Here is a 72,089-nt window from a genome sequence, read left to right as displayed (position 1 = left end):
TGGCCAGAGAGGGCAGTCCGGGTTGGAGAGGTCCCATGGGTTGAATTACGGCATTGACGGCTCTTAAGTCAGTTAACATATAAGCCATCGGCCAGATTTTTTCTGAATTACAAACACGGGAGAATTCCAAGGCGAGAATAAAGGCTCAATATGTCCCTTTTCTAATTGTTCCTTCTAATAAATGCAAAGCCTCCAGTTTTTGTTTTGGTAGTGGCCACTGATTTACCCATACTGGTTTTTCTGTTTTCCAAGTTAATGGAATGGGTTTAGGAGGCTCTACAGTGGCTGCCCCTAAAAAGGACACCCTATTCCTTTTCTTTCTTGATTTCCATCAGTCTCAATTGGGACTTTAATGCCATTTTCATGTTCTCCTAATCCCTTTTCTGTTACATATCCCATCTTAGTCATGATTTTTTGACTCGTGGGGCTGCATAATGGAGCAGGCATAGTGATTTCCGCACCCCGTTGTTGTAACAAATCTCGACCCCACAGATTAACAGGAATGGAAGTAATCATTGGTTGAACAGTACTTTCTTGATTATCCGGCCCTAAACAATGTAAAATCACAGTACTTTGATACACTTCTAAGGCAGTGCCCATGCTGAGAAGTCCTGTAACAGCCTTTTCGACAAGTCCTGTAACAGCCTGGCCACTGATTTAAAGCAATGATAGAGACCTCTGCTCCAGTGTCTGCGAGCCCTTCAAACTTTTTCCTTGAATAATGGCCTTACACACAAGTCTGCTCTCTGAGAACTGACTTGTCCAATATGCAGCCTTTCCTGCAAATCAGTGCTTCCAAACCCTCCTGTTCTTTTTATCTCACTCTTACCAACCTAATATAAGGAAGGAGTAATAATTGAGCAATCCTGTCTCCTGGACTGGCATTCCAAGGAATTGAGGAGCTAATAACCAGTTGAATTTCACCTTTGTAGTCTGAATTAACCACACCAGTATGAATTTGAACTCCCTTTAGATTTAGACTTGATCTTCCTAAGATTAGTCCCACAGTACCCTTAGGCAGTGGGCCATATGTCCCTGTGGGGATTTTTTGTGGGGGCTCCCCTGGAAGCAGAGAGACTGCTTGTATAGTACATAAATCTACTGCTGCACTGCCACTTGTGGCGGGGGACAATTGCTATATTGTGGTAACAGGCTCATTCCTTGAAGTACTTGTGACAGTGGGGGTTGTTGTCCCTGAAAACCCTGAGGAACAAAGGGCTGAATTGGGAATGCCCCAGTTTGTTGCAGGGCCTGAGGCTGGCCCGTTTTCTCGTTTCCCGACAATGGTTGCCCAGTTTTTATCAAATTTAGAATGACATTGATTAGCCCAATGTTTTCCTTTTTGGCATCTTGGACATAAGTCAGGTGGCTCTTTATCTGTTGTTGTAATACCTTGAATAGTTATATTTTGTTTGTTTGAGACTGGGTAATTTTTTTAGGTGCCAATTTGTCCACAATTATAACATTTTCCCCCAAATGTTCTGGCTTGTCCTCCTAAAGCAACTCCTGTGATTGCTTGAGCCGTAAGCATAGCTTTATGCATAGCTCCTCCAATTCCATCACAGGCTTTTTCCGTACTCTGAGATTATATCTGATCCTGCCAGGACCTTTCCTTTAAATGGCTTAATGGCTGATTGACACTCAGGACTGGCGTTTTCGTATGCCATCAACTCCACTATGACCTTACAGGCATTCTCATCGGTAATTGACTTTTGAGCAGCGTCTTGAAGCCTTGCCACAAAATCATGGTAGGGCTCTTTAGAGCCTTGTCTTATTGTATTGAATGAGGGGCAGGTGGTTCCTGGATCTTGGATTTTTTCCCCAGGCTCTAAGGCGGATAGCTCTAACTTGCTCAATGGCCTTATTTTGCATTATTGCTTGTTGCTCTGTAGTGCTCCAATTTTGACCTATTCCCAATAGTTGATCTGCATCTATGTTAATAGGAGGATTGGCAGTCCTATTTCTTTGGACCTGTTCTTGTGCCCCATCAATCCACCAAGTCTTAAATTGTAAAAATTGAGAGGGTGAGAGTGATGATTTTGCCAAAATCTCCCAGTCATAAGGAATGAGTCTATGTCCATGAGCAATGGAATCTAATAATGTCCTTATATAAGTGGAGTTGGGTCCATACTGTTTTACTCCCTATTTCATATCTTTTAGCATTTCTATAGAAAAGTACTCATATCTGGCTTCAGCTAGGGGAGGCTCTCCCTCTTGGGCCCCTTCTCCAAGTGGTATTGGTTCTAATATTACTGAGAATTGCCCCGCCTCAGTATCTCCTTGTTTTCTTATCAATAATGTTATGTAATTCACTACCCTCTCCACTAGGTGGTGCGGTAGGATTAAGTCTCATACTGGGCGGCTGAGGCTATAACGCCCTGCCCTGTGGTGCTGGAAACGTTCCTGGCTGTCCATACTGATTTTATGGGGGCGGCCGATACTGAAGTTCAGCTGGCGGCCAATATTGACAGGCTACTGGCAATTGGGTCTTATTTTCTACCGGCTGATATTGTGGATACTGTATTTGGATTGGCGCCGACGTGACAGAGACTCTATCTTGTTCTATTTGATCTTCTTTTGGGGTTTGTACTTGTCTAACCTGCATTTGAGGTTATAATGTTACAGGCATCTGAGCTGCTGGAAGACGAGTTGGCCATCGTGGTTTAGACTCTGATGGCCTCACTAATTCTTGACCTTTTTCTTCTAATTTTAACGTTTCAGGATATATCACCTCCTGTAATTGATTATAGTCAACATTTTGCGTTGACTGAGCCATTGCCAACTCTGCTACATATTTACAATGTGAACTTTCTGTTCCTTTCCAGGATTCTATCCCTGCCTCTTCTTCACAATCCATTACACAGCTTTCAGGAGCATCAGAAACTGAAACAGTATCTTCTCCTGTTTGAAACGGTTCTAAAGCTACTTTAATAATTACCCAATCATTCCATACTGTAAGTGGGATGATTTCACCCTACCTACTTGCTTGTTTTAATTCTTTGCCAATTTTTTCCTAATCTTTTAGATCTAAAGTTCCCTGTTCTAGAAACCGTGGGCAGAATTGTTCTATCGTTTGAAATAGCGTGATTGGATTTTCTGTAGAGACTCTAACTCCCCATCTTTTAAAAATAATTTTAATAGAGCTGAGATAAGAGGCATATTTACTTTTAGTTTGCCCCATTGTTACCCTAGGTTCTTTCGAGCTCACAGGCTTACCGCAAGGCTGACCATAGATGTACTCTGGAATCTCTCATTGACTTGTCCTCAATGACCATGCTCGAGCATCCAGATGAAGGGGTGGCCTGCCTCTCCACACCTGTGGGCGTTTCTTGTCAGGTGGGACGGAGAAAAGAAAGAGACACAGAGACAAGTATAGAGAAAGAAAAAGTGGGCCCAGGGAACTGGCGCTCGGCATAGGGAGGACCCGCCCTGGCACTGGTCTCTGAGTTCCCTCAGTATTTATTGATCATTATCTCTACTATCTCGGAGAGGGGGATGTGGCAGTACAATAGGGTAATACCGGGGAGAGGGTCAGCAGGAAAACATGTGAACAAAGGTCTCTATGTCTAAACAAGGTTAAGAAAAGGTGCTGTGCTTTGATGTGCACATACATAAACATCTCGGTGCATTAAATAACAATATTGCCGCCAGCATGTCTCACCTCCAGCCTTAAGGCTGTTTTCTCCTATCTCAGCAAATAGAACATAGAATCGGGTTTTACACCGAGACATTCCATTGCCCAGGGACGAGCAGGAGACAGATGCCTTCCGCTTATCTCAACTGCAAAGAGGCCTTCCTCTTTTACTAAACCTCCTCTGCACAGACCCTTTACGGATATCGGGCTGGGGGATGGTCAGGTCTTTCCCTTCCTAGGAGGCCACATCTCAGGCTATCACATGAGGAGAAACCTTGGACAATACCTGGCTTTCCTAGGCAGAGGTCCCTGCGGCCTTCCGAAGTGTATTGTGTCCCTGGGTACTTTTGTCTTCTGCAGTATATTGTGTCCCTGGGTACTTGAGATTAAAGAATGGCATGACTTTTAACAAGCATACTGCCTTCAAGCACTTTTTAAACAAAGCACATCCTGCACAACCCTAAATCCATTAAACCTTAAGTCAACACAGCACATGTCTCTGCTAGCACAGGATTGGGGCTAGGGTTACATATTAACAGCATCTCAAGGCGGAAGAATTTTTCTTAATACAGAACAAAATAGAGTCTCTTATGTCTACTTCTTTCTACACAGACACAGTAACAGTCTGATCTATCTTTCTTTTCCCCACATAACATCAGGTAATCCACCCGCCTCGGCCTCCCAAAGTGCTGGGATTATAGGCATGAGCCACCGTGCACGGCCGGCCCTAGTTTTTAAAAGAAAGTTTTATAATTTTCAAAGGTCAGAAAATGTTGATTTCTACTATTTCTATATTTTAGAGTATATTGAGGATTTTTTTGTGGGGTAGGAGCAGCTAATATATGAATAATTTTCATGCATATATTATGCATATACCATGGGAAATTTTCTCATTTCAGAGTGCAGACTTCAAAAATCTTTGCATCAGGCCTTTCACACATCAACCAATGAGCATCTGAGTTGTTTCCAGGCATATTTAATATTGTTAACAGTTCTATGAGCAATTATGCACATACAGCATGGTGCAGAGTTACAAGTGTTTTGTGTGTGTGTGTGTGTGTTCCTAGAAGAAAAATTGTCAATTTGTTAGATTTTGTAAATGTTTAACTTTTTGAGATAATGACAAACCATTTTTCAGGGTTGTAAAAATGGATGCCTCTCTTGGCAATGTATTAGGGATACTACTACATATCTAAATAGTCAACTGCTATTATTTTTGCACATTTCATTTTAATCTGATCAAGTGAAGGTTAATAGTATCTTATTGTAGTGATGGTTTGTATTCCTTTATCACAATGAGGCTGAACATATCTACATATGTTTTGATTTATACGTTTGAATTTTCTTCTAAATGTCAGTTTATTTATCTATTTGATTATTTCATGTATATATTTGACTTATTTACATGTGGAAGTCTTGCTACATTTTTTTATCTTCCTCCTTATCTAATCCCTTGCAATTCAATTCAATTATTTGGATGCAGTTTAATCTTTCTCAGAGTAACTTGTGTTTTCAATTTAATCTGTAATTACTTTCATAATTATCAAGGTTTTCTTAAACCTGGGGCATTTTTGTGTCTTGTTTAACCAGTGTTTCCAATCTTTACTACTTCCAATACATATTCTCATATATGTGGTAACCACTGCCTCTTGCTTCTCAAATTCTTTCTTCACCCTTCTCCTTCACCTTTTTCCCACATCAAAGAGGGTTGAACTCCGACTGCATTTCCCAAGCCTGCTTCACATTTGTCTGCAGCTCAGTTTAGTCAACAAAATGCACTGGTGGGTGATAGGAGAGTAAAAGGAATAAATGAGTCAGATAATTTCTACCACTGTCTGCCTGCTTTGGGCACCATCTATGGGAACAGCTGCATGTTCTCCTTCACTTTAGCTCTCACTGGACACGAGAAGTACGATTAAACCTTAAGCCAGATAATTTCAATTCCTAGGCTCTAATAATGCTGTCTCTTCCAGAAAGTGTGATGGTACTTGCTTTTCTTTTCTGGGGGAGTTTAAGGATCTCTTCATGTGCAGAAAGCATTAGTTTTTGAATGTGAGTTAAATATTGGTAAAATGCTGAGATTGGATGTTGAGTAGCAAAAGAGGTAGAGTTCACTTAGCTGTTTTTGCTCAGACTTACTCATCACCCATGCTCTTTTTTGCTCTACACTGCAATGACGTAAACTGCGTTTCCCAGACTCCCTTGTCAACTGACTTCTGGCTGGACTTAACCAATGTTAGGCACTGAATGGAGATGAAAGGGAAGAAGGAAAAGTGGAAACAGGGTATTACCCATCCCTCCTGGGCTTCTGCTACATCTTAATGTGTCAAGAGCCTGAAGGGTAAGCCTGCTGCGGCTTCAGGTTCTTCCAGGTGGCAGAGGCTTTTGGCCTTTAGTGATTTCCAGTTCTTGCTAATCTCTGTCCCATTTGTCATCAGTTTCTCTATCACTAGTGTAGCCAATTTGTTGTATTAAATGTCTCCATCTTACTACCTAACTAGTGTATACGCAGTCCTGATTGATTTGTATAAATACTAGTAAGAATTGCAAATTTTGTTCTTGACATTTATGTCCTTGATCTTCATGGTGTTAATCTTTTTTTTTTTTTTTTTTTTTAGACAGGGTTTTTCTCTTGTTGCCGAGGCTGGAGTGAAACGACGTTGCCGAGGCTGGAGTGAAACGACATTGCCTTGCGTCACTGCAACCTCCACATCCCAGGTTCAAGCGATTCTCCTGTCTCAGCCTCCCGAGTAGCTGGGATTACAGGTGCCTGCCGCCGAGCCCGGCTAATTTTTTGTATTTTTAGTAGAGACGGGGTTTCACTATGTTGGCCAAGTTGGTCTTGAACTCCTGACCTAGGCAATCCACCCACCTCAGCCTCCCAAAGTGCTGGGATTACAGGCGTGAGCCACCGTGCCCAGCTCATGGTGTTAATCTTTACCCAACTTCGTGTTTCCCTCTATAAGAATATTATATTCCTGGCTTCATTCATTAAATACCCCCAACTCTCCTATGATCTGGCATAACCCTCAGTCAATATACCAGAGTTTATATATGTACGAGTTTTTCTTTAATGAGCTCTTTTTTGTATTTTGTCAACTCAAGATTTTATATCTACGTGTTTTAATATATGAATTTCTGGAATGTCTAATAAGTTCTGCAAGTTTGTTGGCAATTTTCTCCTTATTTTTAGTAAGTGTTCTTGCTATTATAGTTCCTATGCACTTCCATATAATTTTACAACCAGTTTATCAAATCCTTGGAAAAACACTTTTGGAATTTATGTTGAAATTACACTGAATCAATAGATCAGTTTGGGAAGAAATGATATGGTTGAGATATTAAGTCTTCTTATCTGTAAACATGATATGTTTTTCCACTTATTTAAGTTTTCAGTTTCTATTTTGAAAATAAGCTATTTTGTCATTCTACCTCTTCTGATATTTTTAGAAAGTTTGTAATTTTTATCTATTTGTTATCTTCATCATTACATTATTATTTAAGAGCTTGGTTATTGTATTTCTTTAGACAATCTCTTTGTTTCCTTAGTTTGAACAATTAACAATGCAAGATTGCATATTCTTCCTCCCCGCCTCTCTTCCCTCTCACCCACAGCCAATTGTAATCAGTGATTTTACAGCTCTCAATGTTTACTTTGGTGTAGTTAATTAAGCTCATGCATATAACACTTCTTCATTCTTAGTTGTAGTGGATTAAATAATGTTGCCCCAAGTTTGTGTCCATCCAGAACCTCAAAATGTGACTTTATTTGAAAATAGGGTCTTGGCTGACGTAATTAGTTAAGATGAGGTCATACTGGATTAGGGCGAGGCTTAAATCCAATGACTGGTGTCTTTATAAGAAGAGAAGGCATACAGAGACACAGAGAAAAGAAGGCCACATAACAACAGAGACAGAGATAGGAATTACGCAACTACAACCCAAGGTACACTAGAGGTTTCCAGGAGACATCAGAAACTAGGAAGAGGCAAGGAAATATTCTTCCCTAGAGCCTTCAGAGAGGGTGACTGCAGACACTTTGATTTCAGACTCCTAGACAACAGAACTGAGAGCAAATTTTTATTGTTTTAAACCACCCAGTTTGTGACATGTTATAGCAGTGCTAGAAAACTTGCTGATTTTCTCTCAGTACACACTTATTCAGATTTCTGATGCACATCAGGTTGCCTTTAATTCCCTTTACATCAAATTGGTACAATTAATATCTTATTTCTGTGAAGCCACTTATTGAGCTCAGCTGGAATTTCACTGAAACACATTCCTAGGAATGGGATTTCTACTACTAAACGGCTATACAAAAATAAACACGTATTTAATGTCAATGCTGCAAAATCTAAAACCTAGACTTTAAGATCCTTTATGAAAGGAAATGTAGAAATTAATATATGTATATTTTTATCATGGTAAACAGAACCAGAGGAAGGGCATCTAACTCACATTGGTCTGAGAAAAAATCCTGGGGGACGGTGACCTTGAGGTAAACCTATAATGAATAAACTTGAGTTGAAGAAGAAAGGAGGATATTTCGAGCAGAGGAAGTTTTTTAAGTTTACTGTGCTCCTTACTATTAATGAAGATTTCTTTGCTATTCATGACCTAGAACTATTTTCAGCAAAGTCATAATCTTTTGCAGAACTGCCGTTTTCAGGTTTTCGAAGCAACATGGGAAATCTGTTTTATAGAATCTTATAACAACTTTTTAATATGAAGATTAGCATTTTTTAGGGCCTCTGTCAAGGAAAAATTCAGTAGTCAATGTATGAATACCACTTCAATATATGAACTTCTTAGCACTACTTCAAGGCTTCCTCGTTAGTATAGTGGTGAGTATCCCCGCCTGTCACGCGGGAGACCGGGGTTCGATTCCCCGACGGGGAGACAAATGGATGCTTTTGATTCCAACCTTTATAATACCAATGTTATAAAGCGAGTCAGGCCTTAATAAGGCCAATCTCAGAAAGCAGCTCTTTCTGGTTTTATTTATTTATTTATTGAGAAGGAGTTTCACTATTGTTGACCAGGCTGGAGTGCAATGGCGCGATCTCAACTCACTGCAACCTCCCTCTCCCGGGTTCAAGCGATTCTCTGCCTTAGGCTCCTGCTGGGATTACAGCCATGCGCCACCCGGCTAATTTTATATTTTTAGTAGAGATGGGATTTCTCCATGTTGGCCAGGCTGACCTCAAACTCCCAACCTCAGGTGATCCACCCACCTCAGCCTCCCAAAGTGCTGGGATTACAGGCGTGAGCCACCGCGCCTGGCCCTGGTTTTGTCATTTTAGGTCTGATTCCTGCGTATTGGTTTATCAATGGGTTCACGCAGCAAGCCATCATCTGATGGAAGTCCACTGCCACCTTCTCTCTGGGAAGAGAGGTCACCGAACGCGCCAGTATTCAAAGTGTGTTCAGCTGACTCTAGAAACACGCCAGGATCTCTAATTGGGAATTTTCATTCCTCGACTGGTTGGTTGGGAACAAGAAATGCGTTTTTCTTTGCCTTAGTGTGTTCCAAGCATGCTAGTTGGTGAGAGTCGTTTGAGGCCGGCCTGCCACAGGAGTGACTTTGAGGCAGAAAGGGCCGAACTACTGGGGTGGGTGGTGAAGTTTACATTTAGGCTGCATCACTTGCAAATTGGGCGATGTCTTGGGTTATTTTGTCCTCTCCTTCCATCTGTGAATTTAATAATTTGTATCTTAGGATTCTTGGGGAAATTAATAAGTAAATGATAAATGGAAAACTGATTAATAATCTATACAGGAAAGGCCCGGCGTGGTGGCTCACGCCTGTGATCCCAGCACTTTGGGAGGCGGAGGCAGACAGATCACGAGGTCAGGAGTTCGAAACCAGCCTGACCAACTGGTGAAATCCTGTCTCTACTAAAAATACAAAAATTAGCCAGGTAGGGTGTCGTGCGCCTGTAATCACAGCTACTCGGGAGGCTGAGGCAGGAGAATGGCTTGAATCTGGGAGGCGGAGGTTGCAGTGAGCCGAGATGGTGCCACTGCACTCCAGCTTGGGCAACAGAGCGAAACTCCATCTCAATAATAATAATAATAATAAAATAATAATCTATACAGGACAGTAAAATGTAATATCTGGGGTTATATTTTCTACTGGAAATTAATTATATTTCTATCAGACAAAATGTATTTGAGTTGGTATGGACAAATATCATTTGCATTACTATCAGTTATCTACAAGTCAGCTTTTCTCCTGCGGAGTCCTAGAACAGTTTAACAAATAAAAATTTGGTCAAAGGTACACACTCACAATCAAGTAATTTCCAGAGGTCTATTAGACAATGCCCAACACTTCACTGAAAAGACACCCAATCATTTCTGTTGCCCATTTCCAAGATTCTGACAATTTTTTGTAACACATGAAACTTTAAGTTATTATGCACCATTTCAAATCGAGTTATTAAGGAGGAGTTAGCAGAGACAGAGACACCTTTAACCAGGTCACTTAGTTCTGTCCCTCTGTTTATCCAGTTGTAAATCTGGTCAGTGTATGTTTTTAACTTTATTACCACAGTTGGATGGGATATTTTAAGGTCTTACTCTTTCCTTAGTTTATACTGTTTCTTAGGGACTTCATATGAACAAAGATGAGTGAAAACAAATGCATTCTCTGGCAGTTCTACAAGATCTTTCTTCTCTCACTCCCTACTTGCTCTCCCTCATTTAGAAGATCTGTTGTTTGTGGTATGAAGAGACTTCAGCAGGCTTCAGTAGATGGTACTAATATTTCAGGATGCATGTTGCTTCTGTTGTCCAGGTTTAACAAAAAGTCCACTGAGTCAACTGAGACAGTCAAAATCTGCCAGTACAGAGATACAGCCAATCTAAGGCTCTGCAATCCAAGTGACTGAAGGAATTCACACTGCAGCCTTGACCACTTGGGCTCAAGCAATCCTCCCACCTGAGCCTCCCTAGTGGCTGGGACCACAGTCATACGCCACCATACCTAGCTAATTTATTATTATTATTTTTTGAAGAGACAGGGTCTCACTATTTTACCCAGGCTAGTCTCAAACTCCTGTGCTCAAATAGTCCTTCTGCCACCGCCTTCCAAAATGCCAGGATTGCAGGCATGAGCCACTGCACTTGGCCCTCATTCCTTTTTATAACTACATATTACACCATTACATGTGAAACAATAGTTCATTCAATAAATATCCTATGTTTGGTAGTTTAGGTAGTTTCCAGTATTTTGCAGTTTCAAGTAGTCCTGCAGTTAATGTGTGTAGATAGTTTCATATTGTTGGAAATGTATCCTAAGTATAAATATTTCAAAGTGGGAGTGCTAGGTTGAAGGATGAGTAAGAAAGCAAGATGTTGATTGGCTTGTGGCTTGAGGTGTATGTATTTTATAATGCTAAAGGACTATCCAACTATTCTTAAGAGTGTCTTAGAAAGTGGTAATAATTTTGTCAAAGTTCAACATCCAATAATAGAGGAGATAATTATATAATTTTATTTTTGCACATGAGGGGCAATAACCCATCCCTTTATTGTGAGGTCCTTTGTGAATGTTTGTATGTCTTTTTTTTTTTTTTTAGAGTTTCACTCTTGTCACCCAGGCTGGAGTGCAATGATGCAATCTTGGCTCACTGCAACACCCTCCTCCTGGGTTCGAGTGATTCTCCTGCCTCAGCCTCCTGAGTAGCTGGGATTACAGGTGTCCACCACTATGCCCAGCAAATTTTTTTATTTTTAGTAGAGACGGGGTTTCACCATGTTGGGCAGGCTGGTCTAGACCTCCTGACCTCAGGTGATCCACCCACCTCGGCCTCCCAAAGTGCTGGGATTACAGGTGTGACCCGCCGCACTCAGCCAAATGTTTGTATGTCTTGAGTGAGTGTGTGTGTCAAATAAGTCTCCGCAGAGAAGAATGCCATCAATAAATATCACACCTATATTTCTGGAGAAAGTTGGATGCAGTTAAGATCTTGCTGGCAAAGATTATGTGCTATGGCAAGCCATATGAGATAATCCATGGTAGAGAGGTAAAAGTGTACTGTGTTCCCTCACAGATGCAGACAAACTGAGAAGATTTGAGGCATTGAAATAGCCACTAAACAAAACGTAGTAGACAAATCTATAACTACAGAGTATATATCAGTTAACAATTAGATGGTGTCAGTAATTACAATAATATTTGGTATAAGGACCTTAATGGGTGGGACCATGGAATTAAGGTTGCAGTAATCTTCCATTAGGAGGCATTCATGCTTTCCAAGTTTAATAACAAGCTAACCTGGGCTGCTCAATGAGAAACTGTAGGGATAATCACCCCTTCTCTAAACAGAGCTTATACAATGGGCTTAATACTTGAAAGTCCTGTTTTAATTTATATTAAATTAAATATACAGTCAAAATATCCCATTACATGTAGCACTTTTTAAAATCTCTTTTCTACCATCTTTTAATGCTGATAAAGCAATTTCCACAATACTCACTTTGACAAGGGAAATGCTTACTTGAGCAGAAAAAGTCAGAGAATGTAAAATTTGGGAAGGAAGAAAAACCTGAATCTAATGTTCCCAGGCTACAGAAAACTCATGAAATCTTAAAATTAACTTGGGTTCCACTTCGCTTTGTATAGCTTTCACCTTTACAAGCTCAGAGCTATGCCTACACTCACCCTCATATCCATCTCATTCTTTGGCCAGAGGTTGCTAGTACATAATATTCAGAGAAGAAAGAAATGCAGGAGACTCTTGGGATGAAAGGAAGGGGGATGGAGGAAATGAATGAAAACAGAAGGAAAATAAATCAAGAATGAAGAATAAAATTGTACCTCTGTGTTGAGCTGAATGAATTTATGTGAATCCATAGAACTGTTTTCTTGGCACCTTATGCAAAGTTAGATTGCACAGCAGATGTATGCTGGACCTACAACACAGACCTCGATGGGTGAAACCATACTAATATTTTCAATATGGCACTTGTGGACTCCAAAATTATTCTGTTTTCCCCAACTCTGAGTCCCCCAGGAGAGAAGAACAGCACCATTTATGTAAATCACAGCCACTGCTTTCTGTTTCCTGCCCTGTCCCATACCTGACAAAATCTAGCCTTTCATCATTTTCCATGGTTTTGGTTTATTTGTTTATTTATTTATTTATTTACTTATTTTGAAACTGACATTATTGCAGGAAACATTGTGAAGTCTCTTGTTGTCTTGGTTCTTACCTCATTGCTTCCTTTCTTCCTCTGCAAAGGTGCTCATGCATGACTGAAGGTCGAATATGACCGTGGCAGCAAATATTACTTTTTCAACATCCAGGTCATTCTTGTCTTTGAATGAGATGGACCTTAAGATAAGATGTGATGAAACATATTAGAAGAGGACATGGATTAATATGGAATCTCTGATGTTCAAGGTGATGCATTACCAAGTGATTCATTCAACTTTGCCCTTATGGATGGGAAAGGAAACACTTAAGTAGCAAATGAGAGGTAACAGAGAATGAAAGGTAGAAGAAAAGAGAAGACAAGAGGGAAAAGAAGAAGGGCCTAGGGAAAGGTGGAGGAGAGGAGAAAGGAAAAGTTAGCATTAGGATGGGTGTGCTAAAAAGGGAGAAGCACGAGAGACATGGGAAATGGTCTTCTATGCCTGCCAAACCCTTGGAAGTGGGCAGTCATTCCACTTCCCACCCAACCTTAAATAACCCAGGAAATCCCAATTGTGAAAGTGCAGAAAGAATGTTGAAGGGGACAACAGATTTAAATCCTCTGTCTTGTGTTGTAAGTTATAACTTTCATTATGCTTTCCCTATCTTTTATTTTTATTTATTTATTTATTTGAGACTGAGTCTCACTCTGTCACCCAGGTTGGAGTCCAGTGGCGTGATCTTGGCTCTCTGCAACCTCCACCTCCCAGGTTCAAGCAATTCTCCTGCCTCGGCCTCCTGAGTAGCTGGGACTACAGGCGCATGCCACCACGCCCAGGTAATTTTTGCATTTTTAGTAGTAATGGGGCTTCACCATGTTGGCCAGGCTGGTCTTGAACTCCTGATTTCAAGTGATCTGCCCACTTTGGCCTCCCAAAGTGCTGGGATTACAGGGATGAGCCACTGAGTCTGGCCTCTTTCTGTATCTTTTAATTCCTCTGAAGAAGAAACCTTGTTCACTCCAGTCATTACTAAATTGGACACATCTCCTCAAGTTCAGGAAGAAACATGAGTCCCCAGGTGATTGAGACACACTTTGGGAGACCCTGAAAGTCTTTGAAACCCTGAATTCCTCTCACTCTTCTTACAGATCTCATCATTTCACCAGCTGAATTAGGACCTAGGAGAGAGCTGGAGGTTTAAGTCTGGGGAACAGCAGATTTTTGACCTTTCAATACCTGTTTCTGCTAAAAAAAAATACTTCATTTTTATGTCAGGTGCAACCAGGGACTGACAATTCCTGCTGCCCTGCCTACTGATTTCTGAGGTCCACTTTGAAGGCGGGAAAACTTCCACAACTTTTCAAATACAGAATTTCTCTAATAGAAATCTTGTTAGCTTTACTCCTCTAGGGTACATATGACTTAGTGAAAATGAGGGAACAGTCATAAAGAATATGCACTTACTGTGCTCAGAGTATCCACTGGGTAAAAACCTCGACTTTTTGTCTAAAACCCATTTCAAGTCTTATAAAAATCTATAGTGCTGTACACAGAAAAAATGCACAGAAGCCCATTTCTGGTTTTTTTTTTTTTTTAGATTATATCTTAAGGTGAGGACAGTAGCTTTGTAATGAAAGCACAAAATGGATGACTGACAATTTCAAAATCTGTCTGGATTTTAGTTCGTGTTTCTTGCAGGGTTTTGTGTACTACCATCTTGTCTAAGACCCGGGAAACTCGGAGATGAACAAGACAAAGGCCACTGCTCTCAGTCTACATGCTACTAGGGTGCTCCCAAACTGCAACACCCTCTAGAATGAGGTAGTTATCCCCCACCACGTAAGGGAATTTGAAAGTAGCTATCCAGTAACTCCAGTGCAAGTTACTTGTTATAGTATCTTTACCATAATCCTAAATTTTCTTACAAATATGTGATTTAGTCTTTGGAGGGTATAAGTAAGTTAAACCTAGCAAAGGTTTGAGGGTAGGACTGTTTCGACACATACGGCAGAAGTTTTCTGTTTTGACTTCTACATGTGGCAGAAATCAAAACTATGCTTAACGCCTGGACAGGGACTTGAACCCTGGACCCTCAGATTAAAAGTCTGATGCTCTACCGACTGAGCTACCCAGGCCCTCCTGCGATAGCCTTCTTCATTCTTTAAATAATGTAGTCCCATCAGTAATTGGCTTGCCAAGAAAAGCTGCAGGAAATCCATGGTTTCAGAAACTACCAGGGTTGGAGCTCAATCACCTAAGCCATTTAATCACCAAGCAGATAATTTAACCTCCACACTGTACTTTCATTAAACAGCCTATTCATGTACACAATTGCAGGGAGAATGAAGATTATTCCTATATTGCCAAAGGGAGTTCGTTGCTCTGGGCAGAGGGGTCCTGGGAGACCGAATTTGCGGGCTCCCTCGCCATCTTGGAGGGAGGAACCAGGAGGTGGAGACGGTTTTAAGGAACGATTGGCCTGAGGAGAATCCTCGAGAGGATTAAAAAGTGTGGAAAGAAGATGAAGGTTCTCTGTTGCTCCATTTGGTATTTTTCCCACACTTTCAGAAGTGGAATGTCTAGGTTCTTCAGAGGTAGGAGGAAATAAAAATACAAGTCCCCCTCTAATTTTCTCTTCGCATTTTGTCTGGAGCCCCAATTCATTCAAAGACAAGAATGGCCTGGGAGTTCAGGAAATAGTGCTCGTGGTTTGTTCAGTATTCATTAATTCTTGAGATATTTTGAGCACCTGTAAAGAGGGACCATGGGGACAAAAACCCCACAGCAAATTTGGCAGAAGAGGAAGACAGGAAGAGACTTGTTCCATGAGGAGCTGTGCCAGACCTGGACTGCCTAACCCAGAACTGTAACTCTATTGTTTTTTTGTTTTTGTTTTTTTTTTTTGAGACGGAGTCTCGCTATGTCGCCCAGGGTGGAGTGCAGTGGCCGGATCTCAGCTCACTGCAAGCTCCGCCTCCCGGGTTTTTACGCCATTCTCCTGCCTCAGCCTCCCGAGTAGCCGGGACTACAGGCGCCCACCACCTCGCCCGGCTAGTTTTTTGTATTTTTTAGTAGAGACGGGGTTTCACCGTGTTCGCCAGGATGGTCTCGAACTCCTGACCTCGTGATCCGCCCGTCTCGGCCTCCCAAAGTGCTGGGATTACAGGCTTGAGCCACCACGCCCGGCCTGTTGTTTTAGGCCGGGCACCGTGGCTCACGCCTGTAACCACAGCACTTTGGGAGGCTGAGATAGGTGGATCACTTGAAGTCAGGAGTTTGAAACCAGCCTCGCCAAAATGGCGAAACCCGGTCTCTAATAAAAATACAAAAAAAAAAAAAAAAATTGGCTGGGCTTGGTGGTGGGCACCTGTAATCAGCTACCCGGGAGAGGGACGGAGGAGAATCGCTTGAACTCGGGAGGCAGAGGTTGCAGTGAGCCAAGATCGCACCATTGCCCTCCAGCCTGGGCGACAGAGCGAGACTCCATCTCAATAAATAAATAAATAAATAAATAAATAAGCCAGCTTTTCTTTTTCCTTTTCCTTTTTCTTTTCCTTTTCCTTTTTCTTTTTTTTTTTTTTTTTTTTTTTTTTTTGAGACGGAGTCTCGCTCTGTCGCCCAGGCCAGAGCGCAGTGACGCGATCTCGGCTCACCGCAAGCTCCGCCTCCTGCGTTCAGGCCATTCTCCTGCCTCAGGCTCCCAAGTAGCTGGGATTACAGGAGCCTGCCACCACTCCTGGCTATTTTTTTCTATTTTTTGAAGTAGTGGGCAGAAGGGGAGGCTGAGGCAGGAGAATGGCGTGAACCCGGGAGGCGGAGCTTGCAGTGAGCCGAGATCGCGCCACTGCACTCCAACCTGGCGACAGAGCGAGACTGCGTCTCAACAACAACAACAAAAATTACCCCTACTTCCTGACAGTATCCAAAGCACGGCAAAGCCCTACTTTCTTAAAGCCTGTCTCAAATCACCCCGCCAAAGTCTAAATTTTATAATTTTTTTTCTAACACCCTATTAGTGAGACACCCGTGGTTTCCACTGTGTGTGTTCTCCCTCACTGCAACATGTAATAAACTCAACTCCAGGTGTGTCCCTGGCGGCCTTTGGTGAGAGTGCGTTGGCACCCATCAGTTTTATGTATTTTTCTGTCTCCCTGCACTGCTCCACTTCTGTATCTTTGGTACCAATTACAGAATCAGAACTTGGCTGTGCATTCAACAAATATTTGTGAAATGAATGAATGAATGAACAAATCAATAAAGTCAGCTTTGCCCACAAGAAAGCAAAAGGCTACATTCCTGAGCAGGGCAGGCCAAGAAAGCAACAAATCTTGCCATATGCCTGGCTTCCAGAAAGGTTGGATTAGCATAGCTGGAATAAAGCAGGCTATTTTCTTTCAGGGCAACATGCTGCCTTTCTTGGCAGGCTCATAAGCCGATCCACTTGGTGTATACTCTCTTCTTCCACCCTCTCCTTATATTACCAAGCAAAACCTGGCATGAGTGGGAGTTTTAAAATTAGGTCAGCCACATTTCATCTGGGAAGCACTCTTAATCTGTTAGGATTCATGCTGGATTCTTCTACCACCTTCATCAACAATAAGAGTTTCCTGATTTATACTCAGGGCAACAGTGAATAATGAATCAGTAAATTCTTTCATGTCTTCTTTTTTTGTCAAGTCACATTTTCTTCTACCGTGTGACCATATCTCTCAGTATTTCCCACTTTGAAAGCCAAAAAAATAGTAAAATATGTTTGGTCTACTTAACTGAGAAAATCCCATTGGTGTTCAACATTGAAGCTTTTGCTCACACCCTCTCACAGGTCACTTCATTGGCTGCATTTGAGATCTAATCCAATCACTTCTGATCTTCATGTGAGTGTCATCAAGTCGTTATAGATTAGAGGCATTCTCACTTAAAGAAAAAAATAGGTCACTTTTCTAAATGGAACAATTTCCTTTAGATGAAGATTCTATAAATAATAAACTTTCTTTTTTTTTGAGACAGAGTCTCGCTCTGTCGCCCAGGCTGGAGTGTAGTGGCGCGACCTCAGTTCACTGCAAGCTCCACCTGGGTTCATGCCATTCTCCTGCTTCAGCCCTCAGAGTAGCTGGGACTACAGGCGCCCGCCACCAAGCCCGACTAACTTTTGTTTAGTAGAGACGGGGTTTCACCGTGTTAGCTAGGACGGTCTTGATCTCCTGATCTTGTGATCCACCCGCCTCGGCCTCCCAAAGTGCTGGGATTACGAGCATGAGCCACCGCGCCCGGCCAATAATAAACTTTTTGATAGTCCTGCTCAAAACTATTCTGGATGTTTCACTACCTTCCATCATTTAGATATTATAGATCTGCCAAAGCCTGCCTCCAGTTGTGTTGGTTCCGGAAAAAAAAAAAAAAAAGCCCTTCTTTAAGCATTTAAAACGTTCTTTCACTGGTGAGAATTTCTACTTTGATTTAGTTCTCTAGTCTGTTAATTTTGGCTTGTGATATTGTGAGCATGGGCTGACAAATTGCGATGATGGCCTTGTAGGGGGTAGAACCTAGTCTATTGATTGTTAAATAGGCTTCTTGCCCATGGTTCACATCCTTTTACTCTTCCCTATGGATAAAGCTATTGGCTCTTATTCCTCATGTGGTGCATCTGACGCCCACCATCATCTAGTCCAAACCATCATCACCTTTTTCTGGACCACTGCAAGGTTCTCATAAGGGTGGAGCCTGAATTCAATCCCACTGATATCTGACTCAAGGTTTTCATTCTTTCCACATCTCTAAATGTTGTTAAAATATTTTACATGCTACAGCTAGATCAAGAAATTATTAATAGAAGTCCTAGCTACTTGGAAGGCTGAGGCAGGAGGATTGCTTGAGACCAGCAGTTCCAGGCTGCGGTACACTATGATCACACCTGTAAATAGCCACTGCATTCCAGGCTGGGTAACCAAAGAAGACCCTGTTTTTGTTGTTGCTGTTGTTGTTTTAAAATGACAGACAAGTAAACAACAACAAGACCAACTTCTCTTTGGCCATTGTCCATTCACAAAATAGCCTGCAACTCTCCGATAACTGATTTACAATGTGTCTGTAATGCTGGAAGCCCTTCGCTACAAAATAAAAGCAGGGATAGCTGTGAGCCTCTCACCTTCATCACTGAAAGGAGGGAGAAGGGAAGGCAGATACAGTTTATTGCTTGGTAATAGCCATTAACCCTTTTTACTCGTACCTCTATTAGCACAAATCGAACCATATATCACATCCCTTCACTTTCGTATCCCCTTTACCCAGGCTATCAGGAAAAAAATGAATGAGAGGAAAAAATGAGAGAGATAAAAGCCAGTGGGTGAAGAAAGTGCTGGAACAAGTGTGGGATCTGGGGAGAAACACAGGAAGAGTGTGCAATATGCCACCACCTAAACTTAGAAGGACGATTTGGATGCTGGAAGACAGGTTTAAAGGGGGGCGTTCAAGCCTTTCTCACTGGCTCCCTCCTTACCTATGTTACTTTTCAATTTAATTGTGAGAAGAGAGTGTAAGCATCAAAACAAGCTAGCAGAAAAGGTCTCCACAGCCATCACTAACAAGATCTACAGATATGTGAAATTCCCACACCGTGGGGACTGACTTGGATTGTGGGGCTGGTGGGTGAGTGGGAGGAGGGAATCTTGGTGGGCAACGAATTAAGGGGAGGTGTGGGCGGGAGTGGGGTCTCAATACACCCGGCTCCTTGGCTCTGGGGCTGCCTTAACTGTGTGCCATAGTGATAGTCTCTACTTCCATCAAAACTCAGCTTTACTCCTCTTCTGTTTTGCAATTAGTTTAGTTTTCACTGTACAACTGAACACAGTCTCTGGAACAGATTGACTATTGATTACAGTAAGTAGATGATTGAACCACCCACTCCATGCAGGTGTCAGGATGGCCGAGTGGTCTAAGGCACCAGACTCAAGCTTAGGCTTCCCCCTCTGGGGGTTCGGATCTCCAAATGGAGGCATGGGTCTGAATCCCACTTCTGACATACCTATTTTGCATATGCCACAGATTCAAGATCTGCAACTTCTCATGTTAACTGTTTTACTACCCTACTCTTTTTAAAAAATTCTTTGGCAGGCGCACCAAATGTTGCTCTTCCTCACTTTCTTCATTAGAACATTGCCCTTCTTTCAGCTCTTTTTGGACTAGTGTGGTTTAGAAATCCTTTCCCTCTTTCTTCTTTCCTCTGTCCTTTCAATAAAAATTACATATTTACAAATTTCTACATGGAATAATAGTAATAGCTCAGTCCTAAAATCCAGGCCTTAAAATATAGATAAGGAGAGGGCTATTTGTTCCTATTTTCAGACCTTTAACTTCTCTGTGAGAGTAAGTGGCAGGCATTTTGAGTATTCTTCCATATTTCTGCATGTCGTTCCTTCTCCGTTGTTCTCACCAGAGCTGCTTCTTTTTCTTCACCTGCTGGCCTTCTTCTTTCATTCCTCATATACCTTCTCCCCATCACTTTACTCACTGGCTTTTATCTCTCTCATTTTTTCCTCTCATTCATTTCTTCTTGATAGCCTAATTGTATAGTGGGTGAAGTAAAGAGATGGGATGTGATACATTCTATGGCTTAAGATAAGAGAGATGTGAGAGTCAGAAGAACAAGAACAGTGGTTCTCAACTAGGAGTGATTTTGCCAAAGTCTAGAGATATTTCTGGTTGTCACACTGGGGAAGGGTGCTACTTGCATCTAGTGATTAGTTATCAGTGATGCTGCTAAACATTCTACAGTGCATGGGACAGCATCTGCAACCAACTAAGAATTCTCTAGCCTAAAATATCAATAGTGCTGAGATTGAGAAACCCTGGATTAGGAAGAACCTCTCCCTTTGTTTTGTAATCACTATTGAGTAATAAGTCATGTGTTAGTTTCCTTTTGCTATTGCAACAAATTACCACAAACTTGGTGACTTAACACAAATTTATTCTCATACAGTCAGAAGTCTAAGATCAAGCAGGACTTTGTTCCTCCTGAGGCTTCAAAAGAGAATCTGTTTCCTTGCCTTTTCCAGCTCTTAGCAGCCACCTGTATCCCTTGATTCAAGGGATACAGTCCTCCATTTTCTTTTTCCTTTCTTTTCTTTTTTTTTTTTTTTTTTTTTTTTTTTTTTTTTGAGACAGAGTCTCGCACTGCTGCCCAGGCTGGAGTGCAATGGTATGATCTTGGCTCACTGCAACCTCTGTCTCCAAGGTTCAAGTGATTCTCCTTGCCTCAGCCTCCCAAGTAGCTGGGATTACAGGTGTCTGCCACCACGCCCAGCTAAATTTTTTGTATTTTTAGTAGAGATGGGATTTCTCCATGTTGGCCAGGCTGGTCTCAAACTCCTGACCTCGTAATCTGCCCACCATGGCTTCCTAAAGTGCTGGGATTACAGATGTGCGCCACTGCACCTGGCTAGTCCTCCATTTTCAAAGCACATACATCACTCTATCCTCTGGTTGCATCATCACATATTCTTTTTCTGTCTCTTTCACTCTTGACTTCCCTTTTATAATATTGGGCCCAACTGGATCATCTGGGATACTTTTCTCATCTCAAAACTTAATTACTTTGCAAAATCTCTTTTGCCATGTAAGGTAACGTATTCATAGGTTTCTGGGATTAGCATGTGGACATCTGTGAGGGGCCACTATTCAGTCTATCACAAGTGGTTTCCTGACTTGATTAAGGTGAAAGATGTTCATGCACTGGTCAGTTTTCATACTTGTATTTATTAGCCCTCTAATTAGTAGCTTTCAGAGGCTTTCATTTCCCATGAAAGATAATACAAATATTACAAGCAACAATTGGCAATCGGGTATCTAATTTTACCCATTTTGTGTGTGGTTGGTGATCTGGTGGTGTTTTGTTTGCTTGGTTTTGCCTACTTAATTATATTTGTTTGTTTCTCAGATAGAATACCCAGAATATTACTTTGAAACAATGTAAAGACGTAATACCATGAGAACTTTGAGTCAAATATTAGGAGTTTGAATTCAAGTCCCCCAAATGAACTCCTCTAAAAGGTAAAATTTTCTTGTTCCTAGAAATGTCATCAAATTCCAGTAGCTGACAATTTCAAGTATTCCTGCCCTACTTCATATTACCCTAGTCCAACATGATCTATGTTGTTATGAGTCAGCCAATGTTTTCTGTAAAAAGACCAGATGGGTCAAGAGGAAAACTCAAGGATATTCTGTAAGTTTTAAATTGTAAGAGAAAAAACAACATTTGTTTGTTTGTTTGTTTTGAGATGGAGTCTCACTCTGTAGGCCAGGCTGGAGTGTAATAGTGCAATCTCAGCTCACTGCAACCTCTGCCTCCCAGGTTCAAGTGATTCTCCTACCTCAGCCTCCTAAGTAGCTGAGGTTACAGGCACCCGCCATCAAGCCGGGTTAATTTTTTTATTTTTTAAAGACAGGGTTTCACCATGTTGGCCAGGTTGGTCTTGAACTCATGACCTCAGGTGATCCACCTGCCTTGCCCTCCGGAATTGCTAGGATTACAGGCGTGAGCCACCACACTCAGCTGAGAAAACAACATTTTTAACAAAATTCAAAATATAACTATAGAATTGAGCAAATTTTTTTCTAGTATAGGCCCACTAATGAAAAGAATGAAATTTTTTGGAGGGAATAATGTTTCAGTTACTTGTAATTCTAAGTCAGCATTCCCTATTATCAAGTAAACTAAGCAGTATTGGTAATATCTATCCACACATCAAGAGCCAGGGGAAGTCATTCAAAGGCATTTGCCTTTGTTGTAATTGACTACTAACATTACTCACAATGTTTTCAGCTCTTAGCAGAGTTCTGTTCTGAAGGTTGGCTGTTCAGATTTCTTTTGGAACTAACTCACAGAATAGAGTTGCTTTCTCTTCTCTCCTTTCCATCTTATTTCCAACCAAATTTTAGTTTCTCACTGTTTGCTTTGGTTCAGTTAAATAATCATAGGCACAGAATGTTTGTCATTCTTAAATAAGACTTTTTATCTTAGTTATTAGAGATTGTACAGTGAACCTAAATTCTCCAGTATTGCTCCGTACTCCTTCAAATTTTTAGTTATATCATCTCAATATTGTCAGAGCATATACCATTTCCATTTTCTTCAGTTACTCTTATCTTTCTCACTGTTTTGGTGATCTGCAGTTTAATACATTCAGTGCCCCATGTTAATTGTTTTGCTCCAGTTTCCCCAGTCATTTTAATTGTTTGTTTGTTTGCCTAGAATAATACTTTGTGTAGGTGTTTATTGAAGGAAAGTCTATGTGATCAATATATCCTGACTTCTTGCATTTTTAAGTGGTTTATCCAGAATATTTGACTTAAAAATGCAGCTTTCTGAATATATACAACCCCTTATTCACCCTATATTTCCTTGAGTGTATGGTAGGTGTTACTCTACTGTCTTCAGGCATTTGATGCTGTTGTAGAGAAATCAGATGCCCACATGATTTTCTTTCCCCTAGCGTTGACTTGACCTTTGTAGCTGCTACCCAAATATTTTTTTTATTTTCAAAGTCAAATAACAGTACTAGAAATTATCCTATTTGAGATCAATTTTCTCTGGTATGCTTTGTGATCTTTCAGTAGATATATTCAAATTTTCTTTTAGATTATAAATATTTTCTCATGTAATGCAAATTCTGCACTGTTTCAATAATTCTTATTTTGGAGGGGGAAATTCCACTTATGTGGGTTTGTTGTTGTTGTTGTTTCGAGACAGAGTCTCACTCTGTCGCCCAGGCTGGAGTGCAGTGGCAAGATCTTGGCTCATGCAACCTCCACCTCCCGGGTTCAAGCAATGCTCCTGCCTCAGCCTCCCAAGCAGCTGGGATTACAGGTGTACACCATCATGCTCAGCCAATTTTTGTATTTCTAGTAGAGACGGAGTTTCACCATTATGGCCAGGCTGGTCTCAAACTCCCGGCCTCATGTGATTTGCCGGCCTTGGCCTCTCAAAGTGCTAGGATTACAGATGTGAGCCACCATGTCCCTCCACACATCTGTGTATTTTTAAAATCTCCCTTGCCTATATTCTGCATTAGCAGTTGGCAAAATTTTTCTGTAAAAGATCAGATAGTAAATATTTTAGGCTTTGCAGGCCATATGGTCTGCAGCTACTCAACTCTGGCACTGAGAAGGGTAGTATGAAAGCAGCAACATATAATATAATGGTACATGAATGAGTATGACTGTTCTCCAAAAACCTTTATTCAAATAAAGCCTAATTTGAATTTTAAACTGAAAATAAATTTCATATCATTGTTTATATGTTATAAAGTTGTTTTCATTTTTTGAGCCATTTAAAAATAGAAAAAACATTCTTAGTTCAAGGCCACACAAGAATAGGTGGTAGGCTTGATTTGGTCCATAGCTGTAGAGCATCAACACCTGCTCTATATCTATAATTATTTTTATAATTAGTTTGATTATATTTTTGTTGTTCTTCTATTTTTCATGTCTATTCTCACTATCCACTTATATGCTATCAGTGGTACCCGCTTTGTGCTTTTTGTAATTTTAGTCTTCAATCTTGAATATTTTTTTCTTTTGTCTCTATGAGTTCTGTATTTTTCTGTTTCACAGTCTTTATTTTTCTTGTCATGAAATATTTATTTCTGGCAATGTATTTCCTGAATTCTTGTGTTTCTGCTTTGTGTTTTTTTCTTTATAGCCATTATTGTTTCTGTTTAACCCAAAAGTATCTGAGACAGGTCTCAATCAATTTACAAAGTTTATTTTGCCAAGATTAAGGACACACCCGTGACACAGCCTCAGGAGGTCCTGAGGACATGTGCCCAAAGTAGTCGGAGTACAGCTTGCTTATTTATTGATTGATGGATTGATTGAGAAGGAGTTTTTGCTCTTGTTGCCCAGGCTGGAGTGCAATGGCGCGATCTCGGCTCACCACAACCTCTGCCTCCCTGATTCAAGAGATTATCCTGCCTCAGCCTCCCAAGTAGCTGAGATGACAGGCATATGCCACCATGCCTGGCTAATTGTTTTTTTTTTTTTTTTTTTTTTTTTTTGTATTTTTAATAGAGACAGAATTTCTCCATATTCATCAGGCTGGTCTCGAACTCCTGATCTCAGGTGATCTGGCCACCTCAACCTCCCAAAGTGCTGGGATTACAGGCGTGAGCCACTGCGCCCGGCCGTACAGCTTGCTTTTATACGTTTTAGGGAGACATAATGTTACCGGAAAGGAGTCCCAATCCAGACCCAAGAGAGGATTCTTGGATCTCGTGTAGTAAGGAATTCTGGGAGAGTCCGTAGAGTAAAAAGCAAGTTTTTTAAGAAAGTAAAGGATAAAGAATGGCTACTCTATAGGCAGAGCAGCAGCATAGGCTGCTCTGCAGCTTATTCTTATAGTAATTTCTTGATCATATGCTAAACAAGGGGTGGATTATTCCATGAATTTTCCTGGAAATGGGTGGGCAATTACCGGAACTGAGGGTTCCTCAGATCATACAGACCGTATAGGATAACTTCCAGAGGTTGCCATGGCATTTGTAAACTCATGGTGCTGGTGGGAGTATCTTTTTGCATGCTAATAAGTTATAATTAGCCTATAATGAGCAGTGAGAACGACCAGAGGTCACTCTGGTCACCATCTTGGTTTTGGTAGGTGTTGGCCAGCTTCTTTATCGCATCCTTTTATCAGTGAGGTCTTTGTGACCTGTACCGTGTCATGACCTCCTCTCTCATCCTGTGACTAAGAATGCCTGAACCTCCTGGAAATGCAGCCCAGTAGGTCTCAGCCTTATTTCACCCAGCCCCTTCAAGGTGGAGTCGCCGTTGTTCCAGTGCCTCTGACAATGAGCCATCATCAATCAGTATGTGTAAGATGTACATTGGTTCGGTGTGATAAGGCAGGACAACTCAAAGTAGGGGCTTCAAGGTTAGAAGTCCATAAGAGACAAAGGTTGCATTCTTTTGAGACCTTGATAAGCCTTCCACTGAAAACACAATTTAGTCTGGCTCCTTGAATCTGCATTTTTACGTAAACAATAGGGCAGAGGAAGCAATCTGATACACATGTGTCTCAGGTGAGCCTCAGAGGGATGACTTTGAGTTCTCTCTGTTCTTTGTCCACAAGGAATTTCCTTGTGGGCAAATTGTGAGGGAGGTATGTAACTTCTTATTTTCATACCTATCTTATTCAGGAATAAAATGGGAGGCAGGTTTGCTTGACATAGTTCCCAGCTTGACTTTTCCCTCGGTTTTGTGATTTTTGGGATCCTGGTATTTATTTTCCTTTCATACCTCCTTATAATATTTTTAATAAATTAATCATGAATTATGTTATTTTATATTCTTCTTTGTAGCCATATTTTTGGGCAAACTTGTATATAGAAAGATTAGATTGCAAGTTTTATATTTATTTTTATTGCAGCTATCTGTGGATACCAGCATACTTATTTTGTGTGTGTGTGATGCAGTCTCACTCTGTCACCCATGCTGGAGTGCAATGGTGCCATCTTGGCTCACGGCCACCCCCACCTCCTGGGTTCAAGTGATTCTCTTGCCTCAGCCTCCCAGTAGCTGGGATTACAGATGTGCACCACCACACCTGGCTAATTTTTGTGTTTTTAGTAGAAATCAGGTTTCACCATGTTGGCCAGGCTGGTCTTGAACTCCTGACCTCAGGTGATCCTCTGGCCTCAACCTCCCAGAGTTGAGATTACAGGTGTGAGCCACCGTGCCTGGCCCAGCATACTTCATTTTCTCTTCAGATATAAGTGAGACAGATTTTCCTGAACTAGTAGCATAGGCCCCTGTGAGAGCAGAGAAGGCAGGGTAACTTTGTAGACTTCAGATGTCAAAGATTCTCTATTGTGTTGTTTCAATAAAAGCCTGAGGTTGGCACCTCTGCAATCATGCTTCTCTTGGCTTTCAAAACCTAGCCCAGGTCTGGAGGGTTTTTGCCCATAGCTCTGAAATACTTAGACTTCTTTTCATGGACAAAAGTAATGAATGGTATTGCCTTGATGTTTCAAGACGAAGCACCAATTCAAACACAAGCTTTTTTTTTTTTTTTTTTTTTTTTTTTTTTTTTTTTTTTTATTTATTTTATTTTTTTTTAGATAGAGTGGAGTCTGGCTCTGTTGACCAGACTGGAGTGCAGTGGCATGATCTTGGTTCACTGCAACCTCCGCCTCCTGGGTTCAAGCAATTCCCCTGCCTCGGGCTCCCAAATAGCTGGGATTACAGGTGCGTACCACCACGCCCAGCTAATTTTTGTGTTTTTAGTAGAAACGGGGTTTCACCATGTTAGCTAGGGTGGTCTCGAACTCCTGACCTCAGGTGATCCACCCGCCTCGGCCTCCCAAAGTGCTGGGATTACAGGTGTGAGCCACTGCGCCCGGTTACACAAGCACTTTCTAAACTTTCCTACCCTCCTTCAGCCGTGACATTGTCTGGTATCATCTCAGTTCTATTTGCAGAAATTTCAGCTCAGGATTGGTTCTCTCCTTATAGCAGAGAGAGGCAGCTCAATACTTCTGAAGCCTGCTCCCTATCAGATTCCTCTGCGTTTCCTCTTCTCTGGGAAATAACTCGATTTGACTGCTATTTGGTTTCCTAGGCATGCATGGTGAAATTATCAGGCGTTTAAGGTGTTGTATATTCTCTATTTTGTTCCTATGTAAAAGTTGTTTGTGCTCTTTATGATATTCCGCTGGGGTATCTGAAAGATTTCAAACTAAGCGGCTGCCACGCCCCTCCCAGCTACTGTCCTTGGACCGGGGCTAGCCGGGCTTCTGCTCTTGCCCCTCGCCGCAGCGAGCGCAGCGTTTTGGAACACTTTCCTCTAAATTCCAAGTTTGAGACTCTAGTCTTTAGCACAGCCCTGGCATGGGGGTGGCGACCCGATCCGAGAAAGAGGCCCAGCGCGTGGGTCGCTCCTGTTGACGGGTGTGGCATTTCTTACATGGGATCGTGAGAAATTCGGCCGTCAAAACGGAACTGACGCACTGATCTGGGGTGATCTTCACTCAAATCAGACACGATTTGGGTCTCTGGCTACCGATGGGCCACCGCCAATTCTTAACCTTCATCCACAGTGTGGATTCATGCGGCGGCTCTCACCACCGGTGTCACCTCGAGGCCACCTCGGGTCTGCACCAGACAACAAAGGGGGAACAGTAGCAGGAGTCTTTTACCGTGTGCTCTATCCCTACTTCCGCTGCTGGCCCCACAGCCGTCGCCCATCCTCGCGGCTGGCTCCACACCTAGTGTCCGGTTGTCCTCAGGGAGGGGCAACACCTCTCTCTCTCGAGGACTCTTGAGACCGTTGCCTCACAACGCCAACAGGCCCATATGACTGATGTCCCCTCTTGACTCTAATCAATGTGATGACATCATTCTAGACAAGGGCAGACTTTCCTTGCTTGAATAGAACCACTCTACTAACTCCACCTATAAGACCTTTGCCCTCTAATGGCCGTGTATGGAATGCAGCGTGTAATGCAATCAACAACGGAAAGAAATCACATTTTAAGAATGTAAAACTTTGTTCTTCTTTTTCGCATTAAAATTCTGACAAGAGATAAATGTAACCCGACCAGAAAAATCAATTGTTGTTCACATTATCCTGCATATTCTGGGTAAGACTTGCCTTAGTAGTCGTTAACAAAGCACAGTAACAACCTTTCCGAGAGTCACTGTAAACTGGTATTTATTGGTAACCGATGGGCACACTCCTGCACTGGAGGTCACATTTCCTTTTAAGGCAGCCCTCGAGACTCTATACTTCTAGGTTCAAGTAATTAAACTATCCTCATGCCTTTTCTTATACAGGGGCGATATCCCTACTATTGCTTGTCTTGGAGAACTATTCCTGAGGGTTTTTTCCTACCTTATAACATCTTTGTAAGTATTCCCAACATTAAAAATAAAAACTAATGCATTCTGTATGTCCCACTAGAAGTTCCTCTAGTATCCTTGTAGTAGTTCAAAATGTACAGTATTACTAGAAGGTTTGCTGGGAAATATATAAGCTGCACTGTCCCCTGATTTCTCAAGTCACCCTAGGTAGATGCCAACAAAATTAACATTTGTTTTTCTTACTGGATTTACAGACTTGTAATTTCATAAATAATATGCATAACTGATATTATTGATTAATTGATTTAGACAATTAATTAATTTAGATAATTTAGGCCAAACTGGCAGAGATCTGAGAGAGGATGAGGGAAAAGTGCTAATCTCATCCAGGAATGGCCTCACAGACATACCCAGAAATAATGCTTAATCTGGGTACCCTGTGGTTCATGCAAGGTGTCTCATAAAATTAACAATCACAGATACATACTATGAGGTACTGATTTTGGCATTTAAATATTATATAAATAAAGTAATCATTGTGGAAAAAGTCAGAAATTGAATGATATGTACGTAAAATATAATTTATAGAATATAAAAAGACATGTACCAAATATCATTACATACTCTTCTAGAAAACATTGTCATAAATTGTAAACATTTAATTCATTAGACTAGTTTCCTATGAAAAAGAATGACATAGGGAATCGGCTATGTAGATAAAAAGAAATTAATCAATTGATTAAGATGGTCTTAGATTAAGTAATCAAAAAAATTAACAAAATACTATGAGATATTCAAAATAATTGATGATCTCTGTGGTGCTTCTTTTTTTCTTTTAAACAATCTTGCTTTGTTGCCTAGTCTCGAGTGGTGCAGTGGCACAATCTCGGCTCACTGCAACCTCTGCCTCCCAGATTCAAGCAATTCTTATGCCTCCCAAGTACCTGGGATTATAAGCATGTGCCATCACGACCAACTAATTTTTGTATTTTTAGTGGAGACATTGTTTCACCATGGTGCCCAAGCAGGTCTCCTGAGCTCAAGCAATCCAATAGCCTCAGCCTCCCAAAGTGCTGGGATTACAAGCGTGAGCCACCTCACCCGGCCCGTGGTGCATTTTTTGAAAATGAAAATTCTGCTTCCACTCATGAAAAATGAATTGCTAGGAGAATTGTCCTCTGGCTATAAAAAACTAGAAAAATAGAAAAAATATCTAATACAGTCTTAGATAACAGTATTTTGGAAACAGGCAATGCCAGCTTGTAACACTTGAGAGACGAGAAACAGAAAATGTGAACCTGGTGATTACATCAGTCAAGAGAATTTTGAAGAAGGAAAAGATAGTGGCATTTACCACACTAAGTATCATGTCTTACTAGAAGTCTTAATACATTCAGAGCATGCATTGTTGGTGCAAGGATAAACAAAATGTCATATAATAGAGAGCTCAGAAATCATCTGCACATATGTGTAAATTTAATACATGATAAAGGTGGCATTGCAGCTAGAGTAAGGGAGTATCATTTACTGAGAAATGTATACAGGAATAAATAGGGGTAAGAAGCTGTGAATCTATCACACCCTGTTTCATTGCCTGACCTGACTAGAGGTAATTTATGTCATAAGAAAAGGAGTATGTACTGGATAATAAATATTCTACATATGGTCAATCATGACATTAACTGATCTTAGTGAAAGGGTAGGTCATTGCCAAATTGTTGTGCAAAGTAAGGGGAAAATTCACCATGTCAAATGGCATGTTTATTTTTATTTATTTATTTATTTATTTTGAGATGGAGTCTCGCTCTGTCGTCCAGGCTGAAGTGTAGTGGCGCGATCTCGGCTCAATGCAAGCTCCGCCTCCCAGATTCATGCCATTCTCCTGCCTCAGCCTCTCGAGTAGCTGGGACTACAGGCGCCCGCCACTTTTTGTATTTTTAGTAGAGACAGGGTTTCACCGTGTTAGCCAGGATGGGCTCGATCTCCTGACCTCGTCATCCACCCGCCTTGGCCTCTCAAAATGCTGGGATTACAGGCGTGAGCCACCGCGCCCGGCTAGGCATGGTTTTTAAAAAGGGCTTTATTGAGGGATTTATTTTGCTAAGCAAGCAAAGGCAGAGGTTGATCAATTCTCTCTTTATTTCACATGGAAGCATGCCAGGCACAGGCATTACTGGAAATACAGCAGGTCTGTAGTCGACAAGAAGGTATCTTCCCTCTATTTCTCACCCTCCACAAACAGAAGAGCCTTTTCCCAGACCTTCAGTGAGAGTGGGCCAGACCGCCTGATGGCAGGCAATCTGGATTTAAGGTGTGACGTGTTTGTAATATAATGGTACAATCCATGCTGTGGAATATTATGTAATTTATATAAAGAATTATATAACACTACATATATTAAATGATATCACTACAAAGATGAGTGGAGATATACATCTATATGTATATATATAATGTGTGTATACATATATGCATATATATGCATCTTCCCAGAAATATATTACATATTATTAATGTTAACATACATATAGAATTTCTGGGAAGACACACAGGATACTTGAAACTAGGCACCAATGGAGGGAATTAAGAAAGTAGTGTTCTAGGATGAAAAGGAGACATTTTCCAGCTCTATTTGTACAATTGAGTGGGGGGAGGACTTTTACCGATCTTTGTTTTGGATCAAAATCAGTGCTAGACATCCTCATCCATAATATTTCATTTAAAAGCGAATTTAATTTTAATTAATTTCTTAGAGCTGAAATATTTGCACTACCAACGATCACTTATTGAGGTTGACGATGAGATGAAGAGCAGACTTGAGGCTTGAGTTTTCACCAGCTAGAAAACTGGCATGTTTCCAAATGGACAGAATTCTTACAGGCACAGTTTAGAACATCTGCCAGTAATTCTCAAGCAGAGGCTGGGAAAACAATAAGTTTATCTGCCCCAGAAAGTTGTTTTTCATAAGGAAGAAACAGTTACTAGTATTCATTTTAATATCCAACTTGTTTTATTTTCCCTTTGATTTGGTCATCTAGCGACTGTAGACGTCTATACATGGCAATGTTTCTGAAGAAGCTCCTCAGATGTTAACACTAAAAGCAGAAAATGAATTACAGGAAAATGGGATTCGCTGATTGGAGAAAACGTCCAATTAATTAATATGAGGAGAAATTACTTGCGCAAGTATCCACTCAAATCACAAAACGCAAGATCCGACTCTGGCGGGACTCGAACCCGCAACCTTTGAATCTCTCGAGTCAGGCTAGAAGTCCAATGCGCTATCCATTGCGCCACAGAGCCTGCTTGCGCGCCACCTTTCGCCCTAAGGTTACTAACTAATTTGACTACTCAAGTAATACGTTTCCTGAAAACATTCTGCTCCAGTCACCGTGAGAGTTCAATAAACACAAAAATGAGACAACACAAGGGGTACACACAATCCCTGACACGGAGGAGTTACTAAGCCTTTCAACAACTATTTTCACTTGTGCCATGAGATAACGAATAATTTAGCTAGACTACGTCTCAAAAAAAAAAAAAAAAAAAAGCGAGACTCCGTCTCAAGAATAATTGGAGAGCTTCCGGACAGCTGAACACGTGGAGGTTTCTGGAGGGTGGCAGACCCAGGGAGTGCTTGGAAGCTCGGCGCCCCTTCTCCCATACCTTGCCCTGCGTGCCTCTTCATTTGAATCCTTTGCGATATCCTTTATAATAAACCAGTAAACCCTATAGCCTGAAGCCCGCAACATGGGAGGTGCAGGTGGCTTGCTCTGAGGATGTGGACTTGCCCTGCACGGTCCCCTGGGAACCGCAGATGCCCTACATGGTCTCCTGGATCAAGCTATTGGAAGGCGGTTAAGAGAGGGTGGAGGCACCCCAGAAAGATCTGCGCCTCAGAGGACAGAAGGGCCAAAATGGCTCTTCCGGGGTCCAGTGAAAGATCCTATTCCCTGAAGATCAGAAGCACTACTAGCTGCAACCCGTGAACATACAAGTGCACTCTGCAGGCACCGGAAGGGCAGAGAAACCTAAGTGGAGAGGCGATCCTGAGAGTGACAGGATGTCCTAAACGCCGAAGATAATTTTAAGAAATACAAAGCTGGAGCCGGGCACGGTGGCTCACGCCTGTAATCCCAGCACTTTGGGAGGCCGAGGCGGGAGGATCACGAGGTCAGGAGTTTGACACCAGCCTGGCCAACATGGTGAAACCCCATCTTTACTGAAAATACAAAAGTTAGCCAGGCATGGTGGTGCGCCCCTGTAGATCCAGCTACTCGGGAGGCTGAGACAGGAGATTCGCTTGAACCAGGGAGGCAGAGGTTGCAGTGAGCCAAGACTGCACCACTGCACTCCAGCCTAGGTGACAGAGCAAGACTATGTCTCAAAAAAAAAAAAAAAGAAAAAAAAAGAAAAGAAAAAAGAAATGCAGAGTTGGGATTTTGCTGTTATTGTCTCTGGTCGTTTTCTACTCATTCTCACTTGTAAGTTTACATGACTACAGAGTATTTACCCAGAGTTTTCTAAACCCGTCATGGAATAAGCTTTTCTCCCAGTTACCTCCCTAAATAAGCATTTGGGGCCAGTAACTCTTTGCAAGACAGAACTGGTATGAGCAGGATTTCTACAAATTGTTTCTCCTAAAGCTGAGGACTCAGTGGTGTGTCTGTCACACTGGAGGAGAGAATGAGTCCTACACTGAAGAAGTGTGAAGTCCTTCATCTGAGTGAAAACACCGGAAGTGGATCATCCCACCCCATTTTCTATGAGCAGGCCTTGAAAACCATCACATGACCACATAGCATGGAGTCACCACGACTTCTCCATGGCTATCTTTTTAGCGATTTATGCAGCTATCTGGTCATATAAAAGCTATGGTGAGATGCAGCTGGAAAAGGGTCTTGGGAAATACGAATGCCCCCAGCTGGCCCCGTGACAGACTCCTGAGGACAGCTGTCATCTTCTACATCTGGGGAACATCTTTTTTAGTTTACTGTGTTTTATTGTACCAGCCCAGATACTTTATGTCTGGGAAAAATTGACAGATCAAGCTGGAAGACAGTGGGAAATATTTAGCAAATAATTTTCTGGTGTGAGGGTCATGCTATTACTAAGGAATATTCTGTTTCTGTGTACAAAGAAATAACAGTTCAATGGATTATTCCCCAGCAGGACTGGGGAATTATTCCAGCAAGATTATTCTCCAGCAGTGTGTTTTCATCTGGGAAAGACATCCATAAACAAGCAATAAAGAAGAGTGCCACAATTACTTTTGTATCTTTATGTACTTGTCAAAAAAGGGTTTGTATTTTTCTCCTTTTGAAAACTATATCTATAGTTAGATTGCATTGTGAACTGACAAGTAGCCTGGATATGGAGAGTGAGAAGTCCGAGAAGGTGACAACAGGATTAAATACCTGATTAAAATACCATACACAAGGCCGGGCGCTGTGGCTCATGCCTGTAATCCCAGCAATTTGGGAGGCCGAGGCGAGCAGATCACTTGAGGTCGGGAGTTCGAGACCAGCCTGGCCAACATGGTGAAACCCTATCTCTACTTAAAAATACAAAAATTAGCTGGGCATGGTGGTGCACGCCTATAGCTCCAGCTACTTGGGAGGCTGAGGCAGGAGGATCGCTTGAACCTGGGAGGCAGAGGTTGCAGTGAGCAGAGATGGCACCACTGCACTCCAGCCTGGGCGACAGAGCCAGACACCATCTCAAACAAATAAAATAAAATAAAGTAGCGTGAAAATGCTTTGAAAAAGTATAAAGCGCTATGCAAATTTGAAACTTCCATTTTAGGGTTTTTAGAAAAAAAATGTATATGTTAAGGTTATTAGAAAAACATAAAAATATAATTAAAAAAAGAAACTCCATTGAGTCATTATCCTCACTATGATGGTGGTGTTCTGGGGATGAGAGGATGCCTTTCATTTCTCATGTTTTCCATCATTCCAAACAAAGAAGATCACAAAGAAGCCTTTCCCATAGTCTTCTGCAGGAATTCCTTTGGGGAAGTTAGGAGGCCAGGTCCATGGTCTGTTCTTGAAGCACCAGCCAAAAGAATTCCAAGATATGGACATACGGGAGCCACTGGCAGAAGGGACTTCACTAAATGCTGCACTGATATTTTAGCAATTGTTGGGTTTCTCTGATCAAGCTTGGGCCCTTCCCTTCTTGTTTTCCAATGACATTTTATTGCTTTAGTTGTGTGTTCATTGCCTCCACTAATATTAGGGTGTAAAAGGGATACTAAGTTCATTTTGTGTTTTTGCATGTTTCATAGCTTTCATGTTATTAAAAATGTACAAGTGGGGGAAAAAAGAATAGTTTGACCAAGGATCAAAATCCATATCTCATTTAATCTGGCCTCTCCAATTCCATGCTTGGGACAGTTGATTTCACAGAATGGAATTTGAGGAACTTCCAACATTTGACGTTGGATGGTATTTTTAATACATATCCGAGTCCCGTAAGTCCCTTTCCTCTAGCTCCAGTCTAGAGTTTTCTCTCGAAAGATAAGCCCTTCTTGTTCATTCTTTTTCATGTCTGTCTTTCTCGTTTGTGTTTAAGAACGAGTTTCGTGTGTTTTGTCAACAAGCTCACAGAGCAAACGATGACCTTGTGGCACAAATTTACTGCGTCCAGGTGGCTTTAGAACGCTCCCAGGTTTTCTAACTTGGGAATTTTCTTTTAGCAGCTGTTTGGGCTGAGATGTAAAAACACCATTTTCTTTGCTTTTCCGCCTTTCGTTGAGACAGTGTGGCCCAGCGGTACTTGCTCCGTTAGGGGAGGTCAATTAAGTTTCTTCTTGTCGTCCTGGACAGAAAGGAATGAAGTCGTTGAAGGTGACGCTCAAGCGCGGGAGAATCCAAGTTTGGCATTGTGGAACGGGCGAGCGTTTGTGGTCTGAGAAACGGGAGGAGAAATGTGGAGGGAAGAGAAGAAGTCTCAGGTGATCCGCGACCCAAAGATGGCTTGGTGCAACGTGACAGAAACAAATACGACCGTCACTGGAGGGTTAGATTCCATGCCTCCAGGGCGAGATCGAATCCTAGGGTTAAGACTTTAAGGTCATTCAATCGTCCCCATAGGCTACTTAACAATAGACAGTGAGGAACTTCTCTGGCCCGATGACCTCCCAACTTTATGTCGCATCCAGAAAAGAAAATACTGTAATTAATTCTGAAACCTGCACAACGCAAAACAAAGCAAAATACGAACTCTGAACTGTTTGCAAAAACGCAAGGCAGACTTCCTCTCAAGTTTGGCGTTTGTTTGGTGGGGTCCCACGCGGGTTCAACATGCATATCGAGAAGTGTTATTTCTGTTCAGGGCCCATCTAGCCTGGATACGGCATGATGTTCGTCCGCAACGATTGCAAGGTGTTCAGATTTTGCAAATCTAAATGTCATAAAAACTTTAAAAAGAAGCACAATCCTCGTGGACCAAAGCATTCCGGAAAGCAGCTGGTAAATAACTTACAGTGGATAATTCATTTGAATTTGAAAAATGTAGAAATGAACCTATCAAATGCCAGCGAGAGCTATGGAATAAAACTATTGATGCAATGAAGAGAGTTGAAGAGATCAAACAGAAACGCCAAGCTAAATTTTAAATGAACAGATTGAAGAAAAATAAAGAGCTACAGAAAGTTCAGGAAATCAAAGAAGTCAAGCAAAACATCCATGTTATCCCAGCCCCTCTTGCAGGCAAAGGGAAGCAGTTGGAAGAGAAAATGGTACAGCAGTTACAAGAGGATATGGACATGGAAGATGCTCCTTAAAAATTTCTGTAACCATTTCTTTTGTGTACATTTGAAAATGCCCTTTGGATACTTGGAACTGCTAAATTATTTTATTTTTTACATAAGGTCACTTAAATGAAAAGCGATTAAAATATATCTTTCCTACATTGCCATCTACATAACATCAGATATTACAGATGTTAGATTGCATCTCAGTGTTAAATCTTCACTGATAGATGTACTTAAGTAAATCATGAAAATTCTACTTGTAACTATAGAAGTGAATTGTGGATGTAAAATGGTTGTGGCATTTGGATAATGGCACTAGGCAGCATTTGTATAGTAACTAATGGCAAAAATTTATGGCTAGTGATGTATAAAATAAAATATTATTTGCAGTAAAGTATTCCCTTTGTTAATGTTATAGAAGGGGGAGATACAAAAAGGAACTAACAATTTGTATGGCAGTGTCAGATATTATTTTTATTTTAGTATTTCTTGTTTTGGTTTGTTTGCATCTTAGAAGAGCATAATGACATTGTTTGATGAAGCCTGAATTATGCTGGACTGTTTTGACCTGGTTTAACCCTTCTGATAGGTAGTTGTGGATGTTGGGGATGAGAACTGAATAATATTTGCCTGGAGTGACACTACACTCTAGAGTTTCCACTTTGGAGAATATTCAGTTCTCACTTGTGATTCCTGGTAGAACAAACTTTATTTTTCTAGCCCAGCAACGATCTAGAAGCAGAGGAATCCCAGTGCCTTTTAAAAGTTATTATGTGGTTTTCTTTTAAAAAGCTCCTGTTTTTGGAAAGTAGAATTTATGGATACAATGTATGTTCATTATTTGTACATAAAATAAAACCATTTAAAAAGTAAAAACAAAAAAACAAAAAAACAAAACAAAACAAAAAAAAACAAAACAAAACGCAATGCAGAAAGGAGTTTTAAACCGGAAATGAAGATTGAGCTGAGGGGAAAAGTTCTTGCATCCCTAGAGCCTCGAAGCCCAGGTTACTTATCGCAGGTTTCGGGGCACACTCGCTTCCCATTCCCCTCTCTCCTCCCGGCCGGCATCGCTTTCTCAGAACTCGGTTTCTTCCACGGACCACACTGCCCATGGAGCCCTCAATTCCTTGGAGAGACTTCAGGGAACCTAAGGAATGAGAAGATGGGAGGTAAATCTACCAGCAGCACCAGGCTGCTGAAATGTTTTCCAGCCAATTTACCGCGGTGCTGACTTGTTTCTCTTACAAATTAATTTTCAAATGAAGATAAATGAAGAGGGTGTCCTTGAGAAACGCTTAAGGTCCCTTGTACAGTCCTCTCTCAGTATTTTAACTGCCCCCCATGACAGGTATACTGAGCATTAATCCACACTCCTTTTGAGTGCCGCTGCCTCCTCGCGTCCCCAGAAGACGTCTTCCTTCAGTTTTCTTCACAATCTAGACTTCCTCTTCCCTCCCTCTCATAATTTATTCCCTTTATTTTTTTCTTCTGGACGAAGGAAAAGCATTGGAAGTAAATGTAAAGTGATATATATTATATGACATAGAATATGAGGTATATATAAGACTAAGAATTAGGAGAAATCTCTTTGCCTTGGTAACCACTTGGCAAACACTTCTGAGTTATAAGTGATTTCTTTTTTACTTTTTACAAGGTACTAAACCTTGGCGACGGTAAACAATTTTCATTCACTGTTCATTCTCCATTCTGTAACACAGTAGTTCTCTCTACTTAATAGCTTCAAGATGTTTGTTTTTTTTATGGGAGAGAATCCAAACACTCCAAATACTAATTGTAAATCTTTTAGTACAGACGATTTTCTGTGTGGGCAAACTCTCAAAAGGTGGAGATTTTTTCTTGTTTTATTTGTCTATAATATTTGATTTGGCAGTAAACTACTATAGCTAGTATAAAATATGCATAAAATACTATTAAAGGCAGAGTAGAATCATGGTGATTGGGGTGGGGGCATTGGCTGCCGGATATAGATAGGTACAATTCAGACTCGTTCCCTACCAGTTGCTTGATGTTCAAGTTTATTTCGTTTCCTTAGGCCTCATTATCCTCATCCCTTCCTCATACTGTTGTTTAGTCAAATTGTTTCTTGTCCCCACGATCCTCTCCGACAACGGCTTACTTTCTGAGCCCCCAACCCCCACACCAAAAGACTGTATCTACATCATTCTGGAGAGTGTTTTATCAGACCCTTCTCTTTCCCTCCAAGGGCACTGGTTTTCCTGAAAAGAATAGACTTGGAAGCACTACTTTGCCAAGATACGTAAAACACCAATAAAAAAGAACTTAATTCATTATCTTAGATCACCAATTTCTTTTAACTGAACATATGAGGTATGGTTCTTGCTCCTGCCACTTTAGTTATAATCAGCAATAATACAAATGTTAATATATCATGGCCAGTCTGAAAGGCTAGTTTGGTTTGGTTATGTAATATTCCATCTACTTCCCAAAATTAATAAACACAATTTTGTAGAATCATCTAGATTGGGTGATCATCTCACGGAAGGATATCCTAATATATTCTCATAAACTAACATCTCATAAACTTCTAATGAAGATGCTCTTGACTGACAATAGGAAAGAGGGAGAGGGAGAGGAAAAGAGAGAGAGGGGCGCGCACACACAGAGAGAGAGAGAGAGAGAGAGCAAGAGAGAGAGAGAGAGAGATTGATTTTCAAGGGACTCTGGCTGAGCCAGAGCAGTTGGCTGGCACTGGGAGCTTCTGTGACTAGGGATGTTCCATCTCTTTCCTCTCACCAGGAACGTTTCTCCCACCCTTCCTTCTTCAGAATTGAAAACCAGACAATAAGCCTCCAAATCTACTTTTGCTTTTTACTGAGTATTTTATGAAGCCCACAGAAAGGCTCTCATTCTCTAAAGTGATGGACGAGGTAGGGAGGGTACAGATTACATCAAAGAATTTCCCTCTGTGGTCTCTAGGCTGCAGAAGGGAGGCATTTGACATAATTCTTACTAACATGAAATTTGAGGCTGGGCGTGGTGGCTCACACCTGTAATCCCAGCACTTTGGGAGGCCCAGGTGGGCGGATCACGAGGTCAGGAGATAGAGACCGTCCTGGCCAACACAGTGAAACCCCGTCTCTACTAAAACTACAAAAATTAGCTAGGCGTGGTGGCGGGCGCTACTCGGGAGGCTGAGGCACAAGAATCGCTTGAACCCAGGAGATGGAGGTTCAGTGAGCCGAGATCGCCACTGCACTCCAGTCTGGCAACAGAGCAAGACTCCGCCTCAAAAAAAGAAAAGAAAAGAAAAGAAATTTGAGCTATCTAATTTTTAGTGGATTCAGTTTTGCTTGTAGATTTTTAAAAATCCAATTTCTTTCCAATTAAGTGTGGTTTGACTCTCATTTTCTCATCATCTGGGACTGTGACTCTAATGGCATTAACTTGGGCTGCTTCTTCCCTAGCTCAAAGGATTGCTATGTATTCAAAAGTGCAGTTGAGGCTGGGCCTGGTGGCTCATGCCTGTAATCAAAGCACTTTGAGAGGCCGAGGGGGGCGCATCACTTGAGGTCAGGGGTTTCAGACCAGCCTGGCCAACATGGTGAAACCCCATCTGTACTAAAAATACAAAAACATTAGGGCCCAGCTGAAAATAAAGATTTGAAATACATTAAACAATATTTTAAAGCAAATGACTGGACATTTTCCAAAGATGGCCAGTAGAAAAACACATAAGTAATGCCCTGGTTCTGTATAAAGATCTATATATAGAAAGTAAGTGTGATGCATTCTTACTTTCCATGACCACATTTATTCTGTTTGTCAGTCATGACATAGTTAAACTTCTCTGGGTACATATAAAAGGAAATTATTTGATCTTGAAAAAGATTTAGTTTTCTGGAAAAAAAACCTTTCTCAGTGATACATGAATTAAATAGAATGCTATGTAAAAGGCACTTTGTTACTTCTGGTTAAATATAATATATTAAAACCAAACAATTAGCTTTCTCAAGATGCATCAAATTCATTTTGCCCATTAACATTTTTCTGACCATGAAATGAGACCTGCACATCTACGCATCTTGGGATCTGGCATCCACATTTATCGTTTTTTGTTTGTTTTTGTTTTTTTTTCATTTCATTTCATTTCATTTCTATAGAGCATCTGGACATTCTGCTAAAGGAACTGGTGAGTTGCAAATGTAAAAAGGAGAACTGGAAATGTGCTTTATTGGTTAAATTTGGTTTGATCAACCATTGCATTGTTCACAAAATTAAACCAAGAAGTCAATTTTTTAGAAAGTAAACTAGGATCTATTAGGATCTAGGATTTCACAGGAAAAGAACTCATGGGCCAGCTTTACTTGCAAATTTCTTCTTAACCCGTCTGGAAAGTGAAAGCGCATTGTCATTTGCAAAACAATTTCCCAAACATAATGAAATAAATATTTTAGGTTTACATTTTGGGGCTTAGGGACACCAAGTGATAAGATCCAGAGGTTTTCTGTATCGTTTTTTTCTCCCTCAGCTTAGCTGAGGGTGAAGGGGTGGCCAGCCCCTCCACACCTGTGGGCGTTTCTCGTCAGGTGGGATGAGCGACTTGAGGAAAAAAAGAGACACAGAGACAAAGTATGGAGAAAGAAAAGTGGGCCCAGGGGACCGGCGCTCAGCATACGGAGGACCCGCGCCGGCACTGGTCTCTGAGTTCCCTCAGTATTTATTGATCTTAGCATCTCGGAGAGGGGGATGTGGCAGGACAATAGGGTAATAGTGGGGAAAGGGTCAGCAGGAAAACGTGTGAACAAAGGTCTCTGCGTCATAAATAAGTTTAAGGAAAGGTGCTGTGCCTTGATAAGTACGTATACAAACAACTCGGTGCAATAAAGAGCAGTATTGCCGCTAGCACGTCTTACCTCTAGTTCTAGGGCGGTGTTCTCCTATCTCAGTAAATAGAACATAGAATCGGGTTTTACACTGAGACATTCCATTCCCAGGGACGAGCAGGAGACAGATGCCTTCCTCTTACCTCAACTGCAAAGAGGCCTCCCTCTTTTACTAATCCTCCTCAGCACAGACTCTTTACGGATGTCGGGCTGGGGAACGGTCAGGTCTTTCCCTTCCCAAGAGGCCATATCTCAGGCTATCACAAGGGGAAAAATCTTGGACAATACCTGGCTTTCCTAGGCAGAGGTCCCTGCGGCCTTCCGCAGTGTATTGTGTCCCTAGGTACTTAAGATTAGAGAATGGTGATGACTTTTTAACATGTATACTGCCTTCAAGCACTTTTTTAACGAAACACATCCTGCATAGCCCTAAATCCATTAAACCTGGAGTCAACACAGCGCATGTCTCTGCTAGCACAGGATTGGGGCTAGGGTTACAGATTAGCAGCATCTCAAGGCAGAAAAATTTTTCTTAATACGGAACAAAATGGAGTCTCTTATGTCTACTTTCTGCATAGACACAGTAACAGTCTGATCTCTCCTTCTTTTCCCCACACGAGGGAGCATTTCCTTCTCTGAAATCCATTAAGCAACAGTGTCATTCAGCCAGGAGGCTGGTCTCCTGGGGGTTCTAGCAGAAGGTCCCATAGTCTAGCAGAAGGTCCCAGGTTTAAAAGTAGGATTAAGGCCTGGCTCCACCTCCTTGGTGAGTAAATTTGTTTTCAGTTTCGAGGACTCCAGCAAGGAGGCAAATTTGTCCCCAGGGGAGCTGGTTGTTGAATTGATCCGGTTTGTTCAAAATAAAGATGCTTGTGTGGTGGATATGGTCATCTTAGTTCTTCCAAAGTTCTGTCATGTCTGTAGTCTGGTTGCCATCTCTGTAGTCGTGGCCGAGTGGTTAAGGCGATGGACTAGAAATCCATTGGGGTCTCCCCGCGCAGGTTCGAATCCTGCCGACTACGTTTGAAATTTTACCCTAAAATGGGGTCAGGTTAATGTAATACGAAAAGTACAGGAGCACTTGTATCATCTTTCCCCCCTCTGGTTAATGTAAGACGGAACGTACAGGAGTACTTATATCATCGTTCGCCCCTCTCTAATTCTACCCTGGCGGTGTATGTGTTTGCTGTCAAAATGTCGCTAGTTCGTTTACTTAATGAACTAGTAATCTCAGTAATCCTCCTTCACTGGCAATGTGCAGTGCTCCAGGGTCTCACCGGGTTTTCTTTCCTCCAAACCCTGCTCAAAGTAAGCTCTTTCAAGAGCTTGGTGAAAGTGTTTCTCAGAGAAACCATGGAGTGTATATAGTCTATGCCACAAATGGGAGCTATCTGTATTTTTAAAAATTATTAAGTAAAATTGACTTTTAAAAAGCACTTATATGTATATACACATAGTCATTACCATATCAGGATACACATCAGTTCTATCAATCCATAAGCCTCCCTAGCACTATTCCTCTATAGTCTCATCCAAATCCCAGACATAGCAGCTGACAATCGTAAACACATTTTCCATTTGTACATTTTGGCCTTTTGGAAAATGTCGTAGAAATGGAATCATACAGTATGCAACTTTTTGAGATTAGCTTCCTTTACTTAGCATAATGCCTTGAAATTTACCCAAGTTGGCCGGAAGCGGTGGCTCACGCCTGTAATCCCAGCCCTTTGGGAGGCCGAGGCGGGCGGATCACGAGGTCAGGAGATCAAGACCATCCTGGCTAACACGGTGAAACCCCGTCTCTACTAAAGATACAAAAAATTAGCCGGGCGTGGTGGCTGGCGCCTGTAGTCCCAGCTACTCGGGAGGCTGAGGCAGGAGAATGGCGGGAACCCGGGAGGCGGAGCTTGCAGTGAGCCGAGATCGCGCCACTGCACTCCAGCCTGGGCGACAGAGCGAGACTCCATCACACACACAAAAAATAATAGTAATAGTAATAATAATAAAAGATTTTTTCTAGTTGTTACAAATATCAAAATTTCATTCCTTTTTCCTCTTGAAGAGAATTCCATTGCACGAATGTACCACAGTTTATGCACTCATGGAAGGACATTTGTGTTGTGTGACATTTGTTTCCAGTTTGGGGCAATTGTGAAAAAAAAAAACAAGTTGTATTTCATAATGGCTAATGATGTCAAATATCTTTTTGTGTGCTTATTTGCCATCCTTATACTCTCTTTGGTAAAGTATTTATGCCTTTACCCAATTTTTATTGCGTTGTTTTCTTATTGTTGAGTTTTAAGGATTGTTTATATATTCTATATACAATTCCTCTATCAGATACACGACTTACAAATATTTTCTGCCAGTCTTTATTTTTTTCAGTGTCTTAACGGTTTCTTTTGCAGAGCAAATGTGTTAAAAATTGATTAAGTCCAATGTATTTCTTTTTTCTCTTTTGGAAAGTGCCATATCTAAGAACTCATCACCCAACTCAAGGTCATGTGGATATTGTTATGTTTTCTTTTAACAATTTTATAGTTTTATGTTTACATTTGCATGTATGATCAATTTTTAGTTAATTTTTGTATAAATTGTGAGATTTATGTTAGGATTGCTTTTCTTTCTTCCTTCCACTTTTCCTTCCACTTCTTCCTTCCAGGCCTTCCTTACGTTTTTTTTCCTTCATTTCTTTCTCTCCTTTTCTCAGCTTTCCTTCTTTCCTTTGCATATGGATAGCCTATTGTCCCAATATTATTTGTTGAACAATTTTAATTTCTTCATTTATTTTATTTGCACCTTTGTCAAAAACCAATTAGCCATATTTGTGTAAGTTTATTTCTGGAATCTCTGTCCTGATCAGTAGATATACATGTTTATATTTCTGCCAATACCTTACTATCTTGATTACTGAAGTTTGTATGAAATCTTAAAACCAGGTAATGTGATTTTTCACTGCATTTTTTCAAAATTGATTTAGCTATTCTAATTCTTTTGTCTATCCATAGAAATTTTAGAATCAGCTTTTCTCTGTCTCCAAGAAATTCTACTGGAATTTTGATAGCAATTGCATTACATCTATAATCAATTTGGGGAGAATACACAGGGTAATTCTGGTTATTTTTCCATCCTTACACTCTTTTATTTACTCTTTTATTATCAGAGTCTTCAAATAGTTATCTCATGCATTCTGCCCATAACTTATAGCGTTATTTGATAGGAGAAAAATGGTAAAACACACTTCATCTCACCTGGAAATAGGAACTTGAGATACTTTTTTTATGATAATAAAACAAGATCTCCTAGAAATAAAGTAGCGGGGAAAGGAAAAACAGTTAATGAAAAATTTGGAAGTTACAGTTTAGAATTACTTCAAAAACAGTAGGAAAACATCAAAGATGGAAAACAGTAGTGGAAAGAAAATTGAACAACCCATTCCAGAGATTCAGTATCATCTGATTACTGGGAGTTCCAGCAAGACAAAGGAAAAATGGAGGATAATTTTATCAAGAAATATAAGAAAAATTCTCAAAACTGAAGGACTTGAAGATCTACATGGGAAGGATTGCCCTTTATGACTAACACTTTTAGCATCAAGTCTAGAAAATATTTCCTTGGGTCAAAGTCTAAAGATGTTTCCCGATGTTGTATTCTACAAGCTTTGTTTGCTTACTTTCATATTCAGATCTACAGTCAATCTGGAATTGGCTTAGTGGATAATGCGAAAAAGGTAAATTTAATTTTTTTGCTTGTAGATAATCATCTGATCACTTTTTTTTTCTTCTACATATTTATCATCTATTCAAAGACTGTATTCTGTGTAGTGATTGTCTATCTTTGGGCAATGTCATGTTTTTAAAAATTACGTTACCTTTCTATCTTTCTGTTTGGTAAAGTAAGTCTTCTGATTTTGCTTTCCTTTTTCAAGATGAGTTAGGCTACTTTGGTCCTTTTCACTTTCATATTATTTTTTACTGAATTTATCAATCTCTTTCCAAAAACCTGATATTATTGTTACTAAAAATGCAGGAGAAATGGGGACTTACTGGTTAACAGGTATAGGGAAGATATAAAAAGTTCTGGAGATAGATGGTGGGGATAGTTGCACAATAATGCAACATACTTAATGCCACTTAACTGTACAAATGGTTGAAGTTGTAACTTTTATGTTTTGTATATTTTATCACAATAAAAATTAAAAAAATAAAAAGAGGGCCACTTTATTGACTTTGCTGATCATCTCTATTTCGTATTAATGTCTGCTCTTTGCATTAATAATGCATTAATATCTGCTCTTTGCCTCATTATTTCTTTCTCTATAATTCTCTTGGGAGTAAATTACTGATTGGTCACTAATTTCATGTAATACATGCTTAGATCACTACTCTTATTTTATTTATATACTATAGTATTTAAGGATTTCTTAATGCATTTCTAGCTACATACTACGTATTTTGATATGTACTATTTTTATTATCATTTATTTCAAAATAGGTCCTAATTTTGATGGATATTTTTTAAGTCATGAATTATTTAGAAGTGTTTTATCATTTTGCAAATAAATATGATTTTTAATTTTCCTGTTTTGATTTCTGGCACAATTTTATTGCTGTGAAATAATAGCATGTATCTAACCCTGTTATGTTTCTGGAGCATTGCTTCGTGGTCTGGTAAAATGTCAAATTTGAGAAAATTTGATGTGTGTCTGAAAAAAGTTTGAATCCTGAAGTCGATATGTGCACTGTTCTCTATATAGGTATGTTATATGAACTGCATTACTTTTCTTTGCAGTTATTTTTCCATTTACGTTTTTATTAGTTTTTCAGAGAGATATATTACACTAAAGTATTACACTATAATTGTGGTTTTATCTGCTCCTTTTACTTCCACGAACTCCGGGATTTTTTTTTTTTTTTTCTCCATGTCTTTTTTTTTTTTTTGAGGTGGAGTCTCGCTCTGTTGCCCAGGCTGGAGTGCAGTGGCACTATCTCACCCAGGTTGGAGTGCAGTGGAATGATCTCGGCTCACTGCAACCTCCGCCTCCCGGGTCCAAGCAATTCTGCCTCAGCCTCCTGAGTAGCTGGGATTACAGGCGTGCGCCACCACGCCCAGCTAATTTTTGTGTTTTTAGTAGAGACGGGGTTCATCATGTTGGGCAGGCTGGTCTCGAACTCCTGACCTCTGGAACCGCCTGCCTTGGCCTCCCAAAGTGTTGGGATTACAGGCGTGAGCCACCGTGCGTGGCCTCTCTATCTCTTTATGTCCTAGAAGCCAGAAATTCTGGATAGAGCATGACTTATGTAACAGCTATAATTTGGAAATACCAGACACTACCTCCAAGCGAACAACTGCAATAAGAAAAGCCTAGGAGAAAAAAATCTGAGTTCAATTTATACAGGCTTTAGAATATCCATTGGGACTTCAAATAAATACTTTCATTTAGACATACTTTTACATGTTTCCTTCCTCAAAATAAATGATGAAAATATAATTCAAGTACAATTTATCTTATGAGAAACTCCGGATGATGCTGAGTAGAAGCTGCAGTAAAGGTTCCAATCAATCTCTGCTTTAAAATGAGCCTAGTTCCTAACCTAGCTGACTCCACCTGTCCTACAAATGGCTGTGTCTATAGTCTCCCAAAACTGTATCATCATAACCTCTCCGAGACCCGAGAGACACAGGGAACTGGTTTGACTAGAATTATAGCTTCATGCGTGGGTGCAGATTTGCCTCCAATTTACAATATTGAGGTTAGTGAATCACGTAGCCTCAATTTGAAGAGATGTTTGTTTAGCAGCTTTATGCTTAATTTCACTTAAGTAATTTTTTTTTCTTAATTGTTACAATAGTTTACATGATAGAGAGAAGGCCAAATTTAAATAATTCTCAGTCGATCGCACGGAACCTTCAATAATTTTGTGAATTTCCTGGAATCAAGATATTAAAAGTTGTTTTCCTAGAGGCAGTAAACCTGATAACTCACCTATGTGGAGAAAAATATCCCGTGTCTGAAACTGAGCAGAGTTGCAGACAAGACACGAGTTCTCCAAGACTTAATTTCCCAAGACATGAGTTCTCCAAGACTTAATTTCCCCGTTTTTATGGGGGACTATAAGAGCCCACTTAACCTAGCTTTTAAGCATTAAATTGCAGAAACAATAGAAGAAGTTCAGTCCAGTTCCGATACGTATAAAAGTCGCTCAATTTTTCTTAATGAAGAAAGCAAGGCTCAGGACCACCAAGTTTCTGAGTTAGTTGGGGGTTAGGGGGAAGGGAGACTTCGTGGATCAATTTAATAGGCAAAAATAAATAAATAGATCCCCCAGGGTTTTCTTTGAAAGGGTGTTGTGAGTGGGCATAAACTAAAGATTTTTGCTTTGATACATTAAATGCATGCAGTAGAAAGCCTGTAACCCAGCATGAGCAATTGTTGGGTAAACGGTACCAAGAGGGGTTCCATGGTGTAATGGTTAGCACTCTGGACTCTGAATCCAACTATCCGAGGTCAAGTCTCGGTGGAACCTACTCAAGGATATATGTATAAATTTTCTCTACCTTTCGTTTCCCCAGGGAAAACGTTCTCTATGTAAATTACCAAAATCAATTTTCGGCCTGATATATTCCATGAATTCCTGCAACTCCCGATATTACACTCGATCTTGGTCAAAAGGCCAAGAAGCCAGGCAAGTCCCAATATACCTGCCTCTGGGTGAGGAGGTGGAATAGAATCCACTTTCCAGGATCACAGCTCACTACAGCCTCGACCTCCCCAGGCTCAGGTGATCCCAGGTAGCTGGGACTTCAGGTGCGCACCACCACAGCCGGCTAAATTTTTGTTTGTTTGTTTTTGTTTGTTTTTTGGAGGGAGACAGAGTTTTCGCTATTTTGCCCAGGGTGGTCTCGAAGACCTCCTGGGCTCAGGCTATCCTTCCGCCTCCATCTCCCAAAGTACTGGGATTACAGGCGTGAGCCATCGCACCTGTCCTGAACGGATTGTTTCTTTCAATAATTTGTGAAGTCCACGGAAACATTTTTGTCCTCTGAAGTGGGAAGTGCTGATAAAAATAATCTGCTCTTGGGTCTTTATGCAGGAGAGCTGAGATTTTAATTACTATGAATGCAAAATTTGGGCAACTTTGTATTTCTTTGCTTTGTAGAGTTGCTTTTCTTTTCTTTTCTTTTTTTTTTTTTGTCGTTGTTTTTACCTCACTTACTTCTAATATATGTAGCATAACTACAATTTCTTTCCATCTCTCGGGCCAAGATAGTCTTTAACTTTCTCTCAAACCAGCCTTGTACTGTGCATTCAAATCCTGTTGGTTGAAAAAGTATTCTTTGCTATCAAGCTCCAGTGTTCAGTAGCTTAAATGGTCTAATGTGTTGGCAAGCTCTTTATAAACTGTTAAGAAACACCCTGCTCAAAAACAGACAAACTCCCGTGGACTGATGAGCGGTATGCCCTACATCAAAGATAATTCAAGCGTCAAACACCCCATGGGCAGCAATATCCCACCCCAGGCTAAACCCAACGGCTAAAATCATACCACTTTGTGGCCTCATTACCAACAGAAATAGAATGATGTCAGAACAGTGAACTAACTCTGAATGTTAGAGATAGGTGGTGGTGGTGGTGGTGGTGGTGGTGTTAATTGCCGGTACAGGTAGAAGACTGAGACCCCTGTTGGGTGCCGTGGTCTTGGAGTCAAAATCAAGCGATACTCAAGTTATAACTTACCGCCGTCTCACTGTGAGACCTTGGCCACATATATATGCCTGTGGACCTTCCAGTCTGTATAATGACTATGTTGTGAGGGTTTACAAATTACAAACCATGTAAAGACCTTGATGGTGATGTGTAGTAAGTACTTGAAAAATAGGACTTACTATTTATCCCTTTTGGGTACTAATAAATCTAACTTTGAATCTGCTAACAACCTGATAATTTGGGGGATGCCCCCAGTGGAATTTATAGAACTTGAATTCACAACCCCATCTGGAAGTCCTCAGTTAAAATACCATTTCATTGTGTAACATTGGGTGGTTTCTTCATCTGTAAAATGCAGATGAAAATATGCTGTTGGTGCTTAACTCATGTCTTGGAACGTACTAAGTATTTAATGAAAATTACCTGTTAGTGGTAAAGCTTTTTGTGAATCCTGACTTCTTTTGAGTTGACAGTAGTTATAAGGATACAAATGCTATTTAGTGCAGGACAAGCTGAAGTCTTGCTGGCTGTGATCAGAGGGATTTATACCAGTTTTGAAGTAACTGCAACATAAGGTAGTCTCCATTCACTGAGTAAAGAGGATATCATTTGAATATGCAGTGGGAGGATTGCCTAGGAGAGCAGCAAATGGAGCACAGGAATTTGGATAAGTTTTGATTAATTTAGCTGAGGAAACCTAAGGAAAGGTGGTAACTGTACCTGGTAAAACCGTAGTCGGCAGGATTCGAACCTGCGCGGGGAAACCCCAATGGATTTCAAGTCCATCGCCTTAACCACTCGGCCACGACTACCAGCCTATATCTTAGTTGACGGCTATGATGAACTTATAATGGATGTGTGGAGCGCTTGGAAGCAGTTGGTCTTCAGTCTCGTCAAGGCCTCTGCTCACGAATGAAAGGGCTCATTTAGAGCACATCAATAACCAGAACTTAGTGCCTAGGATTGCAATTCAATACAGGACTCCTAGACAAAAGACTCAAAGTGCCTGGGCGCTGGAACTTGCCCACTAGCCGCTGAAATCCGCGGACACCACGTTCACACCTAATTCTCACGAACCAGCAAAAAGGAGTATTGAATTGAGAGTCCAAGCAACCTCAAGCCTCTCAATGTCAATGGGAGAAGCAACGAGAAATGAGGGAAGGCACGAGAGTGGGGGGTCATCTGCGTTTATGTACAGTTAAAATCGAAATCAGGAGCCTCTTCGATAACATTCAACTGACTTACTCTTCCGAAAGAACGGCTAAAACCGGACTGGCGCGGGCGTGCGAGCTGAGGAGGGGGCTCGTTTCTGTCCTAACTGGAAAAGATGACTCTAGAGAGGTCTCTGACTCTTCGGGTAAATGTAATTCCCGTCAGTCTGGTGAAGGATGCGAGACCATTCCCAAGAGCCAAAGCCTTCAGCCACCCGAGCCCAGGGAAAAGGAAGAACTCAGAACACAGGTTTCCAAAAATCTTAAGGAGAGTCCAGCACAGAAAAACGCAAAAAGATGAAAACACGTAAATGTCAGGATAAATCTAGCTAAATTAATAAGGTTGATTCTTGCTTCAGATACTACAGTATTGTCAGAGTGGGATAATAAGGGTAAACTTAAATCAGATTTCTTTTTAGACAAAAGTCAGGGGGAAAGTCTACGAATTCCAGGGAAAGTGATCTCTATGACCGAGGCCGACAATGTCTCTGACAGTGAAAGCGCTCCCACATTTGTTTTTCCCTCTAAAATAGTAAGAAATGTGTTCCCTTCGTTGTAGTCTTGCAAATATTATTTGGTCTTATTTCTGCGGCACTTGCTAAAAACGGTTTGTAACCTTTGGCACAGCAAATTTATTTTCAAATTCTTTGTCCCTGTGCAGTCTTCGCAAAGTGTTGTCCTCGCCCAGCAGCCTGTGCACCACCTGGGAACTTAGGAGAAATGCATATTCTTGGGCTTGAACTCCGATCTCAGAATCAGAAACTAGAGTGGTGTGGTGCGTGTGTGTGTGGGCGGGGGGGAGGTTGGGGGGGTGAGGGGGGCGGGGCGCGGGGGAGGAGGAGGGTGTCTAGCAATCTGTTTTAACAAGCCATCCTGCCGGGGGCGGAGGCTCATGCCTGTAATCCCAGCACTTTGGGAGGCTGAGGCAGGTGGATCATGAGGTCAGCAGATTGAGACCACCCTGGCTAACACGATGAAACCCTGTCTCTACCAAAAATACAAAAAATTAGCCGGGCTTGATGGCACGCTCCTGTAGTCCCAGCTACGAGGGAGGCTGAGGTAGGAGAATCTCTTGAACCTAGGAGGCGGAGGTTGCAGTGAGCCAAGATCGCACCACTGCACTCTAGCTTGGGAGACAGAGCAAGACTGTCTCAAAAATAAAAATAAAAAAATAAAAATAAAAAAACCCCAAGCCATCCTGGTGGTTCTGATGCCCACTGAAGTTTTCAGAAGCACTCTCCTAGAGAAATAACCTTTTTATTTGTTTGTTTGTTTGTTTTATATTTTATAAATAGAAATGGGGCTCCTCGCTATGTTGATCAGCCTGGTCTTAAACTCCTGGTTCAAACCCCTGGTCTCAAGCCATACTTCCATCTCCGCCTCCCAAAGTTCTGGAATTACAGGCGTGAACCACTGTACCCAGCTAGGAAATAAGCTTAACCAAAGGAAAACATATACTACACAGGAACCTTTATTTTTATTTCTAATTGTGATAGTGAAAAATAGATATTAAAATGGGAGTTCTTTATTATTATTGTTGCTCCATCTGCGTAATAGATCATTACCAAGCCACTAGAAACGACATGCTGGAAGACTGTAATAGTTCTGGGAAAATGTTTGTGATGTAATGTTCACTGACAAAAGTAAGAGGCAGTAAGCATGACTTAATCTAGGCAAAATTTTTGCAGGTAAAATCCTGCGGTGAACTCATAATGGATGCGTGGAGCGCTGGGAAGCAGTTAGTCTTCACAGTCTTGTCCAGGTCTCTCCTCACGAGTGAAAGAGCTCGTTCAGAGCACATCAAGAACCAGAATATTGTAGTTAGTGTTTCAATTTAATACAGGACTCCTAGACAAGCGACTCAAAGTTCCTGGGCGCTGGAGCTTGCCCACTGTCGCTGATATCCGCGGACACCACGTTCACATCTAATTCTCACGAACCCGCAGAAAGGGAGTATTGAATTGAGAGTCCGAGCAACCTCAAGCCTGTTAATGCCAGTGGGAGAAGCAACGGGAAATAAGGGAAGGCATGAGAGTGGGGAGTCATCTGCGTTTACGTACAGTTAAAATCTAAATCAGGAGTCTCTTCGATGTCGTTCAACTGACTTGCTCTTCCAAAGGAACGGCTAAAACCAGACTGGCGCGGGCTTGCGAGGTGAGGAGGGGCTTCGTTTCTATCCTAACTGGAAAAGATGACTCTGGAGAGGTCTCCTACTCTTCAGCCAAATATGATTCCCGTAAGTTCTGGTGAAGGACGCGAGACCATTTCTAAGAGCCAAAGCCTCCAGCCACTCGAGCCCAGGGAAAGGGAAGAATTCAGAACCCAGGTTTCCAAAAATCTTAGGGAGAGTCCAGCACGGAAAAACGCAAAAAGACGGAAACACATAAATGTCAGGATAAATCTAGCTAAATTAATAAGGTTGATTCTTGCTTCAGATAGTACAAAATGGTTAACACCAGGATCAGCTAATTTTTCCCCCGTTTCATATTTCATATTTGTGGAGTACTCTTCCTTAAAAGGTAACATCCTGGTACATAGAGAAATTACATTTTGGCTTACTGACAAATATTGGATGATGGCAATTGCCTCGCCCTTTTAAGGCTTACTGTTGGCATACACTGCTTACCGGTTTAGTTTCACAAATGGATACCTGAGAAACATGTTTAAAATCTTGTTGATATTGCTTCTGTAGAGCACTTAGAAATAATGCTGAAGGCACAAATAGAGTCCATGAGCAAAGAGCAGTGAACATCATCTAAGATGCCTGGGTTACTGATCTAAATCTAATTCTCAGGTGCTGTGTAGGTTTGCATACTTACTTTAGCCCCTCATTTCCTTATTTGTGATGTAAAGACTAAATGAGGCCAGATATAAAATGAGAGTATTTTGCAAAATGTGAGGTCTTATATACATGTTAGTGACTAACGTGATTTTGCTAAAAGAATATCCTGGAGTACATATCATATCAGCATTATAGAAGCGCATCTCATTCCTTTTATCACTTGCAGAAGCTTCCATTCTATGGATTTTCCAAAATTTATTTTAAACATCAAACATCGATGGCCATTTGAGGTTGTTCAAATCGTCACTATAAGTCAAAGATTTGCAGCGAATGTTAGAGTGTGTCCCTGTTGTTGCGGGTGTCTCCTGCATCCCCATCTCCTGAAGGAGCAGGAAGCTTGATCTCTGGAAATGCATCCTGCTTCGTTTCCTTCCATCAGAACGTCAGAAGAAGGGGTCCTCCCAGGTCCAAGGATAAAGTGTTACTTGTCAGTTTGAAACAACAGCATGATAATCATCTAACTAATGCCAAAGAATAAGAAACATTGACAGCAAATACAATTTCTGGCAGAGAATTTGACCTTTCCAAGAGAGCTATAGTTCAGTACAGTGATTTATGCTAATGAGCAAAGTGTTCTTTATGTAGTCGTGGCCGAGTGGTTAAGGCGATGGACTAGAAATCCATTGGGGTTTCCCCGCGCAGGTTCGAATCCTGCCGACTACGATAACGTTTCCCTTTGCAAAGGGGATGTAACACCTTATCAGATGGGATATCCTGACTTTATCTTCCAGGAAGAAGCCTGATCAGACTTTTTCTCTTTATATGCCCACTAAAAATATTCTGCCACCTTCCTGAAACAATGAGGAAAATGTGCACTTATTTGAAAAAAAAAAAAAAAGTTAATTCGACCAGAGTCTTACTGGTGTTTTACCCCCAAGAAGAGCCAAGGTGATGCTATCGTGTTTCCTGCAATCGATGCCCTGTTTTGAAGGCAGCTTTCCTTTAAAAATGTTGCTAGGAGTGTTTGTGTCTCACAGAATTGTTCCCTTGTTAGGGATCTACTTCAGTCAAGTAAATATTCTCATTCATACCGAAAAGGAAATTCCAGGAAATCCAGGATCAAATACAAGTGAAAGCAAAGACTCAGATATGGTCGCCAAGATGGGAATAACTTGGGCATTATTAAGCAAACAACTAAACAATTAAATATATTAAGTAAAGCAATTTTCCTTGAAATCATGTAAAAACGAATTGACGACTTCAAGCCAGACTGGCTTGTCCAGGTGTCCAGGACGATAATGAGGCAAGAGGGACTGAAAAGAAAGTGATGTGTGACTATATTTAGAGCACGGAAGGATAATCACCTCAGGTGCAGAATCACATTGTGTGATTAACAACTATGGGTTAAATAATGCATTGGTCAAAGGAATGCTAGCCACAGTTGAGTAATTTTTAAGGAATTCCTAGGGGAATTCTATCACTCCCTTGGAAGCTTGGTGGAGCTCATCCTCACTTCTTGCCTTGCTGCATCTTCTTTTTTATTTGTTAGACCTGCCATTCTCCTTTTTCTATATCTGAGATCAGTTATTTGTGCCTTATTGGATAAACTCAATCAGTTTATCCAAGGATCTTGCAATTTTATTAGTTTTTTTTTTTTAAAACAAAATTTTGGCTTTTTTTTTTTTTTTTTTTTTTTTTTTGCTTATTTCCATCTTATGTTTCTATTTCGTTGCATTAAATCAGCTATTTTCTTCTTCATTTCCTTCCCTAAGATTTCTTTGGGTAAAATTTGCTAATTTCTAATTTCTTCCAATGGATCTCAGATTATTGATGTTCAGCTTTTATTTTATTCTTAATTATGTATTTAAGAGTTTAAGCATCCAAGTGCATTTTGGACTGCATGAAACATATTTCATAAGTATTATTTTCAATGTCATTCTTCTGAATATGTTTTAATTACCATTTAGATATCTTCTTGGAACCATATGCACATTTTTTTTTCTTTCTCTTCTTTTCTTTTTCTTTTTTCTTTTTTTTTTTTTTTTTTTTTTTTTGAGACGGAGTTTCGCTCTTCTTGCCCAGACTGGAGCGCAATGGTGCGATCTCGGCTCCCCGCAACCTTTGCCCCCGAGTTCAAGCGATTCTCCTGCCTCAGCCTACGAAGTAGCTGGGATTACAGGCTTGCGCCACCACATCCTGCGAATTTTGTATTTTTAGTAGAAACGGGGTTTCTCCATGTTGGTCAGGCTGGTCTTGAGCTCCCAACCTCAGGTGATCCTCCTGCCTCGGCCTCCCAAAGAGCTGGAATTACAGGCGTGGGCCACCGCACCCGGCCATACGCACACTTTTTAACTTCTAAACATAACACAATTTTCGATTTCTAATTAATGTCTAGCAAACTGTACTGTGGCTAGACCCTAGTTTTATCTCTTAGACTGTTCGAATTTTGGAAACTTACTTTAAAACCGGCAAGGCAAAAGGGTTTTTTTTGTTGTTGTTTTTGTTTTGTTTGTTTGTTTGTTTGTTTGTTTAGTTCCATGTATACTTCAAAAAGAAATTTGTCTTCAGAAGTTGAGATGCCACTAAGAGCGGTGGCTCATCCCTATAATTCCAACACTTTGGGAGGCTGGGGCGGGCGGGTCACTTGAGCCCAGGAGTTCCAGAGCAGCCTGGGCAACATAGTGTAAATTTTTTTTACAAAAAATTTAGCCGGGTATGGTGGCAGGCGCCTGTGTTCCCAGCTACTCCGGAGGCTGAGGTGGGAGGATCACTGAGCCCGGGGAGGTCGAGGCTGCAGTGAGCAAGGATCCCACCACTACACTCCAGCCTGGGCAACAGAGTTAAAAAAAAGAAAAAAGTTGAAGTGTGTAGTGTTCTTCATATGTAAGTTAGGTAAAATTCAGGAATAGTTGTGTTTAAATTTTTTACATCTTTACTGTTTTCCTTCCCTCTTCTGCTTTTTAATTAGTTTCTGAGGGATATATATTGTGTTAAAATTTCTAAGTATGATTGCGACTTTTCTTTCTTTCGACAGAGTCTGGCTCTGTCGCCCAGGCTGGAGGGCAGTGGAGCGATCTCCGCTCGCTGCAAGCTCCACCTCCCGGGTTCTGGCCATTCTCCTGCCTCAACCTCCCGAGTAGCTGGGACTACAGGCGCCTGCCAGCACGCCTGGCTAATATTTTGTGTTTTTAGTAGAGACGGGGTGTCACCGTCTTAGCCCACCTTGTTAGGATGGTCTCTATCTCCTGACCTTGTGATCCACCCGCCTCGGACTCCCGAAGTGCTGAGATTACAGGTGTGAGCCACCGCGCCTGGCTTTTTTTTTTTTTTTAATTTTTACCTTATATATTTTAGGAGTTCCTAAATTTTACCTCGTACAGTTTAGAAGCTTATTTTTTCCCTGTATCTTTTTGTTTTCCAAAGCAACAAGAAATTCTAAATAAAATGCTGCTTATGAAATATTTATAAATTGGCAATGGCAAGTATCACCTTCCAGTGGCACAATAAACAAGATAACATTCAGTGAAAAAATCTGGGCTTAAATTTACATAGAATTCAGAATACTCATAAAGTGTTAAGAAAAAGAGCATTACTTTGCTTCTGTCTCCCTTTTGCTTCTTTTCTCAACAAGAAAGGAAAAATATCCTAAATTGAGGGCTTCTTCTGAGTGGAGGTCTCACAGTAAGGGTTGAAAAGGAATTTAAGTAGAGGTTTTAATCATCCCTTAACCAGCCAGTTTTATTCCCTTCTGCTGGACCTATATATGTGTCATTCTAATGTCCCAAAGGGTAATGTGAGGAACCAACATCCATAAGCTCTCTCAGAAAAGAGAGAGAAACTCAAAGAACTGGTTTGACTAGGATCTCAGCTTTGGGTGTGTGTGTACTTTTGGCCTCCTAATTTAAAAGGCCGAGATTAATGAATCATATGGCCACAATTCAAAGGTGATTTTTTTTAATCCAATTTTTTTTTTTTTTTTTTTTTTTTTTTTTTGAGATGACGTCTTGCTCTTTTGCCCAGGCTGGAGTGTAGTAGCACCATCTCTGCTCACTGCAACCTCTAGCCTCCAGCCTCCTGGGTTCAAGTGATTCTCCTGCCTCAGCCTCCCAAGTAGCTGGGATTACAGATGCTCCATGCCACCATGCCTGGCTAATTTTTGTAGTTTTAGTAGAGACGGACTTTCGCCATGTTGGCCAGGCTGGTCTTGAACTCCTGACCTCATGTGATCCACCTGCCTCGGCCTAACCAAAGTGCTGGGATTACAGGCATGAGCCACTGCACCCAGCCTCAAAGGTAATATTTTTAAAGCAGCTTCATGCTTAAGATCATGTTTGGTGATTTTGAACCTTTTAGTTAAATTCGATTGCTTGACATGGAAGGAAATTCAAAAGGCAGGTGACTCCCTGCTCAGCATCCATGGTCATCCACAGTTTCTGTGAACTTCTTGATAACGATTTCTCCAATTGTTTTGTATTGGGGGCATGTAAAGTGAGAGAGTTCACACCTTTTTTTCTATTTGGCTTGGACTTTTTATTTTTCTTTTTAAAAAGACAGGAGTCTCTCTATTTTGCCCAGGCTGGCCTCCAACTCCTGAGCTCAAGTGATCTTCTTGCCTCAGCCTCCCAAGAAGCTGGAACTATAGAGAAATATAGTACCTTATCTGGCTGTGCCTTGGAATTTTTAAGAATTTAAAAATCTCTTTCCTAATAACTTCATGACCATGAAGTGGAAAAGAGAATTGCCAACTGCTTGCTGTTGTTTTGGGAAATGCCTAAAATACATATATGAGAGACAGGTGTCTCTAATTGTTACAGAATTCTCTGAGACAGTCCAAACATCTGTTTCCCCAGTGAAAAAGTTATATCCACTACTCTACCAAGGTGAAAAGCATTATTGGAAATTGCTGTGCTCAGTGCCATGGTCCAAGTATATTTTTGATATTCACAGACCAATGCAGGCACATGCATACCTAAAGCACGTGACTTTCCAGCCTTTATCTGAGCCATGCTGCTAATCTCATTGCCAAACTTAATCTTTCCCTTTTCTTTCATGTTGTTGCCCTCCAGAATTAATCATTCTCCTTTAATGATCAAGGCCCACAAGCATAAATCTTGTACCCGAGAAATGGTAGACTCACACTTTTCCCCAATCAAACTTTCCAGTGCTCATCCACCTGGAAATTGTAGTATTCATTTTTATTTGAGTATTCCACCCTCTTTGTGCCATTATGCTGCTGGCCACAAGTAGTTTTCTTAAACTCTCCCTGTATGGGCTTGTTTATATTTGTAGAAAATTCCTCCTAATAGACATCAATCACCATGAGGTCAGCAACTGTGCTTGTGTTTTGTTTACCTTTGTGTCTATAGCACTGAGCACAACACCTGGCCCACCATAAAAATTTAATATTTTCTACTTTTTTTTTTTTTTTTTTTTTTGATACAGAGTTTCGCCTTGTCACCAGACTGGAGTGCAACGGCACGATCTGGGCTCACTGCAACCTCCGTCTCCTGGGTTCAAGCGATTCTCCTGCCTCAGCTTCCCGAGTAGCTGGGATTACAGGTGCCCACCACCACGTCTGGCTAATGTTTTGTATTTTTAGTAGAGATGGAGTTTCACCATGTAGGCCAGGCTGCTCTCGAACTCCTGACCTCAGGTGATCCACCCACCTCAGCCTCCGAAACTACTGGGATTATATGCATGAGCCACGGAGTTCAGCCTATTTTCTACTATTTATAGAAAGAATGACCTTCTCAGAGCTCCTAACTGAATGTTTAGCTCACAGTAAGAACCTAGTTTAGTATATTGCCTTACTTCAATCTGCTGATTGTTTCAGTTCAAATTCTTACTCATCTCATTCTCCATCCTCCTTCTAAGTTATATTCTCTGTTAGAACAGCTCTAAGCCAGTCAAGTGGCTGCCCACAGGGCCACTGGCTATTACTGGGTGTGAGAAGGCAGTTCAATTACTGAAGGAGATAAAATTGTACTCCTCATGCTGCAAGCTCTGGTTTTTAAATTTCTATTGGAGAAATTCTTTTCCTTCTCTACATTCTTGGTCCGTATTTATGTAGAATAATGTTTTCTTGATTTGCTAGATCAAACCTATTTATATATCGATTGCAGACAGTCCAGAGCCTATCCTGTATAGAAGGTGATCATTGTAAGTACGTCAGATAGAATTAAATTTAAAATTCACTGTAACCTAAAACTAATGTTAAAATTGATCTTTATATGTTTTTATCTTTCAGACTGTGGGTAAGAATGATTAAACTCCTTTCTTTAATATCAGCTTAAAAAAAAATCCCACTTACCAGAACATCCTCTTTCTACTGTCTGCCTCCAAGTAGGCAAGTGGGCCAAGGTGCTCTGAAGGAATGTATGGGCTTTCCCTGGGGTGTGAGGGTGAAGGTCAAGAAGTGGGGTAGGGGAGGGAAGACAGTGACATTTTCTTCTGTTAAACCAGTGACCACTATCCATCGAATCACATAGTATGAAGTTCTTTATGCAGCATAGGTTTTTTCCAAGCAGTCACAGACAGTTGAACACTTGGAAATGCCTTCTTTAACAGTTGAAAATTTATAATGCAATAAAACCGTCTTTGCATCATGGCTATGGCATGCACTGGAGTCCAGCTGGGTAGGGTCAAATTCTGAGACCTGTGATTCTTTACTCTAGTAAAGGCCATTTGCTTCTCCCCACAGCCCTTTAGGCTAATAATCTGGGATTGCTACTCTCTCCTGCCTTTTCTTTGCCATTGATGGTACAATAATGATCAGTTCTTGGTGTATCTCCTATTCTTCTTGGTAGCAAGGAAAAGCATTTTTTGCAGCAGAGCTTGGAAGGACCCTGTAGGAGCTGCCCAGCAGTTCAGATCACAGAACAGTATTCCCAAGTAAGTTTCAAACTCTTTTAGAAAAAAACTCTCCATAAAGCCTGAAATATGAGAATAGTATTTTAAACTCTTGTGTTTTCCATGACTCTTTCTCTAATGCTTTCCCTTTAAGGGTGATGTCCTTCTATCTTGACATCATCACACTCAAAAGCAGGAACTCGGTAATCCCAGCACTTTGAGAGGCCGAGGCAGGAGGATCACAAGGTCAAGAAATCAAGACCATCCTGGCCAACATGGTGAATCCCCGTCTCTACTAAAAATACAAAAATTAGATGGGTGTGGTGGTGCGCACCTGTAGTCCCAGGTACTCAGGAGGCTGAGACAAGGAGAATCACTTGAACCTGGGAGGCAGAGGTTGCAGTGAGCCGAGATTGCGCCACTGCACTCCAGCCTGGCAACAGAGCAACACTCTGTCTCAAAAAATAAAAAATAAAAAAAAGAAAAAGAAAAGAAAAGAAAAGGCAGGAACAACCTGACAGTTGAGGAAATGACATGTGAAGCCATGATCTGATTTATGAGCCCCTCTAGTGAAAATTAAGCAAGCAGTGAGGGAGTCCACAGTTGAGGTGGAAGATAAATAAAACCGCAGAGTGTCTTCCATTATTCTGTGAGCTCTGAAGATGGAGCAGTGAAAAGGCAGCTTAAAGAACTAGATCCCTAAAGTGGTACTGTTTGTTCTCAAAATATAGTAAAATAGGAAAGAAAAAAATAAAAATCAGTTTGACAATACCCTTAGCAGCATGGGTCAGGCAAGGACTTGAAAGTTATTTACTTTAGGTAGACATGTACCTGTTTCATTTATTTACGTATTAATTTTACATGTTCATGATTTATTGACAATTTTTTAGTAGCCAAGTATTCACAGAAGGGAACAGTTGTTTCATTGTATTTTTTATTTTTTAATCTTGTTTTTAATTGACACATAATAATTATACATATCTACAGAGTACAGCATGATGATTTGTTACATTTATACATTGTATAATGATCAAATCGTGGTATTTAGCATATCCATCTCCTCAAACATTTATCATTTCTTTGTGGTGAGAACATTCTCTTCTGTTTATTTTGTAATATACACTATGTGGCTGGACAAGGTGCCTCATGCCCGTAATCACAGCACTTGGGGAGGCCAAGGTGAAAGGATCCCTTGAGGCCAGAAGTTTGAGACCAGCCTGGGCAACACAGGGAGACCTCATCTCTATTTCAATTAAGACATTTTTTTTTAAAGAGATATACACTACAGTATTATATACTATAGGCACCATACTGTGTTTTCTTATTTTTCTGTGCTGATCATGACACTGTCCATTAGTGTGTCTCGTTTTCCATGTTACTTTCTTGTCTATAAGACACCTTTCCTCTTCCTTAGTGGTGGGAAGAGAAAAAAACAAAACAAAACAAAACAAAACAAAAACACTTCTAGAACTCGATGGCATTATTCAGAAACTAGATCACATGCTGTTCTTCTACAAGGCAAAATTCTGTGAGATCAATCCTTGCTCAAGACCCTGCTGTAGCCCCAGAACCTGAACTTGAGTCTGCATGGGCTTGTCCAGAAAAAAAGCATCCAGAAGGAGAGAAGCTCCTATTTATGCTATCAACACTTCTCTCTAAGATATGTTTTTGTTGTTGTTGTCATTGTTAAGACGGGAGTCTCGCTTTGTTGCCCAGGCTGGAGTGCAGTGGTGCGATCTCGGCTCACTGTAACCTCCATCTCTGGGGTTCAAGCGATTCTTCTGCCTCACCCTCCTGTCTTGCTGAGATTACAGGCCCATGTCATCGCGCCCAGCTAATTTTTGTGTTTTTAGCAGAGACGAGGTTTCACCATGTTGGTCAAGCTGGTTTCGAACTCCTGACTGCAGGTGATCCGCCTGCCTCGGCCTCCGAAAGTGCTGAGATTACAGGCGTGAGCCACTGTGGCCGCCCATCTAAGATATCTTTTTGAACAAATTTACATTTTTAATTTCTGTACCTACATGTCAGATGGAATACTTAACTGTACTATTAGGAATTGTTTCCACAAAAGGGCTGTAGCATTTCATTAGCTTTCACATTCTAGAATTCTATTAGATTGTTTTTCCGAATCAAAGCAACCTGCATGCTGGATGTGGGAGAGGGTAGGAGAACCGATCAGTCTCCACCTCTGGAAATCTGAATCTCCGTACACTAAGACAAGTCTTGTTCTTCCTGCCTGCACTGCTCAGCAGAGCATTTGCAGCAGTTTACTGTCACTGCCTCACTAATTTTGAAATGCAATGCTCTAAAGAGACACATAAAAGAAGAAAGGATCTGGCATTTTATCAACAGGGCCGGCACTCTGTTTATGAAAATATATTAGAATCATTCTTGGATGAGGTAAAATAAATCACGACAACTCTTTGAAGATTAGAAGAAGAGAGGTGAGGACAAGCTGCTCCACTTAAGCTGCCAAGGCAGTGATGCATGGATTCCCCTAGGAATTCCTAGGAAGGTACTCAACTGTGGTCAACATTCTTTTGGTCATACATTAACGCATAGTTGTTCATCACAATGAGATTCTGCATCTGAGCTGGGGCTCTTTCTGTGCTCAGGATATAATCACAACTTCATCTCGGTTTTAGTCGCTCTTGCTTCACCACTGTCCTGGACCCCAGGACAGGCCACTCCACTTGACATCGTTGATTTTTTAAAAATTGGGTTATGAAAAAAATTGCTTTACTCAATTATCTTTTATTATGTAGTGGTTTGCTTATAAATGCCCAATATAGATTCTCATCTTGGTGACCATGCCTGTGGGTTGCTTTCACCTGTATTTGATCATGGATTTCCTGGAATTTCCTTTTCTACGTTAAACCAGGGCGTTTGCTTGACTGGAGAAGATCCCTAATAAGGGGACAATTCTGTGAGACACAAACACTCCTAGCAATTTTTTTCTCTAAGGAAAGCTATCTTCAAAATGGGGCATCTGTTGCAGGAAACAGAAAAACATCACCCTGAGCTCTTCTTAGGGCAAAGGAAAACATCAATAAGGATGTGATAGAAGTATTTTTTTGTATGACTTTTCCTCATTGTTTCAAAGACATGGAGTATTTTTAGTGGGTCCCTATAAAGAGGAAAAGCCTATAGGTTGGAACAAGCAAGCTTCTTCTTGAGAGCCAATGACAGACTTTCAACCTGGCAAGGTGTCAGTAGACTCCTTTTCCAACAAGGAACGGACCGTAGTCGGCAGGATTCGAACCTGCGCGGGGAAACCCCAATGGATTTCTAGTCCATCGCCTTAACCACTCGGCCACGACTACGTGAAGGATCCTTTGCTCATTAGCATAAGTCACCTTACTGAACTTTAGCTCCCTTGGAAAGGTCAAATTTTCTGCTAAAAAGTGATTTCGCTCTCAATGTTTCTTATTTTTTGACATCAGTTAGATGACTATCATGCTGTTGTGGCAAACTGACAAGTAACACTTTATCCTCGGACCTGGGAGGACCCCTTATTCTGATGTTTTGATGGAAGGAGACTACGCAGAAGGCATTCCCAGAGACCAAGCTTCCTGCTCCGTCCGCTTCTGATGGTGTTCCAGGAGATACCCGCAACAATTGCGACACGCTCTAACATCTGCTGCAGAATTTTGGGTTACAGTGATGATTTGAACAACCTCAAATGGCCATTGATGTTTGACTTTTAAAATAAATTTTGGAAGATTCACGTAATGGAAGCTTCTGCAATTGATAAAAGGAATGAGATGCACTTCTATTTACTGAGAGGAAATACACTAGTATTTCAGTCGTAGCCCAGTGCATTAAGAGGATACACTAGAAATCCACTTATTGCCAGTTTGAGAGCCTGGTATTGCCTCTAAGAAACTTCATCTTTTCCCCTTGACAACTCCCCCTTTGACCTCCAGTAAACAACTCCCCCTGCATCTCAAATCAAAGGTACATTTTTACTACCATTTTTTTTCTTTTTTAAGTTCCCACTTATTTAAACGCCCCTTGAATGCTTACCTGAGCTTCACAAACGATTCTGGGAAACAAATAGTAGAATTTACTCAGTGTGGTTTCCAGTTAGAAGGAAGAGAGCTGAGGAGTAAACTCAACGTCTTAATTTCTTATTCTGTCAGTTTTGGTAAATCATCTCTTCAAGGGAATCTGTCCTAAATTGTCAAATCTATTTACAAAACATTGTTCATACTGTATTCTTAGTATATTCTTGATATCCATATACTAAAATGTAATGTTATCCTATATTTATTCCCGGTATTAGTATTCTCTGTTTTCTCTTCCTTTTATTGAACAATCCTTGATTTAGAACAATAATTTTGTCAATCCTCCCTAAATGCCTATTTTTTGATTTGTTGATGTTCTCTGTTTGTTTTTTTTCTGTGTGTGTTCTTTTTATAATCTTGCTTCTAATATTTTAATTTGCTGTTTTCCTCTAAATTACTGAGAAAAAAGCTTTAACATCAAATATTAAAACGTCTTTATTCTAATATATGCAAGTAGAACTATAAATTAGACTATGGGCACAGTTCAGCTGCATTATACAAATTTTTATATATCTTATTTTGATTATCATTCATTTTAACTAAATGTGATTTCTTTAAGCTATGGCTTTGGATGAGTGTTTTTTCATTTAGTAACATTTGGGGGTTTTCCATTTTATTTCTGAAATTAATTTTATTTTTATTATGCTGGACTCACAGAATATATTCTGTGTCATTTCAATCCTTGTATATTTTAAAAGACTTGCATTAGGGCCCACCAACGGTATTTAAAAATAATATGTAAATCAACATATAAAAATAGTAGCATTTCTATACAAAAATAATGACCTAACTGCAAAACAAATCAAGAAAACAATCTCATTTATGATAGCATCAAAAATAAAATACTTAGGAATAAATTTGACCAAGGAGGTGAAAGATTTTTACACTGAAAACTATAAAATGTTGAAAGAAATTAAAGACAACATAAATCAATGGAAAGATATCCAATGTTCATGAATTGGAATAATTAATACTGTTAAAATGTTCATGCCATCCAAAGCAATATACAAATTCAGTACAGTCCTTATCAAAACTCCAAAGGGACATTCTTCACAGAAGTAGAAAAAACAATCCTAAAATTCATATGGAATCACACACACACCACCCCCCCAAATAGCCATAGCAATACCGTGAAAGAAAAACAAAGTTGGAGGCAACACATTCCCTGCTTTAAAATTATATTATAAAGTTAAATAATAATCAAGACATATTGTTCTGATAGCAGCACAAACATTCCTGCATAGAAACAGAAACAGACCAATGCAACAGAAGAGACATCCCAGAAATAAACTCAAACATATACTGCCAACTAATTTTTGACAAGGGCATCAAGAGGACACAATGGGGGAAAGAATAATCTCCAATAAATGATGCTTGGAAAACTGGATTTCCACATGCAAACGAATGAAATTAGACTCTTATTACTATACACAAAAATCAACTCAAAATGGACAAAACACCTAAACATAAGACCTGAACACAAAACTTCCATAAGAAAACAGTGGGAAAGCTCTTTGTCATTGGCCTTGGCAATAATTTTTTGGATATCATGCCAAATGTCCAGGATACAAAAGCAAAAATAAATAAATGGGACCACACCAAACTACAAAACTTCTGCACAGCAAAGAAAACAATCAACAACAAAAAAAGGCAACTTACGGACTGGGAAAAAGGAGTTGATATTCAGAATTTATAAAGAACTGTTATAACTCCATAGCAGAAAAACAGATAACCTGATTTAAAAATGGTCAAGGAGACTTACCTTCTGAGCACAGCTGGTAGCACTACAGTCTCATGAAAAATGGGCAAAGGATTTGAACAATTTCTTCAAAGAAGACATAAAAGGGCCAATATGCATATGCAAAGGTCCTCAACAACATTAATCATCAGAAAAATGCAATTTAAAACCACTATGAGATATTACTTCACACCTGTTAGGATGGCTATTATCAAAAAGACAAGAGACAACGAATGTTGGCAAGGATGTGGAGAAAAGAAAAGCCTAGAACACTGTTGGTGAGAATGTAGATTTGTGCAGTCATTATGGAAAACACCATGGATGTTTCTAAAGAAATTAAACATAGAACTACCATATGGCCCTGCAATTCCTCTCCTGGATATAAACCCAAAGGAGATACAATTACTACCTCATAAAGACATCTGCACTCCCACATTCACTGAAGCACTATTCACAACAGCCAAGATATGGAAGCAATCTATGTCTGTCAATAGATTAATGGATAAAGAATCTGTGTGTGTGTGTGTGTGTGTGTGTGTGTGTGTGTATAATATTACTCAGCCTTAAAAAAGGAGATCCTGCCATTTGCCACAACATGGATGACCCTGGAGGATATTATGCTCAGTGAAATAAACCAGACATAGAAAGAAAAATATTGTGAGATCTTACTTACAGGTGGAGATATATATATATATATATTGTTTTCTTTACAGGTCAACAACAAAAAAAGGAGACTATGATATTCAAAATATACTGTTATATATCCATACACACTGATTTAAAAACATACATACATACACACACACACACACACAACACATATACATATATGAAGGTCAAACATACAGACAGAATTAAAAAGTGGTTGCCAGGGGTGGATGAGGAGAAAAGAAATATGGAAATGTAGGGTTCAACATGAGGACTCTAGTGAATTGAATTGTATTAAATTAGGGATTTTTGTTAAATTAGTAGAGTTTAGGTGCTCTTGTCCAAAAAAGATGTAACTGTTTGAGATGATAGATGTTAATTTGCCTCATTGGAACAATCATTTTACTATCTACAAATATTTCATAGCATCATGTTGTAAATATCAAATATACACAATACAATATCTTTTAATAAATAAATAATATATATATTTTTAGTTGAGTATAGTGTTCTATATTTGTCATTTAGGTAAATTGATTTGTTTAATCTTTATCTATACTGAAATTTCATTAAATGTGTATTGTAAAATTTCTGTGGCCATGGAGGTGCACTGCTCAGATCTTCCTTCAAGGAAGAACTTGTTTTCAGTTGCAAGAAATGCTGTCAGCTGACAGCCTCCAAGGCACTTTTACCATCTTCAGCTACAGCACTTTTACCATCTTCCACAGTGTTCAAACTGAGGTTGTTTTCTTCTTGGTGAGCACAGTGGGTGTATGCTAAAGTCTGGTCATTTCCACTTGACTGGGGTCTCATCCATGGGCAATCTTTATACCAAAGCTGGACAAGACTTTCTCAGAGTTGTGCGAAAACCTCAGGCTTTTTCTACTGAATCCTACTTTCTTCCTTCTCTAATTTTGCCCATGCCTGACCCACATCATGGTCTGAAAGCTCTTCCTGCATTCGTCTTTCCTTCTCCTCTTTGTTTATTGTTATGGGCATTATTGTCAATAACCTCTTGCACTTCTAACACATCTTAGTGTCTGCTTTCCAGATATCCCAAACTTTCACAGCTGGTATCAGAAGAGGTCTGTGAAAGCAGATGGTAAAATGTGATTTGACAACTATATTACTCATTGCCAAGTTGGCAAGGAGGACCCCGGCTTGAGTGGTATGAGTGTTCAAGGAGTCTCTGAAACAAAGTGACATATAATTGCTAAAAATTTCTTGTTTTTATATGAGTTCTTGAGATATATGTTTTAAAAATCTCTATGGTGCAGATGACGTTGTAAAATGGTTGCGTGATGATTCATGTGTTTTTAAGTTGAAAACATGGGTGACAACCATACAATAATGATTATCTGGCTATTGAAGCAGAAGGGGTTTAACCTACAGAGCTGTGAAGATAGTTAATACAGCATAGTGTCCCTAAGGGTAGAAAAGTTAGGCTAGCGGGGTGGCTCACACCTGTAACCCCAGCACTATTGGAGGCCGAGGCGGGTGGATCACGAGGTCGGGAGTTCAAGAGTAGCCTGACCAACATGGTGAAACCCTGTCTCTACTAAAAATACTAAAATTAGCCAGGTGTGGTGGTGGGCGCCTGTAATCCCAGCTACTCAGGAGGCTGAGGCAGGAGAATCGCTTGAACCTGGGAGGCGGAGGTTGCAGTGAGCCGAGATCGCACCACTGCACTCCAGCCTGGGTTACAGAGCGAGAGTCTGTCTCAAAAAAAAAAAAAAAAAAAAAAAAAAAAAAAGAAAGAAAGAAAAGAAAAGAAAAAAAAGAAAAGAAAAGGCAGTGAATGTTTGTGCTGCATAATACATAGAATCAAAATAAGCAAGGGCATATGAACAGAAGGCTGAGGACACTTTCCTAATATAAAATAATCTTTTAATGAGTTATTGGACCAAAGCCTGACTCTACTTTTTTTTTTTTTTTTAGACGGAGTCTCGCTGCGTTGCCCAGGCTGGAGTGCAGTGGCACCATCTTGGCTCACTGCAAGCTCCGCCTCCCGGGTTCACGCCATTCTGGCTCAGCCTCCGAAGTAGCTGGTACTACAGGCGCCCGCCACCAGACCCGGCTAATTTTTTGTATTTTTAGTGGAGACGGGGTTCACCGAGTTAGCCAGGATGGTCTCGATCTCCTGACCTCGTGATCCGCCCTCAGTCTCCCAAAGTGCTGGGATTACAGGCATGAGCCATCGCACCCGGCCGAAGCCTGACTCTACTTCTAAAAGTTTTATATTTAAAAAATTTTTGTTTTGTTTTATGACTTATGATTTTTTAAACTAATTTTATGTATTCAGTGGAGTTACAAACTCCATTTCTAGGGACTTCTGCTCTTGGGAAGCTGGAAGAGGAAAAAAAACCTGTGGTCGAAACCTTCACACACGACAGCAAAGGCAAAGTGGGGAATCTAGACTTTCATCAGGCTGTAACAAGGTGCTTTCCCTCTACCTCCAACACACACACACTCGCACACACACACACACGCGCACGCTCGCACGTTTTGAAGAAAGCAAAATAGGGAGCTGAGACTTTCATTGCCCCAGGCTGTAAAGAACCCCCTATCCCCAGGCCAGAATGAAAGTCAAATAGCCAGATACCTACTTCCATGTTATTTTTGGGATCCTTGAGCCTATTTTGTTCTGTTTTTTTTTTTTTTGAGGTGGAGTCTCACTTTGTCACCCAGGCTGGAGTGTAATGACACCATCTCGCCTCACTGTAACCTCTGCCTTCTGGGTTCAAGCGATTCTCCTGCCTCAGCCTTCTAAAGTGCTGGGATTATAAATGAAAGCCACCGCGCCTGGCCAGGTGAACTCTTTTAATGGTGAACTTCAAGTCACAACAGTAACTATCAGTTCAACTACACCAAGGTTACTGAAGACAATGGCTTCTCCACTGAAGCAGGTTGTATACAATTTCAAATAGAATATGGCATCACCCTGAAGGAATTCCCTTCACACTGTTGGGGAAATTTACCAAGATAGCTTCAGACTAGACTAACTTTACACAGCACATTTTTTAAAGAGACACATTTATTCAGTGCCGTGATTAGACTATTACATTTGGCATCCAACAGCATGGTTGCAAAAAAAAAAAAGAAAAAAAGGAAAAAAACCCACTACATTAAAACCCTTTGTTGGAATGATATATACTTTCCTCAGAACAGAAACTAAAATAACCTGTTATACAATTAGTCACAAATACAGTCCTCAAGTTTTTTGCCCATACACATGAGTATTTGTCTAATACATGTCTTCTTTGTAGCAGTTAGGCCCTTCCACCACTGGGCTTAGCTGAGTTCACAAATCAGTTGTAGTCTGCAGCTTCCCTGTCACTTCTTTGACTCTCCTCTCCTGGTGAGTTTTGTTTCCTGGCAGTAATTAAAATCTTCTGCCACTGCCATAGCTCCTGCTGCTACTGGAACTGCCATAGCCACCTTGGTTTCATGGTTTGGCAAAGTATTGGCATCCACCACCATAGGGACCAGAGCTTCTGCCTCCAAAGTTTCCTCCCTTTATGGGTCCAAAATTTGAAGACCGATCGTTGTAATTGCCAAAATCATTGTAGCTTCCACCACCTCCAAAATTGCTTCCATCATTATCACATCCTCTATAACCATTGCCACTGCCACCATATCTACCACCACCATGTCTGCCACCAAAGCCACCACAACCACTGAAGTTTCCTCCATGACCAAAGTTGTCATTCTCACCAAAACCACCTCCAATGCCACCACCAAAGTTTGCAGAACCACTTCGACCTCTTTAGCTGGATGAAGCACTAACCATTTTTTGCTTTGACAGGGCTTTCCTAAAGTCACAGTTGTGGCCATTCACAGTATGGTATTTCTGAATGACAATCCTATCCATGGAGTCATGGTCATCAAAAGTTACAAAGGCAAAGCCCCTGTTCTTGCCACTACCTCGGTCAGTCATGATTTCAATCACTTCAATTTTTCCATACTGTTCAATATAATCTCTTAGTTTATGTTCTTCAGTGTCTTCTTTAACATCTTTATCACAGTTAAGTGGGCACCTGTTCTTTGAGAATCTTCTCTTGAGACAGCTCTCTTTGGTTCCACAACTCTTCCATCCACCTTGGGTGGCCTTGCATTGATGGCTGCATCCACCTTTTCCATAGTGGCATATGTGACAAACCCAAAGTCCCTGGAGTGCTTGGTGTTTGGATCTTTCTTACTGCACAGTCCGTGAGCGTTCCCTATTGCTCAAAATGGCTCCTCAGGCTCTCATCAGTTGTTTCAAAGCTCAATCCTCCTGGCCGGGTGCAGTGGCTCATGCTTGTAATCCTAGTACTCTGGGAGGCCAGCCTGGCCAACATAGTAAAACCCTGTCTGTACTAAAAACACACACACTCACACAATTAGCTGGGCGTGGTGGTGCACACCTGTAGTCCCAGCTACTCGGGAGGTTGAGGCAGGAGAATCACTTGAACCCAGGAGGCGGAGGTTGCAGCGAGCCCAGATTGTGCCACTGCACTCCTCCAGCCTGAGTGACAGAAGAAGACTCGTCTCAAAAAAAAAAAAAAAAAAAAAAAAAAAAGCTCAACCCTCCAATGACAACGAAAAGCTTCAGCAGTTGTTCAGGCTCTTTAGGAGACTGTGACTTAGATATGATGGCAGTGGGAAGAGAGACATTTAACAGTGTTTTCTCAGCAGTGTCCATGGTCAGAAAAGGCCAGGTTTACTTTTATTATCTGAATAGTATGGTTGTCTTATTTTATTTATTTATTTATTTTTTAGTACTCATTGTTTAGTACAAGAATAAGAATTTTAGCTATTAACATAGAGTGAAAATCTCCTTGTGAGCTTTATTTGTTAAGATACTGTCAATCATTGAAATATGAATGGATTTTTACTGTTTTGGGATAAAATGCTTCAATAATTAATAATTTGTGAAAAACTTTACATTTTATGTAATATTAAGATTAAAATTGAATTTAATATAAGGAAGTTAATATAAACATAAGAGTTCTTTAGATTGCTGTATAGGAAGAACATATACTTTTATTCTCAACAAATATAAATATTTACATTAGAATAAAATGAAGAATAATAAAGTTGTAATTACATCTTAATACTTCATTTCTAGAATATTTAAAAATACCTTCAAAAACTATTTTCTATCTTAGCCTTGAGTCTTTAAAAAAATTTCTATATGATAACTTTTTTCATTTTGTCAAAATAATTTAAAAGCAAAATGTCTATTTTGTCACATTAAACTTTCACAAGGGGGAAACGTTCCAAAATTTTGTATTATATCATGATAAATCTTTGTGTATGCAAGTATAATAAAATCTTTGAAGAAAAGGAAATGTTTAGAAGCAATGAAGTCCATCTAAGTTAAAAGTGGGCATCCATTTTTTGGCCCAACTCTGCAGTAGAGTGACTGAAGAAAAATCTAGTAAATGATATTGATACACAATAATATCAACCTTTGAAATTTTGACTAGTAAAGTTTTGATTACAACACAATTCTTATAGTAATATATTGATATAAAATATAACACATTAAATACAATGCTAATAATAATTAGTTTTTCAATAAAATTCTTAAACTTTTACATCCTGACATTTTATTCACAGCAAAGGGGTGCTACAGTGTAGCTTTGGCCATGACCTCAGACAAGTACTAATTTCATAGTCATTCATTCAGCATTTGCATGAATTATAACTTCAGTAAACAGTTTAAAAATTATCTTTTATTATGATAAATGACTCGAGTATAATTTGATCCTTATTACAACATCCCATTTTGTGAATTATTGTTATTCATCATTTTAGTTCCATTTTGTTTCTACATCTCAAAATTTAGT

At 40.5% G+C, this 72,089-nt stretch overlaps 7 non-coding genes and 2 pseudogenes across 8 annotated transcripts; 4 read left to right on the top strand and 5 right to left on the bottom strand.

The window, feature by feature from the left end:
* The first annotated feature begins 8,461 nt into the window (after positions 1-8,461).
* On the top strand, positions 8,462-8,533 carry TRNAD-GUC (transfer RNA aspartic acid (anticodon GUC)). Its single transcript has one exon. It is a non-coding gene; the product is annotated as a tRNA-Asp (tRNA).
* A 6,305-nt stretch (positions 8,534-14,838) lies between these two features.
* Positions 14,839-14,911, bottom strand: TRNAK-UUU (transfer RNA lysine (anticodon UUU)). Its single transcript has one exon. It is a non-coding gene; the product is annotated as a tRNA-Lys (tRNA).
* A 16,930-nt stretch (positions 14,912-31,841) lies between these two features.
* On the bottom strand, positions 31,842-31,928 carry TRNAR-UCU (transfer RNA arginine (anticodon UCU)). Its single transcript is given in 2 exon segments — positions 31,842-31,877; positions 31,892-31,928. It is a non-coding gene; the product is annotated as a tRNA-Arg (tRNA).
* A 3,978-nt stretch (positions 31,929-35,906) lies between these two features.
* LOC126953512 (probable ribosome biogenesis protein RLP24) lies at positions 35,907-36,778 on the top strand (annotated as a pseudogene). The gene has a single exon (XR_007725242.1). The product of XR_007725242.1 is annotated as a probable ribosome biogenesis protein RLP24 (transcript).
* A 5,414-nt stretch (positions 36,779-42,192) lies between these two features.
* On the top strand, positions 42,193-42,274 carry TRNAS-AGA (transfer RNA serine (anticodon AGA)). Its single transcript has one exon. It is a non-coding gene; the product is annotated as a tRNA-Ser (tRNA).
* A 7,416-nt stretch (positions 42,275-49,690) lies between these two features.
* Positions 49,691-49,772, bottom strand: TRNAS-UGA (transfer RNA serine (anticodon UGA)). Its single transcript has one exon. It is a non-coding gene; the product is annotated as a tRNA-Ser (tRNA).
* A 3,822-nt stretch (positions 49,773-53,594) lies between these two features.
* TRNAS-AGA (transfer RNA serine (anticodon AGA)) lies at positions 53,595-53,676 on the top strand. The gene has a single exon. It is a non-coding gene; the product is annotated as a tRNA-Ser (tRNA).
* Positions 53,677-63,043: 9,367 nt separating this feature from the next.
* Positions 63,044-63,125, bottom strand: TRNAS-AGA (transfer RNA serine (anticodon AGA)). Its single transcript has one exon. It is a non-coding gene; the product is annotated as a tRNA-Ser (tRNA).
* A 6,411-nt stretch (positions 63,126-69,536) lies between these two features.
* The window catches only part of LOC126953339 (heterogeneous nuclear ribonucleoprotein A1-like 3), a 5,445-nt pseudogene continuing 2,892 nt past the window's right edge, over positions 69,537-72,089 (bottom strand).

The sequence above is a fragment of the Macaca thibetana genome, chromosome 4 (genome assembly GCF_024542745.1).
Source record: "Macaca thibetana thibetana isolate TM-01 chromosome 4, ASM2454274v1, whole genome shotgun sequence".
Lineage (NCBI taxonomy): Eukaryota > Metazoa > Chordata > Mammalia > Primates > Cercopithecidae > Macaca > Macaca thibetana.
Note: the sequence above shows the minus strand (reverse complement) of the source record. Positions and strands in the feature narration are given on the sequence as shown.